Source organism: Lathyrus oleraceus, chromosome 1, assembly GCF_024323335.1.
Source record: "Lathyrus oleraceus cultivar Zhongwan6 chromosome 1, CAAS_Psat_ZW6_1.0, whole genome shotgun sequence".
Taxonomy (NCBI): domain Eukaryota; kingdom Viridiplantae; phylum Streptophyta; class Magnoliopsida; order Fabales; family Fabaceae; genus Lathyrus; species Lathyrus oleraceus.
The window spans coordinates 224384217-224456305 of NC_066579.1; the positions used below are offsets into that span (position 1 = coordinate 224384217).

At 38.4% G+C, this 72089-nt stretch overlaps 1 long non-coding RNA gene across 4 annotated transcripts; it reads left to right on the top strand.

The window, feature by feature from the left end:
- The first annotated feature begins 30166 nt into the window (after positions 1-30166).
- On the top strand, positions 30167-34738 carry LOC127128546 (uncharacterized). 4 transcript variants are annotated; one of them, XR_007805954.1, is made up of 7 exons: positions 30167-30573; positions 30674-30782; positions 30888-31985; positions 32120-32604; positions 32722-33231; positions 33330-33568; positions 34215-34738. It is a non-coding gene; the product is annotated as an uncharacterized LOC127128546 (long non-coding RNA). The 4 variants fall into 4 exon arrangements; XR_007805955.1 differs by having other exon boundaries at positions 30168-30573; positions 32120-32518; XR_007805956.1 differs by having other exon boundaries at positions 30169-30573; positions 30893-31985; positions 32120-32380.
- Positions 34739-72089: the final 37351 nt, after the last annotated feature.

A 72089-nucleotide genomic window follows, 5' to 3' on the forward strand; every position in this document is an offset into this window, starting at 1 on the left:
TGTTTAACATTCTTACATACTTGGTCATCTCTTCTAGTTTCAAATTCAAGAACATAGCTTCTGTTTTTAACTTGGAGATGGTTTCCACATGGTCTGCCTTCTCATTCTCCAGTTGTACTATCTTCTGGCTTTCAACTTGTTGACTTTCATCTATCTTGGCCTTCAGAACCACTGCTTCTGTTTTTAACTTGGAGATGGTTTCCAAGTGTTCTACCTTCTCATTCTCAAGTTGAGTAATTTCCTTCTTCTGGATCTCAACCTGTTTACACAACTCTACACTTTTATGACATAGCTTTCTGTAGGTAGTGGCCAACTCTTCAAAGGTTACTTCATCATCACTTGAGTCTTCATCAGAACCCCATCTTCTAGTCAAGGCAGTTACTAGATTTGCAGATTCTTCTGTTTCACTCTCATCAGACCAAGTGGCAGCAAGACTCATCTTCTACTTCTTGAGGTAGGTTCCACATTCAATCCTAATGTGTCCATACCCATTACATTCATAGCACTGAACTTCTTTTCCTTCTTTGGGTTTCTCATCTGACCTTGCTCTTCTTCCAGCATTGTTGGATTTACTGATGTCAGATGAGATGTTCTTGACATTAGCCTTAGATCTTACATCCATCTTTTTCAACAGTCTGTTGAACTGTCTTCCCAACATTGCTACTTCATTGGCCAAATCTTCATCACCATCCTGACTATTTTCCTCTTCTGTGTTTGACATGAAGGCCATGCTTTTGGTTTTATTTTCAGAACCATCATTCAATCCCATCTCAAATGTTTAGAGGGAACCAATTAGCTCATCAACCCTCATGTTGGAAATGTCTTGAGACTCTTCAATGGCAGTCACCTTCATAGCAAATCTCTTAGGGAGTGACCTGAGTATTTTTCTTACCAATTTTTCATCTGACATCTTCTCTCCCAGGGCTCCTGAGGCATTAGCAATTTCAAGGATACTCATATGAAATTCATGAATATTTTCATCTTCTTTCATCCTTAAATTTTTTAAACTTGGAGGTGAGAAACTATAGTCTAGACATCTTTACTCTAGAGGTGCCTTCATGAGTGGTCTTGAGAATGTCCCAAGCATCTTTAGCCACTTCACAGTTGTTAACCAACCTGAAAATATTCTTGTCTACTCCATTGAATATTGCATTCAATGCTTTAGAATTTCCAAGGGCTAGATCATCCTCCTCCTTGGACCATTGTTCTTCAGGTTTCTTATCAGTTGTGGCCTCTCCTTCTTTAGTAATAACAGGATATACCCAGCCTGTTAACACAACCTTCCAAGCCTTGTTATCAAGAGATTTTAGGAAAGCTACCATTTGAGGTTTCCAATAGTCATAGTTAGATCCATCCAAAATTGGTGGCCTGTGAACAGATCCTTCATCTCTCTCCATTGTACCAGAAAGTATTGTCCCTAGATCTCACCCAGAACCAGAGCAGGATGCCTGCTCTGATACTAATTGAAATTCTGGTATCAGATATGGGATGTCGAAGGTAATGTCACGACACTAATATCTGAGTAATGCAAATAGGATAAAGATAAAGAATAGTAATGCAAGAGACACAAGCAATTGATAACCCAGTTCGGTCCAACTCACCTACATCTGGGGGCTACCAAGCCAGGAAGGAAATTCACTAAAATAGAATCAGTTCAAAGACTCTCCGTACACTTCAACAAGTTACAGTCTTTCTCACCTAATCTCTACCCGTGCAATTTCTACCTAAGCACTCTTAGATATGAGAACCCACTCACTTCCCTACAATCACACCTATGATTTTAAACAACAATTCCTTGAGAAAAGAAAACACTTTTCAATAACACACACTTGATTTTACTTCACAGTTTCAATTAAGTAGACACACTCTTAATCTTGCTTAACAAATTTGATCAAGAACACACACACTTGATCTTGCTTAACAACTTTGATCAAGTAGACACACTCTTGATCTTGCTTCACAGCTTTGATCAAGAAGAGACACACTTGATCTTGCTTAACAGCTTTGATCAAGTAGACACACACTCTTGCTTACAAGCTTTAGAGTGACAAATTACAACCACAAATAAGACTAATTCAATCATCTATGGATGACTTGAATGGCTTACAAGTCTCACGACTAAATAAGACACAAACCCTAGCTCTCACTCAGTATTTCGCTCAATATTGGTTGTGTATCAAATCAGGTTTTCCATGTCCTATTTATAGAACAATTCAGCTGGGCTTGGAAATCTTGAAAACCCTAAAACTATTTTCCAATTAAATCTTCTCATGACAAATGGTTAGATCTCCTTAGAAAATAAGTAAATCAGGGTGTCATCAATGATTGAATGCGCCTGCAAATCAGATCTTCAATCATACATAGATTTCCATTAAATGCGCAATCACATAACACTAGACATTCACACTGAATATTCTGTGTACAGGATATCATGACATCGGGTCTGACATCCTGAAACAATCCTGCATAATTCCATAATTCCTTTTATAATTTCCAGCAGGTATAAACATATCAGATGCCATGACATTGTGTATGACATCCTAAAACAATCCTGCATAATTATGTTTTTAAACTCCAGCTGGTACATAATATCAGATGCCATGACATGGTGTATGACATTCTGAAACAATCATGCATAATTATGTTTTCCATTAAACTCCAGTAGGTACACAGGATATCTTATGTTAAGACATCACACACATCATCTTGTGAACACTCTTTGTTTTACCAAAATTGCTGCCAACACTTAGAACCAACAATATTTGTTGATTCATTGTTTGAGATTCTTATTCTTTGTTATAGCGGTACTTTATCCCCATACGAATCTGGCATCTGTCATCCTTCAATTTTAGAGTGTCGGCCCCTTTTAAGCAGAAATATTTTAACCTTTCTCCCTTCCCCACTGACTTATTTCCTCGTGGATGATCATTGGTTTAGTTTCCTCCCTAGTTGATTACCTAGATGGAATTACTCGCCTTGAGCTATATCCTCATTGGGTTGAGTCTTGATTGACCTTTTCTTTCTAGATCTTACCTAGATAGATGCCTTTGGTCCCCTGAGAACCTATTACCCAGTAACTAGTAATATTCTTCTCATGTTTTGACTTTTGCCCAATACCCGACAAGAGCAACTTTTTCCTCTAGCGGACTCGTCTTCATGTTTCCCCGGGAAGTATATCCTTGATATGTTCATCCTAACCGGTGACAAATATCTTTCTTCCCCTGCTTGAGTCTATCCTTGATATGTTCATCCTAACCGATGACAGATATTCTCATCCTTGGTATTCTACCATGTAAAAAGGTAGTTGTAATCCCTATTTTGTTCCCTAGAGGGCTAATCCTTGATATGTTCATCCTAACCGACGACGAATTTCCTCCTCTTTGCGGTCTTCTACCCAGTAACCGGTAGTTGTAAATCCTTCTTTTCCCCTCAACAGAGTTTATCCTTGATATGTTCATCCTAACCGGTGACAGATTTTCTCTTTGATGGTCTTCTATCCAGTATTCGATAGATGTAATTCCTATTTTTTGTTCAGTTGGTTTATCCTTGATATGTTCATATTAACCGATTACGGGTATCCTCCTTAACAATTCCCATGCAAGACTATCCTTGATATGTTCATCTTAACCGATGAAGAATTTTCTTTCCTTTGAGTCTATCCTTGATATGTTCACCTTAACCGGTGACGGGTATTCTCATCTTCGGTCTTCTTCCCAGTAACTTGTACTTGTAAATCCTATTTCTGTAGTTTATCCCCAGCGTAGCGGGGTATTCGTTACCATTAGAGATATTGACTAAATCCAAGGTAAACCATACAAGTCGAGTCGCCACCGCACTTCTATTTATCCAAAGGAATGGTTAGAAAGCGAACAAAAACCTAAAAGTTTTATCGAATAAAAAACTAGTAAAAATGTCAGAGATCGGGGTAAGGGGGTTGGTTATGCAATGGGAAGGTTTTAAGCACCCAAAACATCCTAGGTACTCCTAGGGAGCCCTTTTCACACTTGTTGTAAGGTTGGTATTTTGTGAAAATTTGTTTGTGCAAACATGATTGGGGAGATGAGAAGAGAATATACAAGTTATTTACAATTTTGTGTTTGAATGGATAAACCCATTGCCTACGTACCATCTTACAGAAGATTATGATCAAAACCTTGTAGTTCGGGGTAAAAATCTCAAAAAAACAAGTCGGTGAATTGATTGGTCCAAAAGCCTTAAAGGTCTTTTGTTATCCAAGGGAGAAAACTCAACCTAAAACCACAAATCCACCATGTGAGGATAGCTTCAACATGCTATTGAGGGGTTAACCCTATAATAAGCATGGAAGACTCATTGTCCATCACTAAGGATATAGGTGAGTATTACATCTACCTGAAGGATAAGTCAAACCTAATAGCTAAAGGTTATGAAAAGTTTGATTAAGAAAGTGGCCATTGAAACCACAAAAGTATTTGAATGGGTTATATTTACCAATGAAAAGTATTTACAAAATATGGTCAAAGTTGACTTAAAGATTCAACTCAAAATAAGTGTTATGAAAAGAGAGTTTGAAAATCAAAAGCATAATGCTTAGGTTTCTAATGTTTGAAAAGAAGTGTTAAGTGTTTGCACAAAAAGTTTTAGCTTAGGTTAGAGTGGATGGAAGAAGAAGAATGGCTAAAGTCCTAATCATACAAGAGATGAAGGAGAAGAAATAAGACCACAAAGGGAGTTCCTTTCTTGAGATCATATTGATGATCCAAGTAGCTTCCATCCTTTGGAATATGCAAGCAAAATAAGTGTAAGCTCATGCAATCAAATTAATCAAGAAAGCTCTTAGAAGATCCCCAATGGCTCTTGTATCTTTCACTTTGGATGAACATGGCAATGGTTATTCAATTTGGCTCAAATAGGATTCCCTAGCACAAAAGCACACAACATCAAAAAGTTCCATGAAGCAAATCAAGAATGGACAAGATTGAGTTTAGATATTTGGTCCTTCTAATCCATCTTCAACATTAGGCATTTTACTCCAATTTTGCATAGGGAATATCCTAGAAACTAAGTCCATTTGTCCATTTTTGCATTTGGTCCACAACAATCAAAACAAAAGCACAAGCATAATAATATATACACAATTATGTGCTCAAGTGAGCAAAAGACAAATTGCATTAACATAAACATGTGCTCAAAGGAGCAAAGGAAAAAGAAAATGAATAATATGTACAAGAATAGTAAATTGCATAAATGTAAAGAGCAAGAATTAAATGTTAATGGTTAATGGTTAGTGTTAGAGTTAGTGTGCCATAAGGCAATTTAGCGCTATGTTAAGCAATCGTAACCGGACTTATGTAGAAGTCACAACTATCTGAGGCCGGTCAATAATAATGTAGGCAACAACACAAGTTAGAGATTTTGATTAGTGAGTCAAACTCTTACAAGTTGTCATGCCAAAAAGAAGATGAGAAATGATCTCGTATTGATTTAGGTTCTTTGCATGATAAGGAAGCAACCTATCCTTAATGCAAAGCCATTCACTTGATCCATGATCAAGATGAATTAGTTTTGAACCAAGGAAGGTTAAACCTCCATGTATCAATGCTAACCACCAATCTTTAACTCATTGATCAAAAAGAAGAAGAAGAAGAAGAAGAATGAAAATTAAAGTACATTAATGGAAATGGAATGAGATAATCAACAAGCATTGACCAAAGGTAGAGAAGATCAAGGTCAAACAATAGAAAACATAAGCAAAATGAAGATTAGAAGTCAAGAAACAAATAAAATATTTTTGATATTTTTCAATATTAAAATAAAACTTGAATTAAAATAATAAAGAAAGGTCAAACTTCAAACTCACTTCAAATCAACTTCGAAAAGTCCAAGTGAATTATCCTAAGTTTAACAAGGTCAAACAAAGTTTGACAAAAAATTTCAGCATTTTTAGAAGTCAGAAACTATTTTAAATCAATTAAAAATGCATAAAAATAACCTAATTGAACTAAAATCTCAAATAAATCTCAAATCAATTAATAAATTGATGATAATATTTTTCATAGATCTATCATCATTCAAAGAGGTTGGAAAAATATTTTTGTAATTTTTGGATATCAAAAAATATTTTAAATGAATTAAAAATAAGCAGAAAAGAGAAAATTACTAAAAAATATCAAATGATAAAATAAAAAATATTAAAAATCATTTTTAGAAAGTAGAAATTAAAAGGAGAAAAATGAAATTGGTCTCACATTTTTTGGACCAATAATGAAGGAGTTATGAATTTTTAAAAAAAAAATGGAATTAAAAGAAATAGAAGAAATTAAAATCAGAAATTAGAAAAAAAAGGAAAATGTGTGGACCGTTTGATTTGAGCTCATTAATTGAGTTGGAAAATCATGAGGTCATGAAGCGCGCGCCTACCATGTGCATGAGTCAACTGAAGCGCACCAAGCCAATAATAAAGTCATAACAATGGACGCATGGGATTAGATCTGGAAACTGAGATGGACGACTCAGATCCAATCTGGAGACCAGACGGTGGCCAGCGCCACCATCTTCTCCGGCCAACTTCCGGCCAAGTCCAAATTTGCAGAGAATCAAATGTTAACCAAAAGACACGATCCAGGCATCAATCGAGAGCTGGGGTGATGTACATCACCCATGTACCAACCAAATCCACTCTAGATTTCTACATTTAGAGAAATCAGAGATGGAAGATCTGTGGTGTTCAAATGAACTTCATGATTTTTAAAAAATTGAAAGCTCAATAGTGTTGCCTCTATGCAGAGGACATCAGATCACACAACAACAACAAGAAATAAGCACTATGCAAGCTGATTCGAAGAAAATAAAGTGTGAGGTGAACCTCTGATTTGCAGAGCTTAGGGTCACAATTCCTTGCTATGGATGCTTGCAATTCACTCTATAGATCAAGGAGAAGAAGGCTTAGGAACTTTAAGATCTGAAAATTGATCGAGAAAACCAAAGTTCAGATCTAAAAATTGAGAGAAAAGTGAGATAGTTCCTTTGGTGAGGGTTGTGATTTCAGTTCAACAACATTTGGGGCGCCTTCAGGTTGCTGAAATGAAGCTCATATGCATTGTATTTATAGGCAAGGCAAGCTGAAGATGCATGACCACAAACTTGCATGAATGGAAAGGGCCTCCACGCATGGGCCTGTACAGGCACATGGAGGGCCCAATTCCACTTGGATTTGGCAAATGATGCATGATGAAAGCAAATTGGACGTGCAGATTGGGTGGTAATAACTCATGCAATGCAAATTAAATGATTTTCCAAAATTTCACTATTATGTTCAAGTCTTCGAAAATGCTATGTCAAAAATAGAAACACCACATTATGAGTAATGGATGGAAAGCTTATTGCATAAGGATAATTTTTTATGTTGATCAAAACTCCATTTGGGCCTTGGAAATTGATGAAAAGTGGACATGAAGTGTAGGGTGCAAAACATGCACATGTGAGATTTTCAAAATTGGCCAAAGTTCAAGCCCTTATGTCTCAATGATGTAAGCTCCAAATGACAAAATCTTCAACATAAAAGTTGTAGGCATTTTCTAGGAAATCAATTTGGACTTAAATTTTTCATCTTTTGGATTTTTGATGAAGAAGTTATGGGCACTTGAAGTTGGACTTTTTCACATTTCAATGCATTTGGTCCAAAGTGACCTATAATGTTTTGCATTATCACATGTATTTCGTTTGAGATTTTGAAATTTTGTTCAACATAACATTTTAAGTAGACATATTAATATTTCCATAGAATTTGATCCCAACTAAAAATAATGAAAAATGAATGAGTTATGTTTTTGGGAAGTTGACCCAAAATTAGGGTTTCAGTCAAAATGACCTATAATGTCTTGGAGTAGACCACCTTCCAAGCTTCAAATCAATTTTTGATGAAAATGAAAGTTGTTCATATGGTCTTTAAGAACATGTTTTATCTTGGGGTCATCTCCATTTGACAAACACATTAAAAGTTAGGTCTTAGTGTATTTCAAAATAGTCAAATGAATTGACTGATCAACTTCTCAAGTCCACACCTCATATATTGATGAATTGATGATTGAGGACACTCAAATAGGTTCAAATATGCAAGAAATGACGAATTAAAGAACTTCCCTTGATTGAATTTGGCCATGGGTTGAGGTTGCTTCATGAGCAAGGCACAGTTGATGAATAGATGAACTAGGGTTTCCTTGGAAAACAAGCCTCAAACCCTTTGATTTGCTTTGATCAAAATGATGAATTGAGATACTTGGGAGGCATATTTGATGGATGAGAGCTTTGGGAACCATTTCCATGCTTTCTTTCATCTTCTGTTGACCATATCAATGCACATAGGATCTCCTAGAAGCCTTAGACGTTGTGACTGCTCAAGCTACAAACAAGAGATGTTAGTGACATATTTTTGTGATTTTGGTTAGTAAACTAAAATGAGAAAAGCAATAATATACAATTCAAGCATGCTTGGTTATCTCAAACCAACTCTGAAAAGATCCCACCCAAAGGTAAGGAGCCAAGATGCTTATGATCCTTGAGGCAATGCAAATGTAATGTTATGATGCCATGAGGGATCTTAGGGTCAAAATCGGGGTCTTACAGATGCCCCTATTTAAGGTCATTCTAGCCAGAGCTATGAAGGTTAAAATCTTCGTCTCGACGAGGTAGAATGGGCTTAAATAATAAAAAAGAGGCGAATTTTGGTCCCTAAGAGACCTCATGATGTAAATGTATGTATGCAAAAGGTAATACTCTATGGAGATATGTGTCCACAAAGAGAAAAGAAATCAAGAGAAACGGATCATCCATATGAGTAATACACTCAACGGGATAGAGACTCTAGGGATTCTTATGGGGATAGGAGAGGGAATAAAATGCGCGAGCAGGTCACGACTTGAGACTTGCTGAGAGACACGAGGGGAATTCCATGAAAATAAATCAATGGAAGGACTCGAGCTGACTCAAAGGTGCATGTATTAGGGAATATGCCAATACAACAAAACTATCCACGAAGGATACTTCGGATGAAAATCCGAACTCAAATGGGGAAAATCCACTAAGGGACTTAACTGGGGAATGTCCAAACAAGACTCATCTGAGGAAACAACAGGATGAGGTATTACCGGTTACTGGGTAATAATCTCAAGGAGACATGTGATCCGAACACTAGTACAAGGGTGAGAGAACAACACGCTCGGGGGATGAATATATAAGACCGGTGTAAGGCTGAGAGATATCAAACATCCAAAATCATCTGAGGAAGACCTAAAAAGGGTATATTTCAACTCAGGAAATCTGACTCCACAGGGGACAAAAAGTCATAATAGGGAGCAAAAGGGAAGGAACTCCAGGGATACCGGTTACTGGGCATATAATAGGTGACCAAGACACTCATCCTAAGGGAGGGTTGAAAAAGCAAACTCGACTACAGGATGGGCATTTGACTCCGCAAAGGGGATACGAATCTTACTCGACTGGGGAAGAACAAAAGACCTCGACCAAAGAGCGCATGAGATATATTATCTATTACCGTCAGAACGTAGATAATATACTCGCATGGAAGATTATGAAGGTGAGAAAAAGAAGAAAAGGGGGGTTTGAATTGTTTTAGAAAATAAAAGCTTTTTCAAAAATAAGAACACACGGAATTTTATACTTGTTCGCTTATAACACAAAGCTACTCCAGTCCACCCGGCCAAGGTGATTTCGCCTTCAAAAAGGACTTAATCCACTAATCTTGAAAGATTAATACAACCAAACGTCTAAGAGAGTGATCTCTTAGTCCTCCCAAGTATACAGACTACGCATAGTCAATTGAGGAACAAAAGCAATTTAGCAATAATGGATTTGTAATCGAGAGTGCTTCTAAAGGTAAGCAAGTATTACAGCAGAATAAGCTAGCAAGTGTTTTCACGTATGAGCAGCAGCTCGTGGAAAACTAAGAGAGAATGTAAAGAATTTTTCTGTGCGTTGTTGTGTCTCTTACTGAAGTAGGCTGTCCTTTATATAGTGGTGAAAAGGACCGTTAGAGTGACGACAGAATATTGGCCTTTGATGAGCATTCAATGTCATTACTTCTGTGTTTCTTGCCATAACCAATTTGTCTCCCTGAATAACTTCTTTCTAAAAATACTTTCTTTCCATTTGAAGAAGTTCTTTCCGTTACTCTTTCTTGATTCGGAGAATCTTCATCAGATTCTTTGTTATCTCGGAGTTTCTGTGTCAACCGGAGATTGCGTTGAGGTTACATCAGAGCTTCTAAGAGTACTGGTCTTTTAGATCATCAAAATTGAGTCCAATGGAAGTTTAGAGCTTCTGGTTTTTCTGCTGTCTTGTTTTGCTCAGAATCAGAACTTCTGGAGCGCACTTCTTCTTCACATGCTTCTGATCTTCTAATACTTTGTATCTGATCAGAGTTTGTATCTGATACAACGATCAGATTCCTTTGTTGCTGTTCAGAGTCCTGCACACTTAAAGAATTTTCGTTAGGGTGCCATTTTTGGTTTCATCCTTTGTTATCATCAAAATCCTGGAATTCTATTGTAGAACTAATTTTGTTCTGACAAATTATCCACAACCGGTTACTGGGTTAAAAAAGGATAAATCGACCGAAAGGAAAGGACATCGGGATACCAAATACTAGGCATAAAATGATGACCAAACAAAGGGAGAAACGATCATTACCAGCCAAGGGTAAAATGAAAGATGACTCGCTGGGGATACATTGACAAAGGCAATGATCCGGGAGATATATCACCGGTTACTGGGAGATATACTCAAAAAGTGAAGGAATATCAATACCAAATATTGGATAAAATAACCGTCCAAAAGGGGATTACATCTACCAAAACTAGGTAGAAAACCACGGGGGAGTAACCGTCATCGGTTAGGATGAACAAAATGGGGTTAACTCTGTAAAGGGATAAAACGGGATTTATAACTACCGGCATAAGGGTAGAAAACCACAGAAATAGGACTTATAATTACCGGTTACCAGGTAGAAGGCCACAGACTCCGCCGGGGAATAGATGGACAATTACTGGTTACTGAGCAATCATTCATCTAAACTACGGGGAAGTGCAGGGGAGTTAACAAGAGTAGTCAATCTAGAAACGCACTAGAAAGACACAATGAAGCAAGACCCAATCCAATGAGGATATAACTCAGGGGAGTAATTCCATCCCAATACATGTTTTGGGGGGAAACAGAAATAGTCGATTATCCACGAGGACATAACTCAGTGGGGAATATGGAAGAAAGGGTAGACACTTTCTGCCTATAGGGCTGACTCTACATGGGGAGATCAGACACAAACATCTGCTTGGGGAAACATATACCACCAAATAGCAGGAGACAATCAAACAAAGATATATATGGCAAAGAATGCAACATGAATATCTGAATGTTAAGATTATGCATATATATGCGTGGTTTATGTATGATGAATGCTGACAAACAGACATATCTAACACAAACAGGTCCAAGAATCAATGGACAAACATCCAGTACTACATCTCAAGAGAAAAAGCCAGGCCCACTGGAGAATATCTGATCTGATGGGGGCAATAGATACCAGGAAACAAAGATTTCTGCAGGGAAATAAGAATCAGTCACTCCAGCTGGGGACAGGATCAAAACACGGATAAAATCCACCGTAGGAATCAACTCTACTGGGGAAATTATCGAAGGGGGAGATGGAACTCTGTGGGAACAACCACCAATCAGAAGGTTCCAATGTCACCACATTCCTTGCACTACTGAAGAAATCACATCTGCCGAGGAGGAAGGGACACTACTCTGCTGAGGAATGAAGGATAAACATCTTCATCAACCACTTTGCTTGGGAAGAAACCACAAACGGGCTCTGATCAGACAACTCCATTAGGGAAAACATTGTTGACGACTGAATCAAGGATTACCCGTAGGCAACTAACGGGGATATCCTGCTGGTGACCATACTGGGGGAGTAGGAGTGGGATCAACCCTGCTGAGGATGGTCAAAGAGAAATATTGATGGAGATCAAAAAGTAGACAAGTCCATAGGGGAAAAAGCTACAAATGAAAACTCCACCTATGCTGGGCATTTCCGGCTTACTCTGAGGGGAATTTCTAACTCGAAGTGAGGGAAAACCAACTCCTTCGGGAAGATTAGCATATTCAATTTATCAATCTATAAGGGATTTTAGGTCAATCCACACAAGGGATGACAACCATATAATTGATAACGCAAAATGCTAAATCCAGACTCAATGGGGATCTAGAAGATCGAGATCACACCTAGAACTCCCAAACTCCCTGGGGATTTGGTGGGAGGTACATCTTTCTTCCGTGCCTGAAAGACAAATGAAGAGGATACAAGTATGCTGGGAATATGAATAAATGTCTTACCCTTTTGGGAATCATACCATTCTTGGGAGAGTACTGAAGATGTCCCTAAGTATCCTTTTTTATCATTGTGAATGTTCACTTTGTTTAAAAAGAATTTATGAAAATTTTATTTATTTAAAACAATGATATTTCTCAATTAAAACATGCAAAACATTTGTTTGAATAGAAACAAATAAGAGTGCAAAGGATTGGGTAAAGGCTCAAATTTATTTGATGGAATGGTAGTCCGCAAATGGCAAGACTCCATGGATCTTTTACAAATTTGAAATTGGTGATATATAGTGGAAAAGGGCTACATTGAACATAATGACCATTTCTCCACCAACTCTGAATCCGATGTATTCGAAACTTCTGTTGACGACGACTGAGCGAGAATCTTTGACAAATGACAGTTGTAGAACAAAGTCTTGTCAGGATGCAGCTACTTGCCAGATCCTTAATTTTTGCCTAGATTGCCCTAGGGTGAGGTACTCAATCTAGCGGGATACATATTTATTTTTTATGTCTCTAACTTTTGTCTGGATCGTCCTTTCGGGTTTTCAATCCACCGAAACGCTCATTTTTGCCTAAGTCGCCCTTTCGGGTTTTCAACTTAGCGAGCAACTCTGTTTTTATTTTAGGCGAAGTATTTCTTGACTGCATCTGAATTCACAAGACGAGTGAAATCCTCCCCATCCATAGTTGTAAGTATCAAAGCACCGCCTGAAAAGGCTCTCTTAACAACATATGGACCTTCATAGTTTGGAGTCCACTTGCCCCTGGAATCAGGCACGAAAGACAAAACTTTCTTGAGCACGAGGTCGCCTTCTCGAAACACACGAGGCTTGACCTTCTTATCAAAGGCTTTCTTCATTCTTTGCTGATATAACTGACCATGGCACATGGCAGTCAATCTCTTCTCTTCTATTAAATTCAGTTGGTCATAACAACTCTGAACCCATTCAGCCTCAGTCAACTTGGCTTCCATCAAGACCCTCATTGATGGGATCTCCACCTCTACTGGGAGCACAACCTAATGCCGTAAACAAGAGAGAAAGGGGTTGCCCCTGTTGAAGTGAGGACAGATGTACGATATCCATGCAAAGCAAATGGTAGCATCTCATGCCAATCTTTGTACGTAACAACCATCTTCTGGACAATCTTCTTGATATTCTTATTAGCAGCTTCAACAACCCCATTCATCTTGGGTCTATAAGGAGAAGAATTATGATGTGCAATCTTGAACTCGCTACACAACTCTTTCATCATCTTGTTGTTCAAGTTAGATCCATTGTTAGTAATGATCTTATCTGGCACACCATAACGACATATGAGTTGATTCTTGATAAACTTCACAACCACCTGCCTTGTCACGTTTGCATACGATGCCGCTTCAACCCACTTGGTGAAGTAATCAATAGCTACGAGAATAAATCAGTGACCATTGGACGCTTTCGGCTCTATCATACCAATCATGTCAATTCCCCACATGGAGAAAGGCCATGGTAAGGAAATAACATTGAGAAGTGTCGGAGGAATAGGAATCTTGTCCACATAAATCTGACACTTATGGCATTTCTTCACATATTTGCAGCATTCAGACTCCATTGTTAGCCAATAGTAGCCTTCTCTCAACATCTTTCTAGCCATGGAATGTCCATTGGAATGTGTACCAAATGAACCCTCATGGACCTCAGCCATCAACAGGTCTGCTTCGTGTCTATCCACGCATCTGAGCAGAACCATGTCAAAATTCATCTTATAAAGCACATCGCCATTGAGGTAGAAACTTCCTGATAATCTCCTCAAAGTCTTTCTATCTTTCACAGATGCCCCAGGCGGGTAAATCTGACTTTGGAGAAAACACTTGGTATCATAATACCATGGCCTATCATCTTGCACTTCTTCTACTGCAAACACATGAGTTGGTCTATCCAAGCGCATCATAGTGATATTAGGAACCTCATTCCAGAGTCTAACCACAATCATTGAAGCAAGCGTAGCAAGTGCATCTGCCATCCGATTCTCATCTCGAGGAATATGATGGAAGTCAACCTCAGTAAAGAAAGTTGAAATCCTCCTCGCATAATCTCTATATGGGATGAGGCCAGGCTGATTCGTCTCCTATTCACCCTTAATCTGATTAACAACAAGGGCTGAATCACCATAAACATCAAGATGCTTGATCCTAAGATCAATACACTCTTCCAATCTCATGATACAGGCCTCATACTCAGCCATATTATTCGTGCATTTGAAAGTCAACCTTGCTGTAAAAGGAAAATGTGTGCCCTGAGGAGTAATAATCATTGCCCCTATACCATTTCCATACTGATATACAGCGCCATCAAACACCATGCTCCATCGGGAACCAGGCTCTGGCCCTTCATCAAGCGTAGGCTCATCGCAATCTTTCATTTTCAAATACAGAATCTCCTCATCTGGGAAGTCATACTGAACTGACTGATAATCCTCAATTGGTTGATGTGCCAAGTGGTCAGCCAAGATACTACCTTTTATAGCCTTCTGAGCTCGATACTCAATATCATACTCAGACAACAACATCTGCCAATGGGAAATCCTCCCAGTTAAAGCAGGTTTCTCAAAGATATACTTGATTGGATCCATTTTGGATATCAAGCAGGTCATGTGATTCAACATATACTGGCGTAAGCGCTTAGCAGCCCATGCCAAAGCACAACATGTCTTCTCAATCATCGAGTATCGAGACTCACAATCAGTGAACTTCTTACTCAGGTAGTAGATAGCATATTCTTTTTTCCCTGATTCGTCTTGCTGACCAAGGACACAACCCATTGAGTCTTCAAGAACTTTCAGATACATAATCAATGGTCTCCCTTCCACAGGCGGTGACAAAATCGGCGGCTCAGACAGATACTCTTTGATACTGTCAAAGGCTTTTTGGCAGTCTTCGATCCAATCATGAGGCTGATCTTTCCGAAGGAGCTCGAATATCGGCGCACATGTGGCAGTCATGTGGGATATGAATCTGGAAATATAATTCAAGCGGCCAAGAAAACCTAGGACTTGCTTCTCAGTTTTGGGCGCAGGCATCTCTTGTATTGCTTTTACCTTGGCAGGATCAACCTCAATACCTCTCTCGCTGACAATAAAGCCCAATAACTTGCCGGAACGGACTCCAAATGTACACTTGTTAGGATTCAGACGAAGCTTATACTTCCTCAAACGCTGAAAAAGCTTCAACAAGTGCTCTACATGTTCAACTTTCGTTCTTGACTTAGCAATCATATCATCAACATATACCTCGATATCCTTGTACATCATATCATGAAACATGGTAGTCATAGCTCGTTGATATGTGGCTCCGGCGTTCTTCAAACCGAATGGCATCACTCGATAACATAATGTTCCCCAAGGTGTGATGAATGTTGTCTTCTCCATATCCTCGGGTGCCATTTTAATCTGATTATATCCGGAAAATCCGTCCATAAATGAGAAGACATTGAATTTAGCTGTATTATCTACCAACATATCAATATGTGGTAGAGGGAAATCATCTTTCGGACTAGCTTTATTCAAGTCTCTATAGTCCACACACATTCAGACTTTTCCATCTTTCTTAGGCACGGGCACAATATTGGCCACCCATTGAGGATATGTAGAAGTCACCAGAAACCCTGCATCAATTTGCTTATGAACTTCCTTTTTAATATTTACTGCCATATCGGGATGAGTTCTTCTGATTTTCTGCCTCACAGGCATGCACTCAGGCTTCAAAGGCAGGAAATGTTGCACGATATCAGTATCTAGACCAGACATGTCTTCATATGACCAGGCAAAGACGTCGACGTATTCTCGTAGCAACTCAATCAACCCCTTCTTAACAGATTCTTCTAGGAGTGCCCCAATCTTCACTTCTCGCACACAATCTTCAGACCCCAAGTTGACTGTTTCCAGATTCTCAAGATGCGGCTGAATGATCTTATCTTCATGCTCAAGTAGACGAGTAATCTCATCAGGAATCTCTTCAACGTCATTTCTTCTGCCTCAAATATAGGGAACTCAAAGTTGGGAGATGGTGTTGGATCATTATGTTCAATGGGTTTGATCAACCTGCATAATGATTTTGGATATAAAGAGATTTTAGAATTCAAACAAGGTAAATCATTATGCAGATGAAAAGATTGATTTTATTCTATTTTTTAGGGTTTTATGTGATCACCATTTTCATGTAAAAAGTGAAAAGTGAAAATAATTGGAAAAACAAACATTTAACATAAATTTATTGAATGAAAATATCATTGTATTTATGAGCCAACAATGTCATCACTCCTCCTTTTGGCATGGGAGAAGGGTTTTTAAACATAATGAACATTACTTTGACTTATGGATAACTGTTGGAACATCAACAACGACCCAATTATTGCAGACCCCTCCAGGGATGACAAAGTTGCCAGAATCTTCCTCTGCATCCTCTTCCACAATAGTAGCAGCTTCCTCATCTTGAACAGTGTGGATGAATCCACCACTCTTAAACAGCCCATGCTTGTTGAAAGCGCCAGAAGAATACCCTATGCCAGCCTGGGATTTGTTGTCTTCCAGCTTAATCATTTGCCCCAATCCAGTAGTTGTGCCATGCTCAATGGCCAACTTAGCATCATTATAGGATGCAAATGAAGAAGTTCTTTTCTTAGTAGGCTCAGCAATAGATAATGTTTGGAACGGAGTTCTAACTTCATCCTCAGCATCTATGTAAGAAAAGGAAGACAAATGGCTAACCATGAGAGCCTTTTCTCCCCCTACCACCACCAGCTTCTTGTTTTTGACAAACTTCAATTTCTGGTGTAGGGTGGATGTCACGGCGCCTGCCTCGTGAATCCATGGTCTGCCCAACAGACAGCTATATGATGGGTGAATATCCATGACCTGAAAAATGATTTGGAAATCACTTGGCCCGATCTTGACTGGGAGCTCAACCTCTCCAATCACAGTTTTGCGGGACCCATCAAAAGCTTTAACCACTACTCCACTCTGCCTCATAGGAGGCCCCTGATATGATAATCTAGCAAGAATGGATTTCGGCAACATATTCAGTGATGATCCAGTGTCCACCAGCATATTGGACATGGCATCATCCTTGTAGCTCATGGATATGTGAAGTTCCAAATTGTGGTCTCTTCCCTCCTCGGGGAGATCAGCATCACAAAAACTCAAATTGTTACAAGCGGTGATGTTTGCAACAATACTATCAAATTATTCTATTGTGACGTCATGATCTACATACGCCACGTCCAACACCTTCTACAGAGCTTCTCGGTGTGGTTCTGAATTCATAAGCAATGATAATACAGAGATCTTTGATGGCGTCTGTAGAAGCTGATCTACAACGTTGTACTCACTCCTTTTGATGAGCCTCAGCATCTCATCACTGTCTTCTTTCGTATTGCCATTCTGGCCAACAGAGACAGCAACTCTCACAACAGAGGCAGTTTTATTGGCAACAAATGCCGGATTCGGAGCATTCACAGCAGTCCCAACCGGGCGTTCAACATAATCAGCAACATTGGCCCTCCTGGTGTCAACTTGGGGTTTCGGTGGAGTCGAGAAAACACGACCGCTACGGGTCAGGCCGCTGACATCGGCAATGTTAACAATAGAAGTAGAGGGCAGTGGCACCTCATTCCCATCCTCCAATGCCACACCATTGTAGCGATAGGGTACAACTTTATCAGAAGAGTATGGCACAGGGCCAACTGGTTTAATAATCAAAGAGGGAGAAGCCTTTTGCTTACTGCCATCGTACCGAATGACGACGGGCTCAGGGATCCGAAACACCAGAGATATTACATTGACTTCATCATCATCATCAACATTTCGATTCTGAAGTATCTCAATTACTCCTTCATCCAGCATTTCTTGGACGTCTTTACGGACTTGGCGACATCCCCTTTAATTGATAGTGCAGACATGGCACCTGTCATGGTCATGCTCATAGTGACTGTATTCACACAACAGTCTGTGCATCTGGACCAACGATTGTCGAATATGGATGACATATTTGACTTTATATTTACCAGGGCAGCCCTGGACCATGTTGACAGAGGATTTCCCATGCTCGGGCAATGGGTTCTTCTTCATATTGGGACCTACGTCCTCGAAACATAAGATACCACATCTCACAAGGTCTTGAACCTTGGTCTTCAGTGGGTAACAGTTTTCCACGTCATATCTGGGAGCACCGGAATGATAAACATAGTGTAGCTCGGGCTTATACCACCACTGAGGGTTGGTAGGTATAGCCGGTGGGTCTCGTGGAGTAATCAATTTCCTCTCTATCAAAGAGGGATACAATTCTGCATAGGTCATGGGAATAGGATCAAAAGTGACCCTCTTCCTCTCATAGCTTTTACTGGCTTGATTTTTCTTTCGAGGCTGGTAGGCCTGCTGTTGAGGACGGTGTTGCGGTTGTTGATATTGTTGATGTTGCTGTTGCTGACTATTGTTGTGATGCTGATATTACTGGTTTTCTCTTAAAACAGGTGCTATGTGAGCCACCTGATGTTGGTTACCGGCAGGATGCACGGTCTTCCTCCTCACTGAGGGTCTTCTTGGTTTAACATGGGAGGTCACAACATGTGCCTTACCATCTTTCTTCTTTCCAAACGCCCCATATCGTTTGGCAGAAGAGCCTTCTTCTCTGGTCAGGCGCCCTTCCCTGACTCCTTCCTCCAGGCGCATCCCCATGTTCACCATCTCGGTGAAATCAGAAGGAGCGCTGGCAATCATCCACTCATAGTAAAATGAGCTCAAGGTCTTTAAGAAGATCTTAGTCATTTTTTTCTCCTCCAGCGGGGGCACAATTTGTGTCGTTAACTCTCGCCACCTCTGGGCGTACTCTTTGAAAGTTTCCTTGTCCTTCTGGGACATGGCTCTCAATTGATCCCTATCGGGAGCCATATCCACGTTAAACTTGTATTTCTTGACGAAGGCCTCGCCAAGATCATTGAAGGATCGGATGTTCGCACTGTCCAAGCCCATATACCATCTCAGGGCAGCACCAGAAAAATCGTCCTTGAAGTAATGAATGAGAAGTTGATCGTTGTCGGTCTGAGTCGACATCTTCCTGGCATACATAACCTGGTGCTGAGAGGGGAATTATTTCCCTTGTACTTTTCAAAGTCAGGCACTTTGAATTTTACAGGGATTTTGACATTTGGGACTAAGCAGAGTTCAGCAGCAGACTTGCCGAAGAGGTCCTTTCCTCGGAGAGTTTTCAATTCCTTGCGGAGCTCAAGAAATTGATCATTCATAGCATCCATCTTTTCATAGACATTTGGGCCCTCAGACGGCTCAGAATGGTAGATGGTGTCGTCTACTCTAGGCATAGTATGCACGACAGGAGGCAGAACGGCAAGGACCGGGCTAGATGCTGGCAGAAAATAAAAGGTGGGGGCAGGACCCTCAGGAATAAAGTTGGGAGGCATCCCCCAAGGAAACCCGACTGGCATAGCTGTTGGTGCGAAGTGGGCGCTGGCCGCAGGCATAGTTGAAGAAGCAATCTCGGAGATAACTGTCCTCTGGGGAGGAGTTGAAGGTGTCGGAGACGACTGGCTTTGGGCAGCCATGAATGACTCCATTAGGGCAGTCAATCTGGCCACTTCCTCCTTAAGTTCATGATTCTCTTGCTCCAAATGATCCATTAGTCTTGATGCGTTGGCTCGGGTGTAGTACAAGTGAGTCAGCTTGTCTTCAAAATAAATGAAGAACACAGAGTTAGACCATTGAACAAGAAGCCTGGAGCAAAACCTGCTTATGCACATGATGCATGCAATGCTTGTGCATATGATTTATTTTTTATATCAGAGGAACTTTGAGAGTTCTATTGAAAATATTAATCATTTGGACATATATGGAAATATCACATCAATAATATCTGGAAAATATTTTTACACCAAAGAAGTACAGTCTCGGTAACCAAATAAAATTACAAGAGATAAGGAAAATGAACATCCTATGGAACCCTAGAAACAATCATCTAAAGCTCTGGACACTGGAAGATAAGCTGTACGAAGCCTCTTCACCTCCCTCTCATAGGCTGCCTCCATATCTGCCTTCTCTTTGGCGAGTCGATCATACTTCCTCTTCCAAAACTTGGAAGACCGAGGAAGAAGAGAAGTCAATGCATCGTCAGGATCATCAATAATCTGGTGCTCAAGGAACTCTATCAAAGCATCCTTCTCTCTGATCTGCTAAAGCAACTCCTCTCGTTCACGGATCCAGGCACGTGAACGGTCTTCGTCTCTCAACTCCTCTACTCCTTGGTCAGGGAGGGTTGAAGGCCCAGTCACAACCAAAGGTGTAAGTCTCGGATACTCGTAAGGCATGAGGTACTCGGAAGCTCTCCTCCTAACCCAAGAGGTATAGGGTTCCAAAGCAATACAGTTCTTCGGACCAAGCTCCTTCCTTCCCTTCCTATGGATCTTGCGCCAAGCGCAGACCATCATGCTCTTCAAGCCTTGGGGATCTTTACCCTCCTGAAAGAACATACCCTCTAACAGAATGTTATTAGGTTTATCCTTTAGGGGGAACCCAAGTTGACGACGTGCCAAAATAGGGTTGTAGTTAATTCCACCACATGTACCAAGAAGAGGCACATTGGAGAATTCCCCACAAGAGTCGATAATCTACACACCATCATATACACGGTTGTACCAAAAGATATCATCATTAGTGAGAGACATAAGTCTCGTGGACCACCATAGACATCCTTTGTTCTCCTTGAAGGCGATCATCTGTGGCAAGTGCGAAATAAACTACTTGTACAATAGAGGCAAACAGCACACAATGGTACCACCACCCTTTGCATTCCTCATATGCAAATAAAAGTAAGTGTCACCCAACAGAGTCGGAACGAGATTAAGAGTAGAGAAAATCCTAATAGCGTTCACATCCACGAACTTGTCAATATTGGGGAATAACACTAGCCCATAGATGAGAAGTACAAATATGGCCTCAAAGGCATCCTCACTCATGGCCTTCCCATACATAGTAGCTTGAGCAATGAGGAACTCAGAAGGGAGACCTTGAATTCCACCTTTGGTAGTCATATGAGCACCAACCAGAGATTCATCTATATGCAACATATCAGCTATCTCTTGAGAAGTAGGAATACTCTCTAAGCCACTGAACGACAACTGGTCTAGGATAGGTATACCTACAAGGTAGGCATACTCCTCAAGCGTGCGCAAGAGCTGAAAATCCGGGAATGTGAAGCAACGGTACAAGGGATCATAGAACTGCACCAATACGCTCATCAATCCTTTGTCCACTTGAGTAGTCAGAACATACAGAAGCTTCCTATAACGAGTCTTGAAACCCAAGGGATCTAATACATAGGATGTCAAATTCCTTAGCTCTTTCAAGTCAGGTTGTCTGAAACTGTACTTCTTCGTATTCCTTCTTTGTCTTTCCATGTCTGAAAATTTGCAAATAGACCTCTTAAGTTCCTCGAAAATTTTCTCATTATTGATGATATGAATGCAAATGGGTGCATGAATGCATGAATGCAACAATCACACTCAAGGATCAAGCAAAGCATACCAAACAAAGGTCATGGGATGGATCATGTCATCCTTAATATCAATCATCCATTTTGGTGGATTATGGTTTACACCTTATCAACACCCAAGTTCCATTGATATTAAGGATACAAGAACGGATCAACCATGAATCAAGGGTTTGTTGCAAGTCACGAGCATGAAGTCTCGGTTAAGAACCACCCAGAAAGGAGTGTACTAGGGTTTAAACCTGCCAAACATGTTCTACAAGAGGTTCCCATAGTCATCATCCCATCTTTTGGATATTATCGGATAAACGACTACTCGTATTCCAACAATATTCTTGAGAGAGACTCTTATGAGTGTAATATCGCGTAACAATCGTATCAAATCTTACACTTGAACGACTTTCGCACTACGTCCTAAGAATAGGCCAAGATATGCTTGGTAAACTAAGGTCCTTGGCTTCTAAGGTCTATATTGGAAAGAGTAATGTCTAACCACGACTACTCGTGTGACATTATTGATCCCAACATGACCTTCACCAAGTGAATGGGCTTTCATGTCAACTTGCTAAGGAATAACTCCACACAAGTCAACAAGACTATGCCATTCTCCTATCCTAAGTGCACTCGAGTTCGGGTATAGAACTCATCTCACAAAGATCACCAAGCATACAAGGAATTAATATTCAATCAATTCAATCATTACATACAATACATTAATCCCAAATTGCACAAAAAATATGTCACAAAATAATATACAATACAATACAACAAATATGAAAAGTAGGCAAAACCCACTAGGCAAAAATCCCCAGCAGAGTCGCCACTTTTCTGTAGCGGGGTATTTGTTACCATTAGAGATATTGACTAAATCCAAGGTAAACCATACAAGTCGAGTCGCCACCGCACTTCTATTTATCCAAAGGAATGGTTAGAAAGCAAACAAAAACCTAAAAGTTTTATCGAATCAAAAACTAGTAAAAATGTCAGAGATCGGGGTAAGGGGGTTGGTTATGCAATGGGAAGGTTTTAAGCACACAAAACATCCTAGGTACTCCTAGGGAGCCCTTTTCACACTTGTTGTAAGGTTGGTATTTTGTGAAAATTTGTTTGTGCAAACATGATTGGGGAGATGAGAAGAGAATATACAAGTTATTTACAATTTTGTGTTTGTATGGATAAACCCATTGCCTACGTACCATCTTAAAGAAGATTAGGATCAAAACCTCGTAGTTCGGGGTAAAAATCTCAAAAAAACAAGTTGGTGAGTTGATTGGTTCAAAAGCCATAAAGGTCTTTTGTTATCCAAGGGAGAAAACTCAACCTAAAACCACAAATCCATCATGTGAGGATAGCTTCAACATGCTACTGAGGGGTTGGCCCTAAAATAAGCATGGAAGACTCATTGTCCATCACTAAGGATATAGGTGAGTATTACATCTACCTTAAGGATAACTCAAACCTAATAGCTAAAGGTTAGGAAAAGTTTTGATTAAGAAAGTGGCCATTGAAACCACAAAAGTATTTGAATGGGTTATATTTACCAATGAAAAGTATTTACAAAATATGGTCAAAGTTGACTTAAAGATTCAATTCAAAATAAGTGTTATGAAAAGAGAGTATAAAAATCAAAAGCATAATGCTTAGGTTTCTAATGTTTGAAAAGAAGTGTTAAGTGTTTGCACAAAAAGTTTTGGCTTGGGTTAGAGTGGAGGGAACAAGAAGAATGGCTAAAGTCCTAATCATACAAGAGATGAAGGAGAAGAAATAAGACCACAAATGGAGTTCCTCTCTTGAGATCATATTGATGATCCAAGTAGCTCCCATCCTTTGGAATATGCAAGCAAAATAAGTGTAAGCTCATGCAATAAAATTAATAAAGCAAGCTCTTAGAAGATCCCCAATGGCTCTTGTATCTTTCACTTTGGATGAACATGGCAATGGTTCTTCAATTTGGCTCAAATAGGATTCCCTAGCACAAAAGCACACAACATCAAAAAGTTTCATGAAGCAAATCAAGAATGGACAAGATTGAGTTTAGAGATTTGGTCATTCTAATCCATCTTCAACATTAGGCATTTTACTCCAATTTTGCATAGGGAATGTCCTAGAAACTAAGTCCATTTATCCATTTTTGCATTTGGTCCACAACAATCAAAACAAAAGCAGAAGCACAATAATATATTCACAATTATCTGCTCAAGTGAGCAAAAGACAAATTGCATTAACATAAACATGTGCTCAAAGGAGCAAAGGAAAAAGCAAATGAATAATATGTACAAGAATAGTAAATTGCATAAATGTAAAGAGCAAGAATTAAATGTTAATGGTTAATGGTTAGTGTTAGAGTTAGTGTGCCATAAGGCAATTTAGCGCTATGTTAAGTAATCGTAATTGGACTTATGTAGAAGTCACAACTATCTGAGGTCGGTCAATAATAATGTAGGCAACAACACAAGTTAGAGATTTTGATTAGTGAATCAAACTCCTACAACTTGCCATGCCAAAAAGAAGATGAGAAATGATCTCGTATTGATTTAGGTTCTTTGCATGATTAGGAAGCAACATATCCTTAATGCAAAGCCATTCACTTGATCCATGATCAAGATGAATTAGATTTGAACCAATGAAGGTTAAACCTCCATGTATCAATGCTAACCACCAATCATTAACTCATTGATCAAAAAGAAAAAGAAGAAGAAGAAGAAGAAGAATGAAAATTAAAGTATATTAATGGAAATGGAATGAGATAATCAACAAGCATTGACCAAAGGTTGAGAAGATCAAGGTCAAACAAAGTTTGAAATTTTTTTTTAGCATTTTTAGAAGTCAGAAAATATTTTAAATCAATTAAAAATGCATGAAAATAACCTAATTGAATTAAAATCTCAAATAAATCTCAAATTAATTAATAAATTGATGAGAATATTTTTCATATATCTATCATCATTCAAAGAGGTTGGAAAAATATTTTTGTATTTTTTGGATATCAAAAACTATTTTAAATGAATTAAAAATAAGCAGAAAAGAGAAAATTACTAAAAAATATCAAATGATAAAATAAAAAATATTAAAAATCATTTTTAGAAAGTAGAAATTAAAAGGATAAAAATGAAATTGGTCTCAGATTTTTTGGACCAATAATGAAGGAGTTATGAATTTTTAAAAAGAAATGGAATTAAAAGAAATAAAAGAAATTAAAATCAGAAATTAGAAAAAAAAAAAAAGGAAAATGCGTGGACTGTTTGATCTTAGCTCATTAATTGAGCTGGCAAATCATGAGGTCATGAAGCGCGCGCCTACCATGTGCATGGGTCAACTGAAGCGCACCAAGCCAATAATAAAGTCATAACAATGGACACGTGGGATTAGATCTGGAAACTGAGATGGACGACTCAGATCCAATCTGGAGACCTGACGGTGGCCAGCGCCACCGTCTTCTCCGGCCAACTTCCGGCCAAGTCCAAATTTGCAGAGAATCAAATGTTAACCAAAAGACATGATCCAGGCATCAATCGAGAGCTGGGGTGATGTACACCACCCCTGTACCAACCAAATCCATTCTAGATTTCTACATTGAGAGAAATCAGAGATGGAAGATTTGTGGTGTTCAAATGAACTTCATGATTTTTGAAAATTGAAAGCTCAATAGTGTTGCCTTTATGTAGAGGACTTCAGATCACACAACAACAACAACAAGAAATAAGTACTATGCAAGCTGATTCGAAGAAAATAAAGTGTGAGGTGAACCTCTGATTTGCAGAGCTTAGGGTCATAATTCCTTGTTATGGATGCTTGCAATTCACTCTATAGATCAAGGAGAAGAAGGCATAGGAACTTTAAGATCTAAAAACTGATCGAGGAAACCAAAGTTCAGATCTGAAAATTGAGAGAAAAGTGAGATAGTTCCTTTGGTGAGGGTTGTGATTTCAGTTCAGCAGCATTTGGGGCGCCTTCAGGTTGCTGAAATGAAGATCATATGCATTGTATTTATAGGCAAGGCAAGCTGAAGATGCATGATCACAAACTTGCATGAATGGAAAGGGCCTCCACGCATGGGCCTGTACAGGCGCATGTAGGGCCCAATTCCACTTGGATTTGGAAACTGATGCATGATGAAAGCAAATTGGACGTGCAGATTGGGTGGTAAGAGCTCATGCAATGCAAATTAAATGATTTTCCAAAATTGCACTATTATGTTCAAGTCTTCGAAAATGCTATGTCAAAAATAGAAACACCACCATATGAGTAATGGATGGAAAGCTCATTGCATAAGGATAATTTTTTATGTTGATCAAAACTCCATTTGGGTCTTGGAAATTGATGAAAAGTGGACATGAAGTGTAGGGTGCAAAACATGCACATGTGAGATTTTCAAAATTGGCCAAAGTTCAAGCCCTTCTGTCTCAATGATGCAAGCTCCAAATTACACAATCTTCAACATCAAAGTTTTAGATATTTTCAAGGAAATAAATTTGGACTTAAATTTTGCATCATTTGGATTTTTGATGAAGAAGGTATGGGCACTTGAAGTTGGACTTTTTCACATTTCAATGCATTTGGTCCAAAGTGACCTATAATGTTTTGCATTATGACATGTATTTATTTTGCGATTTTGAAATTTTGTTCAACATAACATTTGAATTAGACATCTTAATATTTCCAATGCATTTGGTCCCACCTCAAAATCATGAAAAATGAATGAGTTATGGTCTTGGGAAGTTGACCCAAAATTAGGGTTTCAGTCAAAATGACTTATAATGTCTTGGAATGGACAATGACCTTCCAAGCTTCAAATCAATTTTTGATGAACATGAAAGCTGTTCATATGGTCTTTAAGAACATTTTTTCGCTTGGGGTCATCTCCATTTGACAAACAAATTAAATGTTAGGTCTCAGTGTATTTCAAAATAGTTAGATGAATTGATTGATCAACTTCTCAAGTCCACACCTCATATCTTTATGAATTGATGATTGAGGACACTCAAATAGGTTCAAATATTCATGAAATGTTGAATTAAAGAAATTACCTTGATTGCATTTGGCCATGGGTTGAGGTTGCTTCATGAGCAAGGCACAGTTGATGAATAGATGAACTAGGGTTTCCTTTGAAAACAAGTGTCACACCTCAAAAAATGGGGATACGACTATAAAGCGAAGTGCGATCGCACGCTCGCAATGATGGACTGAACAGAGTCGCCACCGAACTTTATTTATTCCTAAAAAGGAAAGGGGAAATATCGATAAAACCCATAAAAGAAAGGAAGATATGGTCATCGCAACCAATATCAGGGTTCGGGAGTCGGTTACGCAAGGGGAAGGTATTAGCACCCCTCACGTCCGTTGTACTCAACGGGAACCATTAGGTCAGTTGTGTGCATTAATGTTAGTTTGAAGTGTTAGGCTTTTCAGTTATTAGGTGGGAAAGAAAGAATAGAAGAGAGAAGAAATGTTTTTGGATTTTTGACGAAGGACTAAACCTAAGTTTTTTATTAGTGGGCCTGACAAGATTTACAAATCCTGCTCCTACGTATCTCAATAGAGAAGTCAAGGCTTACGTAGTTCTGGGTAGAAAAATGTTTGTTTGTTGGTCGATTTTTAGCGAAAGCTATATTGTATTAATCGACGAAAACATCGTTTTACCCAAAACAGATGAGGAGTGAACGCATACCACACATCGAACGGGTTTATAAATCTACATTCGAAAAAGCGTCATTTATCTCTACTCAACAATCGTGGCCGAAACGTTGTTTTGTATCACTTAAGACAATATATCTTTCGTTTATGAAAAAGTTTTTTGATTAATCGCACGACGGCGAGAAAAGGGTTTGATTGGTGGGATGTATTTTGAGTGATGGCGAGAACTTGGATGAGCGAGATATACATCTCGAATCCTAGCCTCAGGAGTGCATGGTATACACCATGTTCCATTTCCATCTTTATTGAAAAAGTATTAAGGTAGGAATTAGGTATTTTGAAGTTTGAAAGACGAGTACTTGTGACCTACAAGCTCTTACAGCTTGGGTCTAATACTCGGGACTACGTCTGGACATTCCACCCAGGCAGTCTGTTTCTTTCCAATATTGTTAAGAAAATGATTCGAATATTTATGAATGTTTTGGAGGGAAGACAAATATTCATGGCTTGCAAGCTCTTACAGCTTGAGCCTAATATTCGGGATTACGACTGGACATTCCATCCAGGTAACCTTTTTCTTCCAACTTTATTAAGAAAATGATTTTGAATATTGGAGTGTTAAAGAGAAGACGAATATTTATGGCTTGCAAGCTCTTACAGCTTGAGCCTAATATTCGGGATTACAACTGGATATTCCCTCCAGGTAATCTTTTTCTTCCAACTTTATTAAGAAGGTGGTTTGAGATGTTTACAGGTGTTTTGGAGAGAAGACGAATATTTATGACTTACAAGCTCTTACAGCTTGAGCCTAATATTCGGGATTTTTGACGAAGGACTAAACCTAAGTTTTTTATTAGTGGGCCTGACAAGATTTACAAATCCTGCTCCTACGTATCTCAATAGAGAAGTCAAGGCTTACGTAGTTCTGGGTAGAAAAATGTTTGTTTGTTGGTCGATTTTTAGCGAAAGCTATATTGTATTAATCGACGAAAACATCGTTTTACCCAAAACAGATGAGGAGTGAACGCATACCACACATCGAACGGGTTTATAAATCTACATTCGAAAAAGCGTCATTTATCTCTACTCAACAATCGTGGCCGAAACGTTGTTTTGTATCACTTAAGACAATATATCTTTCGTTTATGAAAAAGTTTTTTGATTAATCGCACGACGGCGAGAAAAGGGTTTGATTGGTGGGATGTATTTTGAGTGATGGCGAGAACTTGGATGAGCGAGATATACATCTCGAATCCTAGCCTCAGGAGTGCATGGTATACACCATGTTCCATTTCCATCTTTATTGAAAAAGTATTAAGGTAGGAATTAGGTATTTTGAAGTTTGAAAGACGAGTACTTGTGACCTACAAGCTCTTACAGCTTGGGTCTAATACTCGGGACTACGTCTGGACATTCCACCCAGGCAGTCTGTTTCTTTCCAATATTGTTAAGAAAATGATTCGAATATTTATGAATGTTTTGGAGGGAAGACAAATATTCATGGCTTGCAAGCTCTTACAGCTTGAGCCTAATATTCGGGATTACGACTGGACATTCCATCCAGGTAACCTTTTTCTTCCAACTTTATTAAGAAAATGATTTTGAATATTGGAGTGTTAAAGAGAAGACGAATATTTATGGCTTGCAAGCTCTTACAGCTTGAGCCTAATATTCGGGATTACAACTGGATATTCCCTCCAGGTAATCTTTTTCTTCCAACTTTATTAAGAAGGTGGTTTGAGATGTTTACAGGTGTTTTGGAGAGAAGACGAATATTTATGACTTACAAGCTCTTACAGCTTGAGCCTAATATTCGGGATTACGACTGGACATTCCATCCAGGTAACCTTTTTCTTCCAACTTTTATTTAGAAGGTGATTTGAGGTATTTACGAATATTTTGGCGAGAAGACGAATATTTATGACTTACAAGCTCTTACAGCTTGAGCCTAATATTCGGGATTACGACTGGACATTCCATCCAGGTAATCTTTTTCTTCACGTTTTATTTAGAAAATGATTTGAATATTAAATTAAAACAATTAAAGTACCGAGGTTTGAAATTATTGAAAGTTAAGTTGATGTTGCTTAAAAGCTCATTGTAAGAAGGCCCAAGAGTAAGCCATGTGAGGTTGATGGCGATGCTTAAAAGCAATCGACTTACAAGGGTGTGAAAATGGGCTCGATATTGAATCGAGAAAAATGATTTTTTATAGTTTAAAGCGGTTTTGAGTGGATGATGAAATTAAAAGAAAACAAATCAACCATGAGTATAATAAAAACACAAGCATATAATAAAATGCTACATAAACATAAAAATAAAATGCTAAAAGAAATGAAATGCTCAATACGGGTATCGAACCCACTACACTAAAGACCATAAAAATCACCCCTCTCCACCAGACCACTCATGACTAGTTATTATTTTAATGCTATTTTAGATATGTAAACCAAGATATATTAGACATTAGAATAAAAACTAAGATAAAAAAATCTGTTGGACTACCAGGAAAATGAACAAAAATCAAACCCAGCCGCCTGGCTGTTGGGTTCACAAGGTTAGGATTTGGGAACACTAAATAGCAATTAACTAATACTAATACCAATAAACCATAGTTAATGACCATTTGAAAACTCAACATTCAACCATTGGGATTTAAAGGTTCTGCTAAAAAAAGAGAAACAATAATGAATAAATAAAAAAAGAAAAGAAAAGGTGAGGACAACGAAGGAAAATCCAGTCGTCCTCCTCTCTCTATCTCACTCGCCCTCAATGAAAACTCCCTCTGCTCTCGCGTCCCCAAACTTCACCGTCAACCTTCGCTCACCCCTCACAACCTCTCACAACCTCTCATTCGCTCACCTCTCGCAATCTCTCTTAAAATCGCCCATCGTCGCTCACATCTCACTCAATCTCTCTGAAACGAAGCAAGAAACCATGGCTAAAACAAAAAGGGCTCACCTTCGGCGGTGGTGACGGTGATGATGAAGCCTAAACTTCACTATGTCGCCTCTCTATTCCAGGTATGTATCGATTTTTGGGATTAGGGTTCTTTTGAAGTTTCTCGCCGCTCTCTGATTTTCGTCCTCTCCCACTGATTTTTCTCTCTATTTATGTTCACAGCTTAGGGTTTTGATTTGGTCCCCCAAAGGTTCAATGGAGAAAATTTTCAGAAGTGCTTTTGTGTGCTCAGAATCAATTTTATCATGTTTTACGCTACAATCCGGAAACGGTACCATGAACTCAAACTTTCTCTTTGAGTTTTGTCTCTATCCCGTTTTGGGATTTTTCTGGAATTCTGTCTCTTTTACTAATTAATTTATGTTATTTACTGCAGTGAAGATTGAAGCATTGGTTTCGGTTTTCTCACAGCCTTGTTGGTGTACTCGGTTTTGGGTGGCTCGTGATTTCAGTTTGGATGTGTGAGGATGGTGTAACGTTGATTAGAAGACGTGTTGCCGTAACTTCCGAATTGAAAAGTGTATGGTTTGGGTCCAATACAAGGCACAACTTCCTAGCAGCAAACATTCCGTTCTATTCTTCAAGCCTCTTAGTTCTCTCTTTGAATAACGACTTTCTACTTCTTGTCATAACCTTCAAAACTAACTCAGCATCAACCCATGTATCCTGGGGTCGAGAAAAACCTTATGCGCATACTTCAGGAGCTGATTCTACGCCATCTTTCATATTCTGAGGGAGACTGCAGAATAAACATTCTGAGTAACAGGGGGTGAATTGATGGTTCATGGGGAACAGACAAAACATCTGCAGTGTTGTGATTTAGCACCAAACTGAGAAGCCCATTTAATGTTGTTAAATCAAACTTCTCGACAATTCAGACTTGGTCTGTAGCATACTTCACAAATTGTTTATATCACTTATAAACCAAAACGGTGATGGCTCCGAATCTGCGGGCTCTATCTAGTTGGGAAAGAGATAACTATTGTTGCCACAGACATTGATCAAGATGGGCATCAGTAAACTTCTCAAGAGGCTCAATTTCGTACACCGGAGTCAAGTGGCTATAAATCCATAAACTCTAATACAACCTTTGGAAGGCACGCTGGGTGATGAAATTTGTTTAGATGCACGACGCCAAGGATCTTGTGAACCATTTGTGAATACTATTTTGGAACCAGCAACTTTTGGTGCCTCCATAGTATAAATTAGTTGCATCAACATCAGGATATATGCCCTTTCCAAAGACATTTTTGCAAAGGTCCAAATAGTATCTCGTGTCAACTTTGTGGGAGCGTATACTGTCATTTGAAGGAGCCACCTGAAAGTATGCAACAACAGCAATACCCGGATACCGAAATTCCAGACCACGCAGAGCAACTGTATAACCCTCTTTATAAGCTTTTTCATACTTTAAGACATCTTCAGTAGTTAAATACAGAGGTTCCTTAAGGCAGTCCGGATGAAAGTCCTGAAGGTAATGTGTCTCTTTTCTCAATTCTTTTTGTTTCGATGTTCTGTTAACGATTTCTCCCTCTTTGTTTCTGTTCCTGTTTCTCTGCTATAATCTATCAATTCTTTCATACTATTGACCACTTTTGATATTTGTAGGCACCGCACATATCTCTTTGTGTATCCTAAATCATTAACCAATGGAACTTCCAAGGCTTTTGCCAACTGACGGGCTGATGCAACAAACAAATTGCAATTATTTTGCAACTCTGGAATGGATAGATTGGGTGCTGCATTTTGTGTACACGCCTGATATTTTTGAGCAACTGCTTCAAGCTGACTAACCTGAGGAATTAACAATCTTCTAGGGATGAGCTCTTCATGATGCCGAGCACAAAATTTCCAAGAACATCTCTTCAGGTCTGTGTTGTTGCTGATACATGTAATGTGTCGGCCGCCTAGCACACATCCCAGGTTCATATGCTGGTTTCACAGGAGACCTTATGGGCATATTCTGCTGTTGAAACTGTTGCGGTAGCTGGGACCGTTGCTGCTGAGGTATTGACTTTAAGAGTTACTGCTGCTGATGTTGCAAAAGTCTCTGCTATTGCAAAAGATTCATCTGTGCAGCAGTAGCCTGAGAGGTTTGCCTTGACATGTGGATGAGCTGTTGTTGGGTTTTTAAATGGTTATATTATATGCTGCCAACTTGCTTTTTGTTGTTGTGAGTTTTTAAACTTGTCATTCTTTATTGGTTTCAGGTGATACCGTAACCGCAAGCACTTCATCCTGGGTAACGGCGGCTGAAAAGTGGTTGAGCTTGTTACTGGTTCTTCCAGAATTCTGGACTGTTGAAGATTGGTTCAAGGAGTGAGCTTGGTGTGAAATTCCAACCGGAACGGAAAGATTGCGGCATTGTTGGAGGTGGCGGAGAATGTGTCGACGTACTCCCGCACGGATTGAACTCCTCGGCAGTGGCTGCAGCAGGAGCCGCGGATTCCTCAGGTGACCGTTTCGCGAGATCTCCGGCTCTTAGAGTTGAGCTTGAGCAAATTCTCTTGACATCATACCGACTTATGTCAAAGTTGGTCACAGCACTTGTTCCTCTAAACTTGATTGCTGCAATATCATATGCTTCTGCAGCCTCCTCTTGTGTGCTAAATGTACCAAGATACAAGTCTTTGTTTCCCGCAACCCTTCCGATTCGAGCCTGCCACCTTCCATGTTGATGGTGTGATGTTACATAACTCTGTTAACTTTTCCAAGTGTAGGTACGTGAGTTATGTCATCCACTCTACATGGTGGAACCTCAGTATCTTTTGTTGACAAATTGGCTTTGACCACTCCATCTTTGTACTTTTCAATGCAGGAACAAAAGAATCACTAATCATCTTGAAGAAATTAAGCTTCATTATGCTATCAGCAAATCCTGCAGAAGAAGCATTCTTCTTCTTGAAAATATGGAAAAAATGACTCTTTGATTGTCCAAGCTGCAACAGGCTGGAAGATCTCAATTTGTTCAACCTCATCACTTCAGGAATTGATGGAAACACCAGAACTGCATCAAGTTTGTCCCTTCCTTTCTTAACAGCAGTCTTCACTTTGAGTGTAAGCTTTTCAACAAAGATCAAAGAACCAATGGCGATTTTAACATCTTCTAAATCCTTGCAAAAACAATTGTATGTCGATACATCACGAAGCTCTTCGACTAAGTAACCGACAATTTCAAAAGAAGCATCTTTTGGTTGGTGTATTAGTTAATTAGTGAAGTCAAAGTTGAGTTAATACTCGGAGAAATGAAAGTTAGCTTGAGTTGATTGTTGGAAAGAGAATTGTCACTCTCTTGGCTGTCGAATTGTAGCATCCGCCGCCTCTTAACTTGAGAAGTCTCCCTACCATCCTCTAGTTGTTCCTTTTGAATATATCTTGAATTTGAATCTACATTGTTGACACTATATGCCAAATCACCGCAAGCCTTAATCGGAGTTGTTTCAGCATCAAACATGTAGGAAAGATCTTCTCCGTTTTGAGGCACATCATTCCACAGCTCCTCCGAAATATCGAAATTCGGGATTGTATTTTGCAGACAATAATCCTCTCCATGCCAATCCCATGGCTCCTTGTGATTGTTGTTAGAATCCATTAATTGAGCAGTAACTCCTAATGGTTATGTTCTGCCATTGGTTTTGTATCATGCCGTTGTTATTTTTCCATTGTGTTGCTCACGATTTGTGCGCTTTGCTTATGCTTGCAGGTTGACAAAACATACCAGTTTGAGGTCTGCTGCGAATTCTGTTGTGGTTGAGTGGTGATGGAGAGATTCTGGATGGGATTATCACAAGTAACTTCAGGCTTACAGTTTCCTTCATTAGAATCATCGGTATTTAAGGAAATGGAGGCAAAAGGTGGAAGGGTGGCCAATGATTCTGGTGTCAAAGGGAGTCCGTGCCTCTCAATCTCATTCCTATAAGAATAAAAATCATTGGAACCCAAAATTGTAATGTCAATACCTTGTAAAAGTAGTTTGTGTAACGATTCTTTTTTATTCTGGTCAAACGCTGCATAAGCAGCAGCCACAGAGTATTGCACTGCATATTCCACAAAAGGGTTCCTTGTTTCACTTGAGGAAACAGTTTGTATAGTAAGATTTTTTAGAATTGGTTGTAACGTGGGAATTAGTTGTAGGATATGGATGTGATGCAATGGTGATTAAATGTAATTGGTCATGAAAATGTATGTATGAAAATGAGTTTGGAAATGTTTGAAAGTTAAATATTATTGAATGTTATGAAATGAGTAGGTACTATTTTGATTTTGAAATGTACTATGGATATAAAATGGATTTTTTAGAAATAATCCAAGACTAATTTAAATATCAATTTAAATAATAATAAAAAATCAGTAAAAAATCCAATTAAAATCAAATTAATCCAATAATTTGTTAAAATTACTTTTGACATCAATTCTAACATCTATTTGAAAATTAAAATCAATTAGAGTTTTGAATCATTAGTAAAAATAACAATTAAAATTAAATTGAAATTTGGAATTAAACTTAATTTGAAAGTAAAATCAAAATTGAAAAATTACAAAAGTCAAATGATTAAAATCCATTTTATAGTCAAAAGCACCATGATAAAAAAGGCATAGACAATGACCAATGTGTAACAAAAATATGGATTTGGGAATGAATGTATGCAAATGAACTTTAAGCCAAGTGCCAAATAAAAAAAAAATTCAGGACCAAAATCGGGGTATGACAACAAGCCTCAAACCCTTTGATTTGGTTTGATCAAAATGATGAATTGAGATACTTGGGAGGCATATTTGATGGATTAGAGCTTTGGGAACCATTTCCATGCTTTCTTTCATCTTCTCTTGACCATATCAATGCACATAGGATCTCCAAGAAGCCTTAGACCTTGTGACTGCTCCAGCTACAAACAAGAGATGTTAGTGACATATTTTTGTGCTTTTAGTTAGTAAACTAAAATGAGAAAAGCAATAATATACAATTCAAGCATGCTTGGTGATCTCAAACCAACTCTCAAAAGATCCCACCCAAAGGTAAGGAGCCAAGATGCTTATGATCCTTGAGGCAATACAAATGCAATGTTATGATGCCATGAGGGATCTTAGGGTCAAAATTGGGGTCTTACACCCAGCAAGGTTATTCTTATCCAGTAACCGGTAATGAATATTCCCTCCTGTTGGTTCCCAGCGAGCCATCCTTGATATGTTCATCCTAACCGATAACGGATGTCCTCTCTGTCAGATTTTTATCATCTCCTTACCCAGTAGCAGGTAATGGATAATGATTTTCTGCTCCTCCTGTGTTGAAGTTTATTTCTTTCCCAGTTGAGTTGAGTGCGATTTTCCTTAGTGAAATCACTTTTCCCTGCGTTGATTCAAGAACTTCAGTTTTATCCTGATCCACTTGTAATCCCATGCAAATGTTTTGTTTCCCCGGCTGAGTCTTTCCATTTTATGGAATTCCTCTAGTCCGTCCAACAATTTTCAAGTCGTAGCCTGGCCTACGGATAACCCCTTTCTCCCCTAGAGTCTCTGTCTCCCCGACAAGTTTTCCTTATGGAATGCATTATGCTTCTGCGGATATTCGGTCTCTCTGATTTCTTCTCCTTTGTGGCAATTTTCCCCACGGAGAATTTTCTTTTACATTCATACCATATGCATCATGAGGTCTCTTAGGGACCAAAATTTGTTTCTATGTTGTTATTTAAGCCTATTCTACTGAGTCGATGCGAAGATTTTAACCTTTATCTCCTCAGTTAGAACGTCCTTAAATAGGGGCACTATGTTTAAGAGTTGATAACTCATTTTCCATGTTGCATGAGATGTGATCATTAGTCTATACACATAATAGTCTTAATGCTTTAATGTTATCCCACTTCAAAATAAAGCTCGACTACAGATACTTTAAGAATAATGTCCTTATGTTTAATGGGATCTCATGATTAAGTCACACTTGATATATTAAACGGACTAGCTATTCTAGGGACTTTATTAAACAAACATAATAAAGAAAAATACTTTTATCATTAATAAATAATTTGATACAAGTACCAAAAGTATTGGCATCTAGGGCTTACACCAACATAAACATGAAAGATGAAAGATACAGTGCAATAAAAAATTCTTGAGTTGCTACAAAAGCAACACGATTACGTGACATATAACTTAATTGCTCCATAATGTTGCACACACATGTGCTCTAGCAAGGTGAATATTTACATTTGTCACCACTCAAACTAAAAAAAAATGTTATCAGAACGATGACACACTACAAGAATTTTGTTGACATGATAACATGTTCAAACATATTTCACGCCAGAATATATAAACAACAATCTCACATATATCATGCAAGGACTAATAATAGATAACATGCTTATACATAAAGAAAACATTTCAAGTATAGAAGAATAATAATATGAAGTCACTATAAGCATATAAATTGACAAACATCAATTGAAATTTTTGGAAGTAAACATTCTTGCAATATTTCATACATCGAGCATATCAAGCATTTGGAACATAGACAATATGCAAAAGTAAAAGACTTACTTTTAAAGAGAGAAAATGGAACAATATTACCTTGAGTAAAAATTGATGAAGGGTGCACTCATATGTGATTGAACTTCCATGAAAAGTTAAAGCAAAAGTATATCAAGTGCATGCAACAAATCATATTTATAGAAGATTTGAGATATCAAATATGCCTAATTCCCTTTGAATGTTGAAAAACGGTTCAGTCGCTAGAGGTTATGTAAAGATATCCGCAAGTTAATTTTTTCTATCAACATGCTCAAATACGACATCTCCTTTTTCAACATGGTCACGTAGGAAGTGGTGATGTATCATAATATGTTTAGTGTGAGACTGTAACACCAGATTTTTGGTTAGAATAATAGGACTAGTGGTGTCGTACATAATAGGAATATGTGGTAGTTTAATATCAAAATCAAGTAGTTGTTTTAGCCATAAAATTTGAGCATAACAACTACCGGCAGCGATGTATTCTACCTCGGCGGTTAACAAAGCAACGAAAACCTGTTTCTTGCTATGCCAACTTACTAAGGAGTTTAAAAACATGTGGCTAGTTCCACTAGTAATTTTCCTATCTGATTTTCAACAGGAAAAATCAGAATCGATATAACTAACCAAATTAAAATTGTTTCCCTTGGAATACCAAAGCCTGTACTTAGATGTACCATGAAAGTATCTAATGATGCCCTTTACGACTTTTTAATGCGATTCCTTAGAAGTGATTGATAACGAGCGCACATACGCATGCTAAACATAATATACGACCTAGATTTAGTAAGACATAGAAGATATCCAATCATACCTCTATACTTCTTCACATCAACATCCTTACCATTTTCATCTTTTTCCAAGTTCCCATTTGTAGGCATTAGAGTGTCAATTGATTTTGCATCTTCCATACCAAATTTCTTTAGCAATTTATTGCAATATTTTGTTTGACACACGTACGTCCCTTCGTTGAGTTTCTTGATTTGAAGACCAAGGAAGTAGTTCAACTCCCCCATGAGAATCATCTCAAACTCACCCTACATTAGCTTAGAAATCTCCTTGTCTAATTGCATGTTAGTGAAACTGTAGTGGTAAATTTGTAACCATTAAGCTATGGATAAACTTGACGTTAATAAAACCAGAGTCGCCACCGAGCTTTTATTGTTTCCAAAGGAAAAGGTAAAAGTACGAACAAAATCCAAGGATAAGAAATTTTCAAATCAAAACTTATAAAATTCCATAGATTACAAGTAAAGGGGTTGGTTACACAGAGGGAAGATGTTAGCACCAAAAGTGTCCTAGGTACTCCAAGGGAGCCCTTTTTATATGTGCATGTGTTTTTCATATAAAAGATGTTTGATGAAATAGAGTGTGGGGATGAGAAAATAATTTATTTATTATATTTTTGTGTTTGACAAGACCTTCGGGCCAAATTTAGTCCATTGTCGCACGCGGATCAAGACGAGTAGTTTTTCAAAAATGTAGTTTAGCGACAAATTAACTCAAATATCGTTCTCAAGGATTCTTGTTTAATTAATCTATCGATAGAACAAAAGGGGGGGGGGGTTGGTTGGTTTAGATTCGAAAAAGTGATTTTTAGAGGTGATTATAAAATAAGCTGACACGAACCAACCTACTGCATCATCTTCCGACTTATCATTGATTCTTTCAATCCTATTAAATTTGGTTACAAATTTGAACTCATTTGGATTTGGCATGAAGGAGTTATGCATTTTAGAAGTTGAGGAAAATTGTTTGTTCAATGATGATGACCCAAAATGACCTATAATGTTTCCTCTCGGAACATGCCCTTGCATGTTGAATTTGAAGTTTATCAAAGAACAAAAGTTGGAGAGTACATCTTGAAATTGTTAATGAAACTTGGATGGACTTCATATCATAAAAATTGAGCAAGTTATGGTCCTTAGAAGTTGACTTCCTAACTAGGGCACAAACAAAATGACCTATAATCTTTCACCATAAAAAGGGACTTTCCAAGCAAAACTAGCTCTTGATGTCAACATTAAAGTTATTTGTAATTTCATAAATAGTAACCTTTATCTTGGAATCATTTTAATATGACAAAAACTATAGGAGATAGGGTCTAGGGAACCCCAGTTTTGACCAATTGACTTCCACTGGTCAACCACCTTGAACCAACTTGCAAACTTGAAGTTCTCTTGAACTTTGGGACTCATGGAGGATCATATATGTATAAGATGATGTAATATTAAGTATAACTTGAAATATTTGATCAAATGATGAAGAAACTTGTTGAGGAAGTCACACAAGATACCTAGATGAATTAGGGTATCCAAGGCAAACAAGCTTTAAACTCTTGATGATTTCTTGATCAAAAGGATAAGTGAAGATCATGGGGATCCATAAATGATGTCTAGAACCATTTTGAACCATCTCTTGATTGATCTCCTTGTACTTAGGGTCTTAAACCCTAGATGTGAGTTTGAGAGAGCATGGGTGGATGCATGCACTACCTACAAAAGAAGTAAAACTATACATATACATATTTTTGGCATTTTGGTTAGTAAATAATGAAAAACAAGGTATGGTACAATCAAATGTGCTTGGTGATCTCTCCCAATGCAAACCCAATGAATGAGCGGTAAGTAGGATGACAAGGTGTGATCCCATAACTGTAGGGGAAATGGGTAGATTAGAACAAAGCTGAAATACTCAATCCAAATAGGGGATGGCGATCTCACCAAGGAAATATGCACTCAAAATCAACTAGGGAAGAACGAACTTCATCACAGGAGTAAATGAGATATATCATCTATTACCGGTTACTGGGTAGGAAGATAATACACTCTGACAGAGGGACATCCGTTACCGGTTAGGGTAAACATATCAAGGATGACTCACTAAGGAGAAAGAGGTGTATTCATTACCGGTTACTGGCTAGGAATAACCTACTGGGGAGAAAAGATCAAATAGGATTTACAACTATTGGTTACTGGGCAGAAGACCAAAAATAGAGTATATGTCACTAGTTAAAGTGAACATATCAAGGATAAACTCAAAGGAAGAATATTCGTCATTGGTTAGGATGAACATAACAAGGATAGACTACCTGGGGAATGAGGAAGAATATCTGTTACCGATTAGGGTAAACATATCAAGGATAAACATCATGGGAAAATAGGAATGATATCTACCAGCTACTAGGTAGAATACCAAAGAGAGAATATCCATCACCGATTAGGATGAGCAAATCAAGGATATACTCGGCAAGGGAAAGTAGGAATTACAACTAACGGTTACTGGGTAGAATACCGCAAAGAAGAGAAAATATGTCATCGGTTAAAGTGAACATATCAATGATAGACTCTCTAGGGAATAAAATAGAGATTGCAACTACCTTTTTACTGATTAGAAAAGCAAAAAGGAAGATTATCTGTCACCGGTTAGGATGAACATATCAAGGATAAACTTATCGGGGAAACGTGAAAACGAATCTGCTGGGGAAGAAAAAGGAAGTATATTACATTTTACCAAGTATTGGGCAAAAGTAATGTACTCAACATCAAGAAGAATATTACCAATTACTGAGTAATAGACTCTTGGAGACCAAAATATCTATCTAGGTAAAAAAACTAGAAAGAAACGGTCAAACAAGGACTTAACCCAAAGAGGATATAAATCAAGGGGAGTGGTTCCATCCAGATAATTAACTGGGGAGAAAACTGAAATAACAATCATCCACGAGAAAATAACTCGGTGGGGAATGAGAAAGGTTAAACTCTTTCTGGTTAAGGGGCCGAAACTCTATAATCGAAGGAGGACAGATACACCAAATTTGCATGGGAAAATAATGTCACCAAAGCAAGGGATCAGAAGAAAAATCAATGCGATAGAATGCATAATGAAATATCTGATGTTGTGTTATATTCATGAGTATGCATGTATATGATTATGATTATGCTGATAAAACAACACAAGGGATACAATTATCAATGATTTGAATCATCACTACAACACTCGTCTAATCTCAACAAGATGGAAGCAATAACTGGAGAAGAATGCTAGGGATGAAAATAAATCATCTAGCTCTAAATAAATCAATTATGGATGGGGAAAGTCATGGGAAAACATGCTTTCAATCAAGCACGACAAACTCTGAAGGGAGAAAGCGCTGTTGAAGGATAACCAACCAATCATGCCGAAGACATAGAAGGATCTGCTAAGGATCCAAATTGTCGATACTGTGGGGAATTTTAAGTCAACACCATGTTAAATGGGAGACAACCTTGCAGGGGACAAGAATCAAATACTGCTCAAAACCAAATACTACCGAGAGAGAGGGAACTTCCATCAGAAGACAAACTCCACTAGGGAATACCAGAGATAAACTCTGAGTAGGGAATCGAGCAAAATATTGGGGATGCTGAGATCTGAAAGTCAAACAGATCATCAAATTCTCCTTGGTAATTGAGAAATAAACCGATTCCAATGCAAAGAAAAAATGGATCTGACTCACATTGTCGTGGTTATGCAACACGGACAAATGCAAATGGGGATCTGAAAACTAAATAAAGGTTCCGGATATCCAAGGTTTAATCACAAATCACAAACTGGGAATACAAAACATGAGCACCTTAGCTGGGGGAACATGGATTTGCAAAAGGGACCGGTCATCAACTCAACTAGAGATGAGACCCACCAACTCTACTGAGGATAAGAAACCACTCAGGAAGAAATTCCTCGACTAGGTCGGGGATAAATGATGAACCGTTGGGGAGTAAAAAAGTTACCAAACCAACTACTTGGGGGAGACCCACAATGCTTCATACTTCAAAACTTACCTATTCTTAAATTGATGTCGACATTCCTTGCTGAGATCGATTATTCTTAATGTGAATGTTCTTATTATTTTAAGAAAAATAATTATTCATTAATTTATTTCAAAATTATCATCATAAAAATTCAATTTTATTTAACAAAAGTAAATAAGAATAGCAATAATTGGATAAAAGCTCAACTTTATTTAATAGAATGGTAGTCTATTAATGACGGGAACCCATGGTTCTTTACAAAGTTTAAGAATGGTAATTTACATGGAAAAGGGCTACATTGAATACAATGATCAATACTCTCCCTACCAACTTTGAAATTCGATGTGCTGTTGTCTTTGGTTGAGAATGATGAACCAGAACCAAATGACTTGCTCAAAACCGACCGGGTGCAGTTACTTGCCATAATCCCTAACTTTTTCCTAGATTGCCCCACGGTGGGGTACTCAATCTACCAGGATAAGTTTTCTGTTTTATGTCTCTAGTTTTTGCCTGGATCACTCTTTCGGGTGTTCAATTCACCAAGACGCTAATTTTTGCCTAAGCCGTCCTTTCGGGTTTTCAACTTAGCGAGTTGTTCTTTTCTTTTTTAGGCGAAGTATTTCTTGACTACATCGGCATGCATATGACAAGTGAACTCTTCACCATCCATAGTTGTAAGAATAAAAGCACCACCTGAAAAGGTTCTCTTAACAACATATGGGCCTTCATAATTAGGAGTCCATTTTCCCCTAGCGTCAGGTTTGAAAGATAGAATCTACTTAAGCACGGGGTCACCTTATCTGAACACACGAGGCATGACCTTCTTATCAAAAGCTTTCTTCATTCTCTATTGATACAACTGACCATGACACTTGGTAGTCAATCTTTTCTCTTCAATCAAATTCAGCTGGTCATATTTGGTCTGACACCATTTAGCTTCATTCAACTTGGCTTCCATCAAGACACGTAAGGATGGGATCTCAACCTCCACGGGGAGCACACCTTCCATGCCATAAACGAGAGAGAAAGGGGTTGCCCCCGTTGAAGTGCGGATGGATGTACGGTACCCATTCAAAGAAAATGAGAGTATCTCATGCCAATATTTATATGTCACAACCATCTTTTGGATAATCTTCTTGATGTTCTTGTTCGCAGCTTCAACATCCCCATTCATCTTAGGCCTGTAGGGAGAAGAATTATGATGTGTGATCTTGAAGTCTTTTCAAAGAGCTTCCACCATGTTATTGTTCAAGTTTGACCCATTATCAGTAATGATCTTACTTGGCACACCATAACGATATATAATCTAATTCTTGATAAACCAGGCCACCACATTCTTGGTCACATTTGCATATGATGCCGCTTCAACCCACTTTGTGAAGTAATAAATAGCCACAAGAATGAAAGATATTCGTTCGAAGCTTTGGGCTCAATCAAACCAATCATATCAATTCCCCACATGGAGAAGGGCCATTGAGAGGAAATGACATTCAACAGTGTCGGAGGAACATGAATCTTATCTGCATAAGTTTGACATTTGTGGAATTTCTTCACAAACTTGCAACAGTCAGATTCCATTGTCAGCCAATAGTAACACACTCTCAACATTTTCTTTGCTATAACATGTCTATTGGAATGAGTACCAAAGGAACCTTCATGGACTTCAGTCACTAATATGTCTGCTTCGTGTCTATACATGCATCTGAGCAGAACCATATTGAAGTTTCTCATGTAAAGCACATCACCATTCAGGTAGAAGTTGCCAGCTAATCTTCTCAAAGTCTTCTTGTCTTTCAAAGATGCCCCAGACGGGTAAATTGACTATGAAGGTAACATTTGATATCATAATACCATGGCTTTTCATCTTTGACCTCTTCAATAGAAAATACATGAGTTGGCCTATCGAGACGCATCATAGTTAAATTTGGAACTTCATTCCAAAAATTCACCACAATCATAGAAGGCAACGTTGCAAGAGCATCTGCCATCCGATTTTAATCTCGAAGGCTATGATGAAACTCAACCTTTGTAAAGAAAGTTGATATCCTCCTCGCATAGTCTCAGTATGGTATCAAACCGGGATGATTCGTCTCTCATTCACCTTTGATTTGATTCACAACCAACGCTGAACCTCCATAGACATCAAGATATTTAATTCTGAGATCAGTGGCCACTTCAAGCCCCATAATGCAAGCTTCATACTCAGCCATATTATTTGTACACTTGAAGGTCAATCTACCCGTAAATAGAAAATGAGTGCCTTAAGGAGTAATAATCACTTCCCCAATGCCATTACCATATGAACTAACAACTCCATCAAATAACATGCCCCAACGGGAACCAGGTTTTGGCCCTTCTTCAAGCAATGGTTCATCACAATCTTTCATCTTCAAGTACAAAATATCTTCATCAGGAAAATCATACTGCACTGACTGATAATCTTCAATCGGTTGGTGAGGCAAATAGCCAGCCAACACACTACCTTTAACAACTTTCTGAGATCGGTATTCAATATCATACTTAGATAGCAACATCTGCCAATGGACAATCCTCCTAGTTAAAGCAGGCTTCTCAAAAATGTACTTGATTGGATCCATTTTGGATATCAACCAAGTAGTATGATTCAACATATACTGGCGCAGACGCTTAGGAGCCCAAGCCAATGCGCAACATGTCTTTTCAAGCATAGAATGTTGAGTCTCACAGTCGGTGAACTTCTTACTGAGGTCATAAATTGCATACTCTTTCTTTCTGGATTCATCTTGCTGACTAAGGACACAACCCATACACTTATCAAGCACAATCAAGTATATGATCAAAGGTTTTCCTTCAACAGGAGGAGACAGAATTGGAGGCTCAAGCAGATTCTCTTTGATACTATCAAAAGCTTTCTGGAAATCTTCAGTCCAATCACGAGACTGATCTTTCTGAAGGAGCTTGAATATTGGCGCACATGTGGCAGTCATATGCGATATAAATCTTGAGATATAGTTTAAGCGGCCGAGATAACCTTTGACTTACTTCTCAGTTTTGGGCGCAGACATCTCTTGTATTGCTTTGACCTTGGCAGGATCAACTTCAATACACTTCTTGCTGACAATAAAGCCCAACAACTTACCAGAACGAACACCAAAAGTACATTTATTAGGATTCAAGCGGAGTATATACTTCCTCAAGCGTTGGAATAACTTCAGTAAATGTTGAACATGTTCTTCTTCATCACTTGATTTGGAAATCATGTCATCAACATATACTTCAATATATTTATGAATCATATCATGAAAAAGAGTGGTCATAGATCTCTGGTATGTTGCACCAGCATTCTTTAAACCGAAAGGCATCACTATATAACAGAATGTTCCCCAGGGTGTAATGAATGTGGTCTTCTCCGTATCTTCAGGTGCCATCTTGATTTGATTGTAACCGGTAAATCTGTCCATAAACGAAAAGACTTAGAATTTAGCTGTATTGTCTACCAACATATTAATGTGTGGAAGAGGAAAATCAACTTTCAGAATGGATTTATTCAAATCTCTATAATCAACACACATGCAGACTTTTCCATCTTTCTTACTAACATGCATAATATTGGCCACCCACTGCGGATACTCGGAGGTAACAAGAAAACCAACATCAATCTGCTTTTGTACTTCCTCTTTAATCTTCACTACCATATCAGGATGAGTTCTTCTCACTTTCGTCTTGACCGACAAGCATTCTACCTTCAACGGTAATCTATGCTCCACAATCTTAGAATCCAAATTAGGCATATCTTGATAGGACCAGTCAAACACATCAGAGTAATCTCGAAGAACATCAATCAACCCCTTCTTAGCCTCTGGACACAGTTGAGACCCAATTTTTACTTCCTTCACATCATCCTCGGAACCCAAGTTGACTAATTCAATCTTCTCATCCAACGGCTTAATGGCCTTTTCCTCGTGCTTAAGCAAACGGGATAACTCATCAGATACTTCTTCATCATGAATTTCTTCCTCCGTTTCAAACACAGGAAAATAAAAGTTTGGAGAGGGAGTAAGATCATTGTATTCAATGGATTTGAGAACCAACCTGCATAATGATTTGATATTTTGGTTTTAGAGAAGTGGAGTGCAAACAAATATTATGCAAATGGAAGATTTTTTTTTTTTTGTGATTACCATTTTCAGAAAAAGAAAAAAGTAAAACTAAAACATCATAGATATGGATGAATAAATATGTATTTCTTTGATGATAATAAACAAAATGGCCAACAATGTTCGATTCTCCCTTAGGTATAATAGAAGGATTGTTTAGAAATCTGGCCATCCGTCACAAAGATGGCGCAAGCTTCGTCTTCATCACCAATGTCTTCAATAATGGTAGTTGAGTGTTGATCATTCTCATGAATGAATCCTCCACTAGAGAATACTAGTTCCATAACCTTGGCTTTGGCGCTGAATGCCCCTGGTTGAAATCCTAGCCCTGCCCTGTTCTTGTTCTCGAAGATTTCCACAACACGACCCCACCTATCAATACTGCCAGCCTGAATATCCTCTTGTGCATCTTTCAAAGAAGACATGGGTGCTGATGTTTTCTTTAATTCATCAGCAATAGATAAGGCTTTGAGCAACATTCCAACCTCCTCCTCACCATCAACATAAGTGAAATATGACAAATGACTTACCAATAATGCCTTCTCTCCACCAACAACGACAAGCTTGTTGTTCTTCACAAATTTCAGCTTCTGGTGTATAGTAGACGTCACAGCTCCAGCTTCATGAATCCATGGCCTTCCCAACAAATAGCTGTAGGCCGGGTGGATATCCATCACTTGGAAAGTAATTTTGAAATCACTCGGACCTATCTTCACTGGAAGGCCCACTTCTCCAATGATAGTTTTACGAGAACCGTCGAACGCTTTGACAATTATGCCGCTATACCTCATTGGGGTGCCTTAATAGGAGAGTCTTGACAAAGTTGATTTTGGTAACACATTTAATGATGATCATATATCAACCAACACATTGGACAAACGTCTTCCTTGTAATTCATCGAAATATGGAGTGCCAAACTGTGATTCCTGCCTTCCTTAGGAAGTTCTTCGTCACAAAAGCTCATATTGTTAAAAGAAGTGATGTTGGCAACAATGTGGTCAAACTGATACACGATAACATCATGCTCAACATAAGCCTGTTTCAACACTTTCGGTAGTGCTTCTCTGTGTGCTTCAGAATTCATCAACAATGACAACACAAAGATTTTTGATGGAGTCTGGAGCAGTTGCTCCACAATGTTGAATTCATTTATCTTAATTAACCTTAACACCTCTTCATCATTGTTAGTCTTCAATTTGCTGGATTCACCAGACTGACACATTGGAGCACTAACCGGATTCACTACTAGAATCTCTAACTTCTTACTTACTGAAACATCTTCTATCACTTTAGGGAAAACTGGACTAAACACACGACCACTACGGGCCACCACTGAATCTGCAACTAGTAGAGGAATCTCTTGACCATTTTCAATCATAGTGGCATTATATTGGTATGGCCCGCTAACCGTATAACCAACGGTGATACCGATCTATTGACATTATTGTTGCTGCTACTATCAAATTGAATGACTACCCGCACAGGGTTATTGAACACTTACACAATGACATTCACATCATTTCCCATATCCCTCGACTGTTGAATCTAGATTTCATTCTCATCCATCAACTTCTGGATATCTCTTGACAACCATACACCTACAGGGATTCACGTTGCAAATAACACAACCATCATGGTCATGTTCATAGTCACTAATCAAACATAAAGTTTTATGCATCTCCACCAGAGATCTTCGGATACGTCGTACATCAAAAACTCTTAAATTCCCTAGACAATCGTCCACCATATTGACATAAGCGTTACTATGAGCAGGTAATAAATTGGCTTTCACATTAGGTGCTATGTCCTCAAAGGACACCATACCACTCTTCACGAGCTTTTGAATTTCATATTTCAATGGATAGAATTTCTCTATATCATGATTAGGGGCTCCCTGGTGATAAGCACAACGAAGATCAGGCTTGAACCACCATGGTAGTTGCTCAGGGATTTGTGGCGGGTTTCTTAGCTGAATGAGATTCTTGAGGACCAATGACAGGTATAACTCTGCATATGTCATAGGAATAAGGTCAAAGGAGACCTTCTTCCTCTCAAAATTTTGTTGGTGATTATTGTTGTTGTTGTAGTTGGCTCTTTGTTGCGGTTGTTGTTGATGTTGTGATTGCTGAATTGGAACTGATTGATTGTTGGAATTGTTGAAAAAAACTGGAATTACTGAAGAAACTTGGTGCTGAAGTTGACAGGGTTGCGGACTTTTCCTGACATGAGGCCTTCTTTGCCACCCCACTGATACTGAATTAGTTTCTCCTTCCTTCCTCTTATAGAAACCTCCACCATACTTCTTGTTGGTTGACGCCTCTTCTTTAGTCAAATGTCCTTCACGGACTCCTTCTTCTAGCCTCATCCCCATGTTTACCATTTCGGTAAAATCATTTTGGGCACTTACAATCATACGTTCATAGTAAAACGAACTCAGCGTCTTTAAGAAAATCTTAGTCATTTCCTTCTCTTCAAGAGGAAGACTTATATGAGTAGCTAATTTTCTCCATCTCTGGGCATATGCTTTAAATGTCTCTTTGTCTTGTTGAGACATCGACCTTAGCTGATCTCTATCAGGTGCCATATCCACGTTGTACTTATACTGCTTGACCAAGGCTTCAACCAAGTCATTGAAAGTACGTATGCTTGCACTGTCCAGACCCATGTACCACCTAAGGCAACTCCAATTAAACTGTCTTGGAAATAGTGAATCAACAGCTGATCATTATCAGTTTTAGTAGACATTTTCCTGGCATACATGACAAGATGGATTAGCGGGAAAGTATTCCCTTTGCACTTTTCAAAGTCTGGGACCTTGAATTTCATCGGGATCTAGACATTAGGGACTAAGCAGAGTTCAGCAGCACTCTTCCCAAACAAATCTTTCCCTTTCAGAGTTTTCAATTCTTTGCGCAACTCAAGGAATTGATCTTTCATTTCATCCATCTTCTCATAGACGTCTAGACCTTCATACGGCTTAGAGTGGTAGATATTGTCCTCAACATGAGGAAGACTGTGAACAATAGGAGGTGGCACTGACATGACCGGGCTAGATGCCGACAGAGAAGCAAAGGTGGGTGGATACTCGTCTGGAATAATATTTGGTGGCATTCCCCAAGGGAATCCAACAAGAATAGTAGGAATGGATTGGCTGGTAGCAACAACTGGAACAGTTGAGGAAGAAATAAAGAAATGACGGTCCTCTGAGGAGGAGGAGTTGCAAGAGATAGTGGTGACTGATTATAGGCAACAATGATGGACTGCATTAGTGTCGTAAGTCTGGGGATCTCATATTTCATCTCTCTGTTCTATTTCTCTAAGTGTTTCGTTCTCTTCGATTGATTAGCACAAGTATTATAACGGTGAGTCATCTTGGATGATGCCCAGAAGAAGAACTATTAAGACATCTGGCGAAAGAAACCTGTCACGCAAATGATGCATGTAATGCAATGTTTTTATTGTTTTTAATTTCAAGGAATATATGAAGTCTCATTTGCAAATATATATATATATATATATATATATATATATATATATATATATATATATATATTCAACAACAATTAACGATTCGTTTGACCATAAAATCTCTTTTTATTCATAAAAGTTGGAAGGATTACCTTGAGTACAATTTCAGAAACCAAAATACAAATACAAGAGAAAAAGAAACTATCATCCTAAGGATCCTTAGCAACTGCATCAGATGATTTGGCTATGGGTGCGTACTTCCTTCGGATGCGTCGAATCTCAGACTTAAAGGATGTCTTCATCTGATTCTTCTCAAGAACTAGCTGATCAACAATGTTCTTCCAAGCATCGGAAGGCTAAGGCATTCTAGAGAAAGATAAACCCTTTGGCTCTCTCTGTCTTTTCATTGCACGTTCTTCAAGAATCTCAATAAGTGCTTCCTTGTCCTTAGACTCAAGCTGCAACTCTTCATGCTTTCGGCTCAAAGCATGGAACCTCTCTTCCCACATATCTCTCTCTTGTTTCATCTTGGAAAGTGCATCTTCCAACTCCTCTACATCTTGGTTAGGGAGAGTTGATGGCTCAGCCACAATCATAAACTTAGGTCTTTCACAAGCATACGACATCTTCAGCTCCAAAGCTCTTTTCTTCGCCCAAATGGTGTAAGCTTCCAAAGCTACACAGTTGCATGGACCATGCTAGGATCTTCCTTGCTTATGCACAATATGCCAAGCATGCAGCATCTTTATCTTTAAATGTTGGGGACTTTTACCCTCTTGATAAAATAGACCTTCTAACTGAGTGTTATTAGATTTATCTCTCAAGGGGAACCCAAGTTGACAACGATCCAAACCAGGATTGTAGTTGATTCCTCCTTGTGTACCGATAAGAGGCACATTAGATAACTCACCACAACTATCAATAATGTCCACACTACTTAATGCAGAATCATACGAAACAATATCATCGTTACTGAGAGACATAAGTCTTTGAGACCACCGTAGACATTGTTCCCCAAAAAAGCAATCGTCTGAGGCAAGTGCAAAATAAACCACTTGTACAGAAGAGGAAAGTAACACACAATAGTCCTATCACCTTTAGAATTCGTCAAATGCAAAGAGAAATACATGTCACTGTAGCGGTAAATTCATGACCATCAAGCTATGGAAAAGCTTAACGTCAATAAAACCAGAGTCACCACCGTGCTTTTATTGTTTCCAAAGGAAAAGGAAAAAGTACGAATAAACCTCAAAATAAGAAGTTTTCAAATCAAAACTAGAAAAGTTCCAGAGATTATAGGCACGGGGGTTGGTTACACAGAGGGAAGGTGTTAACACCCAAAGTGTCATAGGTACTCCTAGGGAGCCCTTTTTTATGTGTGCATGTGTTTTTGGTATAAATGATGTTTGAGAAAAATAGAGTTTAGGGGTGAGAAAAGAATTCATTCATTATATTTTTGTGTTTGACAAGACCTTTGATCTTGTGCCTACATACCAACATAAAAATGAGGGATCAAAACCTCGTAGTTCGTGGTAAAAATTTCAAAGTTGATGAATTGCTTTTAGCAAGAGTTTAATAAGAAAAAGGCACAAAGTGCCCAAAAGTTTGAATGAATTTGTTAGTTTTTTTGTCTTTTTTTTTTAAATTTTAAGTCAATATAATTAAGTTTATTTACAAGCTTGATTTAAGAAAAGAGTTTAAAAATTCAATGGCATAAGACCAAAGTTTCTAATTATTAAAACAAAGTCTAAATTTGAAATCACAAGCAAAGAAAGTTTTGAAAAGGGGGAGATATTTTGAAATTTAAGAAGTGGGAGGAGATGAAAAGACTACCCTAAGCATAAAATTAAAAGTTAAGAGTTGAAAAGATCTGACCAATGAGATGCAATCCAACAGAGAAGAATGTCATATAGAAACCCATTTTCCTTTGGACTTTAATCAAGCAATAATCAATAAGAAAATGAGCAATATCCAGACGTCATGAAGATCAAGGCGTCAAATAAAGATAGTAACATCCAAGAAGGAAAATCCAATAGCTAGTAGTCTTCATTATATTCCCATGTACCAGATGAAATACTCCTTGATCAACTCAAAGTAAAGCATCAAACACAAGGTTAAAATAACAATTAGCACAAAGACATAGTAGCAGATGAATTCAAACAAATCCCAAGGGCTTGTATCAGATGAAAGCACACTTCACAATAGCTCAGTCTCAAAATGTTGGCATTGGCCAAGTCCTTTTTGCATTAGGGAATGTTTCCTAATCCTAACTCCAAAAGTTCAGATAAAGATCGACATTCCATCAGATGTGTTTTGGGGTTTTTATTGTTATAAGATGTTTTAAGGTCCTAAGACCACAAACAAAAATCAAAGTGCACAAACAATATATACAATCACAAGATATGGCTCAAGTGAGCAAAGTGAAAATGACATAAACATAAACAAGTTAATTGATTAAGTCATTCTTTGTAGAAAACTAAACCATTCATTCACAAGTATGGATCCTTAAACCAAGACATCTTCCGTGAGAAGGACTCCAACTTGGATAATTCAACAAGTATGCCACTAGCTCCTATGAAAGGAAAAAAAGTCAAGTCTCCACACAATGCCATGAAGAATGGGAAACTTACAATCTTACTTACTAGAATGCTATGAATTGAGGGTCAAATTTAGCTCTATGTTAAGCAATCGCAATTGGACTTATGTAGAAGTCACAACTATCTGAGGTCGGGCAATAAAAATTTAGGTGTTAATGCATGTTAGAGATTTGGTATGAAGAACCAAACTCCTATAACATACCATACACTAAAAGAAAAGATCAAGAGGGAGGGACTTATCTTAGTCATACTTGTATTGATTCATCTGACACAAGCTCAGTGATGAATCAATTAGCCTTTACACATTAGAGATTTTAATGGTCAAAATGAGGGAACGGGAAATAATAGGGATGATGATGAAGAGGGAGGGGACGATAGAAACACAAATTGACCAATGGAGGATTTTCATCAAATCAAATCCATCCAATCTTTTTGGGAGACAATAAAAATGACAAACAATATTTTTGAACATTTAATCAATTAAAAATCACATTAAAAATGAATTAAAATAGATTTTAATTGGGTCAAAACCTAAAATCCCTTAAAAACACCAAATAAATGGACAAGTGATTTATCCTAGGTCAAACAAGGTCAAAGGACCTTAGACAAAAAATTTCATAATTTTTAAAAAGTCATAAGTATTTTTAAAAAATTAAAAATATGCACAAAAACACTTAATTCATGAAAAACATCAAAATTAATCCAAAAAATAATTTTAATATAGAATATGGAAGAGAAAAATATTTAAAGATTTTTGGTGAGAGTCCCATATTATTTGGATTGAAAATGAAATTTCTATGAATTAAATAAAATAAGGAAACTAAATGAAAAATCAAAAAATAAAATAAAATTAGAAAAAACAAGGGCCATCAGATCTCCCTCATAAATTGAGGTGGCAGATCTGATGGCCAAACGCGCGCTTCCATCCAACACCTCAGTCAACGCGTGTACACGCGTGGTAATTCAAAAGAATGACTCAGATTAAAATATTCAAACATGATCAGATGGCCAGGAGCCGTGCCAACACACCACCGAAGCTAGGGCTCCGGTCATCTTCTCCGGTGAACCTCACTGGAATTGTTCACCTTCATCTCAATGGAAAATGAAAAACAAGGACACTATCTCAAAGAAAAAATGCTCAGGAACTTGAATTTGGCCTTAATTTTCTCCAAGTCTAAGTATATCAAAAGATACAGGGATTTGAATTTTGAGGATCATGAACTGGGTTGCTTCGATTTGACCTCAAAGCAACTCAATCTTGTTGACTACATTAGTAGGACTTATCAATGATGAAGGTACTCATTTTCTTGAGATTTGGAGTGCCGAGAGAACTTATCAATGATGAAGGTACTCATTTCTTAAACAAAATGATGGAAAATATGCTGAAGAAATATAATGTTAAACACAAGATCACCACTCCATATCACCCTCAAACGAGTGGCCAGGTCGAAGTGTCCAACAGGCAGATAAAGCAAATACTGGAAAAGATTGTCTGCACATCTCGAAAAGACTGGGCAATGAAGCTGGAAGATGCACTATGGGCATTTAGAACGGCACTCAAAATGCCTATAAGTATGTTCCTCTATCAGTTAGTTTACGGTAAAGCTTGTCACTTGCCACTCGAGTTGGAGCACAAAGCGTTTTGGGCTTCCAAATTATTAAATTATGATCTTGCCAAAGCTGGTGAATCCCGAATTCTTCAACTCCATGAGCTAGAAGAGTTTAGGAATTAAGCCTATGAGAATGCCAAATTCTATATGGAGAAGACAAAAAAATGACATGATCAGAAAATCTAGAGAAAGGAGTTTGTAGAGGGGCAGTTGGTCCTCTTGTTCAATTCCAGGTTAAAACTCTTTTCGGGAAATTTGAAATCCAGATGGTCCAGTCCGTTTTTGGTTCACAAAGTATTTTCCCATGGAGCAATAGAACTTAAAAATCCAAGTAATAGGGATACAATTAAGGTGGACAGATAAACATTGAAACATTACTACAAAGGGCGGGAGAGTGGGTTGATATACAATGTTCGTCTCAAAGGATAAGAGGGACGACCGTCGAGCCATGTGATGTTAAACACAACGCTTCGTGGGAGGAAACCTATGCTGTTTAATTCTAACGATTTCATTTGTTTTGGTGTGGTTCATTTCTTTTTAATTGTAGGTCCGCATAATAAATCGCACAGGACGGAAGGAGAGGTTTGAGCCCAACCTATAGAAGGCAGTTTACTAGAAGAGCAGGGAGAAACAGACGGAAAAGTTGAAATTTTTGGCTAAAAACAGGGTCCAAACACGAGTGCCCGTGTCACGGGACACAGCCTGTGTCAGGTAGTGTGGGGGAGAATTTTTGAATTTCAAAATTTACTTTTTATGGTCCCCACTCATATTTTTCACCAATTAAAATCCTTTTAACTCACCATCAATCCCATTAATCAAATTTTTATCACTTATCTCTCTCATTTTCACTAAACCCTCCTTCTTCCTCCATCACTTTCCATTTTACTCCATATCTTCCACTACCAAAGCTCATTCCTTTACCACCATAAGCCGTCCAAATCGCCGACTCACTTCACCAAAGCTGCTCCATTCTCCGCCCTCTACAAGTACACGTTAATCTTTTCTCCTTATTCCATACTTTATTTCTATTCATAAATTTTTACAGGGACCAATTATGCCACCTAAACAAACTACTAAGGGAAAGCAAACGGAGGCTGAGTCGTCAAGGCCTCGGAAAAGGACCATCCGTCATCCAAATTTTCAAAACATAATTTTCGACAACCTGGAGCACAAGAGGCGTTACTTATCTCACGTCAAGGGTAAGATAACACCAAAGAGGTATTATGCTCTGACACTTTAGCTCAATTGGGTCTGTCTAAGGAATTGGATAGAATGTTTCATGTGTTAAGCATGCTTGAATTTGTGCACTGTGAGGCGCCTACATATGAGCGTATTGCATTTCAAGTTATACTATGGTGGCACTATGCATTTCAAGTTACATAATGTTGACCACGATTTGACGGTTGAGAAGCTAGGTGAGATCCTCCGCTTAGCCCTGTATGGCCCCGGAGCCGTTCCGAAAAGCTTTAATGCTAAAACTTTTTGGTTGGCCATCACGGGTCGAACCGATTATGTGAAAAAGGGGGATAAAGCACCTGCATTCAGAACCCCTATTTCCAGTATGCTCAGAAGGTACTGGCTTTCACACTCTTCGGTAGGGGTGATAGCACCGGTGTGGCTACCTAGAGGGAGCTATTCTTTCTGTTTGCCATGGCAAACAGGGTTGCTGTGAGCGTTTCAGCTAACTACCTCGGTAGAGTGGGCAGAGCGGCTCAGGGGGGAATATCCATTTGGGGAATAATCACATAGATAGCTCACCATTTCGGTTATAACCCTACTGCACTAAATGAGACACCAATCTCAGGTAAGAATAAGCTGGACATGAACGCGCTAGTTTAGCAAGGTATGATATCCCAAATCTCTTATTATTATGATTTGATGAGTTCTAGTTAGTTTATCATGGCCCTTCCTGACCTAGTGAGGATAAGCATTGCCAACACTGCAAATTGGATATATGAGAGTGCCATCCAGGACGATATGGACGAGCACAATGCTGACCCATTTGTTGCAGGTTACCAACAAGAGGAAGATGTGCAGGAGCAGTTTGTCCCTTCACAAGAGGAAACCACGCATACAAGTGCCAGATCGTCATCTATGACACCAGACCAATGGTCGTGGATATAGATTGAGATCGATGATCTCCGAACGGAGCAAACACGCCAAGGAATAAAGCAAGCTCGTCAAGGGACTATTATAGATGAGATGCATGCGATGATAGAACGGTTGATGTTGCAATTTCCTCTACCACAGTAAGGTTGTGTGAGTCCGCCCTCTATCTTGGATTAAACATTGCGGGTAATGTTTGGTTCAAGTGTGGTTTTTTTATTATTTGTTGTAATTATTTTCAGCATTATTTTCATGTCAATTTTTCTGATTGTGTATTATTTAGTTAATTAGTTGTGTGGTACTTTGTGTGTTACAGATAGAGGATAATCGTGTCGGATGAATGATGAGGCTTGGAGCGATTGGATAAGACACCCCTCTTTACTTGCTCTCCCGGAAACCCCCGAAAGTTGATGCTGCTGAATTGAATAATCGAACGCGATTTTCTGTCACTGGACTACATAGGAATACTCTGTACCCAAAGTGAAGATGAAGGTACATCACACTAAGAGGTATCTTGGAAACCTGTATGCTATACCAAACATGGTGAGAATAAAAAAAAAGCCAAACACTTATCATCATGAGAGCTTTTCAGATATGTCTCTATCACTCTGAGTTTGCGTATGTAGATATTGGAATTTCATAACACACATGTACACACTGAGGCACTTCTTTGTTTTAACCCCGAGCCTTTTGTAACAGTAAATTCATGATCATTAAGTTATGGATAAAATTAACATCAATAAAACTAGAGTCGCCACCGCGCTTTTATTGTTTCCAAAGGAAAAGGGAAAAGTACGAACAAAACCCAAAGATAAGAAGTTTTCAAATCAAAACTAATAAAATGTCAGAGATTACAGATAAAGGGGTTGGTTACACAGAGGGAAGGTGTTGACACCCAAAGTGTCATAGGTACTCCTAGGGAGCCCTTTTTTATGTGTGTATGTGTTTTTGGTATAAAATTATGTTTGCAATAAATAGAGTGTGGGGATGAGAAAAGAATTCATTAATTATATTTTTGTGTTTCACAAGACCTTCGGACTTGTTCTTACGTACCAACATAAAATGAGGGATCAAAACCTCGTAGTTCGTGGTATCAATTTCAAAGTGAGTGAATTGCTTTTAACAAAAATTTAAATTTAAGAGAGGCACAAAGGGCCTAAAAGAGTTTGGATGAGTGTTAGTTCTTTTTTTCTTTTGAAATTTTAAGTAAATATGGTTAAGTTCATTTACATGTTTGACTACGAAAAAAGAGTTCAAAAATGCAATGGCATAAGGCCAACGTTTCTAGTTTGCAATAAAGTCTAAGTTTAGAAATCACTAGCAAAAAAGGTTTTTGAAAAGAGGGAGAAATTTGAAATTTAAGAAGTGGGAGGAGATGAAGAGACTAATCCTAAGCAAAAATTTAAAATTTAAGAGTTGAAAAGATCTGACCAATAGGATGCAATCTAATAGACAAGAATGTCATATAGAACTCCATTTTTCCTTTGGACTTCAAATCAAGCAATATCAATAAGCAAGTAGCAAAATGAAGAGCAAGGCATCAAATAAAGATAGCCACATCCAAGCTAGCAACTTCATAGTCTTCTTTTTATTCCTCCTTTGCATCATGACATACTCCTTGAATGGATCAGAATAAGGCATTAGACACAGGTTCGAAGTATCATTTGCATCAAGACCATGCAACAGATGAACTCAAGCGGATCCTAATACTTGTATCAGATGTGAATTCAAATCACAAGAACTTGGTTTCAGAAATGTTGGCACTAGCCAAGTCCTTTTGTATAGAGAATGTTGCCTAATTCTAAGTCCAAAGCTCAGATCAAATCCAACAGTCCACACAAACATTTTTAGGGGTTTTTGTCGTTTATTAAGTATTTTAAGGTCCTAAGACCACAAACATAAACAAGGTACACAAACAAATATATATACAATCACAATATATGGTTCAAGTGAGCAAAGTAAAAATGGCATAAATATAAACAAGTTAAATGGTATGTAAAATGGCAAGTGGTAAATGACTTGAATTTAAATTGCATAAAGTAAATGACTTGAAATTAAGATCAAGATGATAAAAGTTAGTCAAATTTTAGTTGATTAAATGTTAGTGGAGTTTTCTTTTCAATTTTTAACTCATTCTTTGGAGAACACTTAACCCTCTATTCACAAGCATGGATCCTTGAACCAAGACATCTTCCAAAGGAAGGAAAAAAGGCCTAGGTTCCATACAACACCATGAAAGGGGGGAGACTTACAATCTCACTTACTAGAATGATATGCCTTTTGGTTAAAATTTAGCGCTATGTTAAGCAATTGTAATTGGACTTATGTAGAAGTCACAACTATCTGAGGTCGGGCAATAGAAATTTTGGTGTTAATGCATGTTAGAGATATGGTACAATGAACCATACTTCTTAAACATACCACACACAAAAAGAAAATGATCAAAGTATGGACCAAATCTCATCCATACTTGTATTGGTTCATCTAATATGAAGTTATTGATGAACCAATTAGCCTTAGAATATTGAGATGTCATTGGTCAATGAAAGGGATAGGATAGAATGGGATTTAAGATGAAGAGGGGGGGGGGGGGGGGGGGGGGGGGGAGTGAGACAAACACAAATTGGTCATGGGAGGAATTTTATCAAATTAAAATCATTCATTCATTTTGGGAGATGAAATGTACATTTCATCAATCCCCTAAATCCAATGATTTTAATCCAACAAAAGTTAAATCAATCTTGACCAACGCCCAAGCACATAGTCAAACTTCACAAGTCAAAAAAAATGGATCAACATAATTTTCACACAATAAAACAATTAAAAATCAAATTAAAATGCATTTAAATTAAATTATGTTTGATCAAAAACCTAAAACCTCTTCAAAACACCAAATAAATGGCCAAGAGATTTATCATAGGTCAAACAAGGCCAAAGGACCTTGGAGAAAAAATTTCATTATTTTTGAAAAGCCAGAAGTATTTTTAAACAATTAAAAATATGCACAAAAACAATTAAATCATAAAAGATATCAATATTAATCCAAAAAAATGATTTTAATTGAGAAAATGAAAGAGAAAAATATTTGAATTTTTTGGTGAAAGTCCCATATTTTTTTTATCAATAATGAGATTAATATGAATTAATCTAAAATAAGCAATTAAATGGAATATTTAGAAATTCAAAAATATGAGAGTCATTTGATCTCCCTCATTAATTGAGGTGGCAGATCAGATGGATGAAAGCGCATGTCCCATGGTGCACTGCAGTCAATGCGGCATAGGCTTGGTATTCAAAAGCAACACATGGGATTAAAACATTTTAAAAGGATCCTATGGCTCAGAAGCAAGGAAACTCATCACCGCAGCCAGAGCTCCGGTCTTCTTCTCCGGTGGACCTTACCAGACTGGTCTACCATCAACCATTACCAAAATGAAAAAACAAGACATGGATTTAAATAAAAAATGCTTAGGAGCTCGAATCTGGCCTCAATTTTTTCCGATTTCAAGTATATAAAAAGATACAGAGATTTGAATTTTGAGGATCATGAACTGAGTTGCTTCGATTTGACCTAAAAGCAACTCAATCTTGTTGCCTACATTGGTAGGACTTCAGCAAACCAACAATCAGTCAAAATGGATGAGAATTGAGGGAGAATCGAAGAAGAAAAGTTTCTGAAATCTCACCTTCGAGGAGCTTCAGATTAGCTTGATCTTGCTTCCAATTTGGCTTGGCTTGACTGTAGAAGCTTGCAGAAGATGATTTAAATGGTTAGAAATCTTGGACTCTTGGAGTTTCCATCCTAAAACAGAAGGAGAATTGAAACTCGATTTCTCAAGAAACCTTCAAGATTATCCTTTCAATGGTGTTTAGGGAAGATGGGGGTCGAAGCTTGGTCGAGAGGGATCCCATTTCTGATCATCAAGGGTCCTATTTATAGCCAATGTGAATGATATTTGCACACTTCCAAATTTGGAAAATTTTCAAATTCTCCCTTGCATAGATGCATGGGTGTGCATGAGGCCCATGAAATGATGCCATCTGATCTAAAGTCCAATGTACAATATGCTAAAATCATGTTAGAAGCTCATGTAAGTTGTTTGTGGAAATTGGAACTTGAAATTATCCAAATGGTGCTTCAACTTACACCCATGCGTAAGTACCTTATACTTTGTCCAAATGAGATGATTTTAGACTTTTTGGAAAGGTCAGATCAAGGGGAACAACTTTCATGTTGAACACGTTTTCGGTTGAAGCTTGGATAATGATGATTTTTAAGGTGGAAGTTTGGGAAATGAAACATATTTGAAAATTCTCTATGTCCCAAGTCAAATGTTCACTTCTTCCACCTTAAATAACTTTTTCTATGGACTTCAAATGAGAAATGTTCCTTCATCAAAGTTGTAGAACTTTAATACATATTAAATTTGGTCACAAATTTTACCTCATTTGGATTTAGCATGCAGGAGTTATGCATTTTAGAAGATGAGGAAAATCACTGGTTCAATTGTATTGGCCCAAAATGACCTATAGTGTTTCCTCTTGGCACATGCATTTTCAAGTTGAATTTGCACTTCCTCCAAACATAAAAGTTAAATCACACATCTTGAATTTTATCATGCAATTTGAATGGCTTTCATATCATAAAAAATGAGCAAGTTATGGTCTTGGGAAGGTGACCTCCAAACTAGGGTTTAGACAAAATGACCTGTAATCTTTCACCATAAAAATTGACATTCCAAGCAAAACTAGCTCTTGACTTCAACACAAAAGATGTTTGGAATGTCATTCTGAGTAACGTTTCTCTTGGAATCATTTTCATATGACAAAATATGTAGGAGATAGGGTCTAGGGAACCCCAGTTTTGACCAATTATCTTTCTCTGGTTACCCACCATGAACCAACTTGCTAGCTTGACATTCTCTTGACTTTTGGGACCCATGGAGGATCATATATGCATAAGATGATGTAATGTGAAGTATCCCATGAAATATTTTATCAATTGTTGAAGAAACTTATTGAAGAAGTCACACAAGATCCCAGATGAATTAGGGTTTCCAAAGCAAACCAACTCCAAACTCTTGATGATTTCTTGATCAAAATAACATGTGAAGATCATGAGGATCCATATATGATGCCTAGAGCCAATGTGAACCCTTTCTTGATTGAGCTCCTTGCATCGAGGGTCTCAAACCCTAGATATGAGCTTGATAGAGCATAGGTGAGCATGTGCACTACCTACAAAAGAGTTAAACTATACAATGACATATTTTTGGTATTTTGGTTAGTAAAACAAAGAAAAATGAAGTATGATACAATCAAATGTGCTTGGTGATCTCTCCCAATACAAACCCAATGAATGAGGGGTAAGGAGGATTCCAAGGTGTGATCCCAATGCTAATGCATATGAAGAGATAGCATGAGGGATGTTAGGGTAAAAATTGGGGTCTTATAGCTTCCCCTATTTAAGGATGTTCTGAATGAGGAGATGAAGGTTAAAATCTTCGTATCGACTCAGTAGAATGGACTTAAATAACAACAATAGAAATAAATTTTGGTCCCTAAGAGACCTCATGATGCATATGCTATGAAATGTTAAAAAATAATCTCTGTGGGAAAATGATTCCACAAAGGAAAAGAATCCGGAGAGACTTAGAGTCTGCAGGAGCATAATGTATTCCATAACGGAAATTCACTAGGAAGAGAGAGACTCTGAGGGATAAAAAGGTTGTGCATAGGCCAAACTACGACTTCAAAACTGCTTGGGGACTCGAGAGATTCCATGAAAATAAATCAATGGAAAGACTCAGTCGGGGATAAAGGAAAAAACTGCAGGGGAAACGGGTAAATCAGGACAAAACTGAAATACTCGATCCAAATAGGGGAAGGAGATTTCACTGAGGAAATACGCATTCAAACTCAAATGGGGAAGAAATGATCTTCAACAAAGGAGTAAGTATATCATCTATTACCAGTTACTGGGTAAGGAGATAACAAAATTTTGTCAGAGAGGACATCCGTTACCGGTTAGGGTAAACATATCAAGGATGACTCGCTGAGGGAAACCAGGAGGTGTATTCGTTACCAATTGCTGGGTAAGAATAAACTGCTAAGGAAAAGCCAAAATAGGATTTACAACTACCAGTTACTGGGTAGAAGACCAAAGAAGGAGAATATCTGTCACTGATTAGAGTGAACATATCAAGGATAGACTTAAAAGGAAGAATATCCGTCATCGGTTAAGATGAACATATCAAGGATAAACTCCGAGGGGAGCAATAGGAATTATATCTATCAGTTACTGGATAGAATACCAAAGAAGATAATATCCTTCACCGGTTAGGATGAACATATCAAGGATAGACTCCGCAAGGGGAAACGGGATTTACAACTATCGGCTACAGGGCAGAAGACCAAAAAGAGGAGGAAACTCATCATCGGTTAGGATGATCATATCAAGGATTAACCCTCTAGGAAAAAATATGGACTACAACTATCTTTAACTGGGTAGAATACCAAAACAAAAAATATTCGTCATCGGTTAAGATGAACATATCAAGGATAGACTTAAAGTAGGGGAAGAAAATATTCGTCATTGGCTAGGATGAAGATATCAAGGATAGACTTCCTGGGGAAACGTGAAAATGGATCTGCTGGGGAGAATAAAGGAAATAAATTACTTTTGTCGGGTATTCATCAATACAACAGGAGGGATCAGAAAGGAATAAAGGAAAACGGATTTGTTGGCTAGAATAAAGGAATAAAGGAAAACGGATCATCAATACAACACTCAACCAATCTCAACAGGAGGGAATCAACTATAAAAAGAGAGGTAAGGGATGGATGTGAATTATCCATCTCAAAGGCTCAATCTTGGATGGGGAAAATGAAAACATCTGTCGAGGATCTACACCATCAACTCTGCAGGGAATTTTAGGTCAACACCATATCAAATGGGAGACAACCTTGTAGAGGACAAAAGAATTTCTCAAAAATCAATGCTAGTAGGGATCAAGTACAAACTCTGCTGATGACCTAAAAAAAGTAGCAATCTGTGCTGAATATATGCAAACCGATGCGATAACGCACCATCAAAACGAAGAAGGCAATTACAAACTCAGCTGGGGAAACCAACAAAACTCGGCTGGAGATGGTGAAATGTTGTTGGACAGGAAACATAGATCACACCAACTTCTTGGGGAAAACCAACATTGCTTCGTATTTTAGGGCTCACAAGTTCTCATACCGTTGTTGATATTCCTTAAATGAAATCGATTGCTCTTAAAAAATAACTGCATTTATTATTTAAGAAAACATGATTTTAATTTAAAATTTTGGTTTCAAAATGATCATCATAAAATTTAATTCTATTTGGCTGAAATATAAATAAGAGTAGAAAAAATTGGATAAAAAGCTCAACTTTATTTAATAAAATGGTAGTCTGTAAATGACAAGACTCCATAGATCTTTACAAAAGTTGAAAAATGGTAATTTACATGGAAAAGGGCTACATTTAATACAATGATCACTAATCCTTCTACCGACTTTATATCCACTGTGCTCTTGGCTTTGGTTGAAGATGAATCAAAACCAAACGTCGTGCTCAAGAATGTCTTCAAGACTGAAGATCAACAGGATGCAGTTACTTGCCATAATCCCTAATTTTTTCATAAATTTACCCAAGGCAGGGTACTCAATTTATCGAGATAATTTTTTTGTTTTATGTCTCTAACTTTTGCCTGGATCGCCCATTCAGGTTTTCAATCCACTGAGACAGTCATTTTTTCCTAAGCCTTCCTTTCGGGTTTTCAACTTAGCGAGCTGTTCTTTTCCTTTTAGGTGAATATTTCTTGACTGCATCGGCACTCACAGGACGTGTGAACTCTTCAACATCCATAGTTATAAGGATCAAAGAACCGCCTGAAAAGGCTCATGAACAACATATGGGCCTTCATAATTAGGAGTCCATTTGCCCCTAGAATCTGGTTTGAAAGATAGAATCTTCTTGAGCACAAGGTCATCTTCTCTAAACACCTGAGGCATGGCCTTCTTATCAAATGATTTCTTCATTCTATGCTGGTATAACTGACCCTGGCACATGGCAGTTAATCTCTTCTCTTCAATCAAATTCAGCTGGTCATATTTGGTCAGACGCCATTCAGCTTATATCAACTTGGCTTCCGTCAAGACACACAATGATGGGATCTCGACCTCTACAGGGAGCACAACTTCCATGCGATAAACAAGTGAGAAAGGGGTTACCCCTGTTGAAGTGCGGATGGATGTATGGTACCCATGCATAGAAAATGGGAGCATCTCATGCCAATCCTTGTAGGTTATAACCAACTTCTGAATGATCTTCTTGATGTTCTTGTTTGTAGCTTCAATAGCCCCATTCATCTTAGGTCTGTAGGGAGAAGAATTATGGTGTGCAATCTTGAAGTCTTTGCAAAGAGCTTCCACCATATTATTGTTCAAGTTAGATCCATTATCAGTAATGATCTTATTTGGCACACCATACCGACATATAATTTGATTCTTGATAAACCTCACAACGACTTGCTTAGTTACATTTGCATATGATGTCGCTTCAACCCATTTTGTGAAGTAATCAATAGCCACCAAAATGAAACGATGTCCGTTTGAAGCTTTGGGCTCAATTATGCCAATCATATCAATTCCCCACATGGAGAAGGGCCATGGAGAGGAAATGACATTCAACAGTGTCGGTGGAACATGAATCTTGTCTGCATATATTTGACACTTGTGGCAATTCTTTACAAACTTGCAACAGTCAGATTCCATTGTCAGCCAATAGTAACCTGCTCTCAACATCTTTTTAGCAATAACATGTCCATTGGAATGAGTACCAAAGGAACCTTCATAAACTTCAGTCATCAACATGTCTTCTTCTTGTCTATCCACGCATCTGAGCAGAACCATATCGAAGTTTCTCTTGTAAAATGCATCACCATTCAGGTAAAAGTTGTCAGCCAATCATGTCAAAGTCTTATGATCTTTCAAAGATGCCCTGGATGGGTAAATCTGACTTTGGAGGAAATACTTGATATCAAAATACCACGGATTTTCATCTTTTACTTCTTCAATAGCAAACACATGAGTTGGCCTATCAAGATGCATCACAGTCAAATTAGAAACTTCATTCCAAAATTTTACCATAATCATTGAAGCCAACTTTGCAAGAGCATCTGCCATCCGATTTTCATCTCGAGGGATATGATGAAACTCAATCTTTGTAAAGAAAGTTGATATCCTTCTCTCATAATCTCTATATGGTATTAAACTGGGTTGATTAGTCTCCCATTCACCTTTGATTCGGAGATCAATGGCCTCTTCAAGCCCCATAATGCAAGCTTCATACTCAGCCATATTATTTGTACACTTGAAAGTCAATCTAGCTGTCAACGGGAAATGAGTGCCTTGAGGAGTAATAATCACTGCCCCAGTGCCATTACCATACTGATTAACAACTCCATCAAATACCATGCCCCAATAGTAACCAGGTTTTGGACCTTCTTCAAGCAATGATTCATCACAATCTTTCATCTTCAAGTACAAGATATCTTCATCAGGAAAATCAAATTGTAATGACTGGTAATCTTCAATTGGTTGGTGAGCCAAATGGTTAGCCAAGACACTATCTTTGATAGCCTTTTGAGATTGGTATTCAATAACATATTATGATAACAACATCTGCCAACGGGCAATCCTCCCAGTTAAAGCAGGCTTCTCAAAAATGTACTTGATTGGATCCATTTTGGATATCAACCAAGTGGTATGATTCAACATATATTGACGCAGACGCTTAGCAGCCCAAGCCAATGTGCACCAAGTCTTTTCTAGCATAGAATGCCGAGTCTCACAGTCGGTGAATCTTACTGAGGTGGTAAATAGCATATTCTTTCTTTCTAGTTTCGTCTTGCTGACCTAGAACACAACCCATACTTTCTTCAAGCACAATCAAATACATGATCAACGGTCTTCCTTCAACGGGCGGAGACAAAATCAGAGGTTCAAGCATATATTCTTTGATACTTTCAAAAGCTTTCAGGCAATTCTTGGTCCAATCACAAGACTGATCTTTCCGAAGAAGCGTGAATATAGGTGCGCATGTGGTAGTCATATGCGATATGAATCTTGAGATATAGTTCAAGCGGCTGAGAAAACCTCTGAATTTCTTCTCAGTTTTGGGCGCAGGCATCTCTTGTATTGCTTTGACTTTTGTAGGGTCAACCTCAATACCCTTCTCACTGACAATAAAGTCCAACAACTTACCAGAACTAACACCAAATGTACACTTATTGGGATTCAAGCGGAATTTGTATTTCCTCAAACGCTGAAATAGATTCAACAAATGCTCAACATGCTCTTCTTCATTACTGAATTTAGCAATCATGTCATCGACATAGACTTCAATCTCTTTATGCATCATATCATGAAAAAGAGTAGTCATAGCTCTCTGGTATTTTATACCAGCATTCTTTAAACCAAAAGGCATCACTCTATAACAGACCGTTCCCCAGGGTGTAATGAATATGGTCTTCTCCATATCTTTGGGTGCCATCTTGATTTGATTATATCGGGAAAATCCATCCATAAACAAAAAGACTTAGAATTTAGTTGTATTGTATACCAACATATCAATGTGTGGCAGAGGGAAATCATCTTTCGGACTAGCTTTGTTCAAATCTCTATAATCAACACACATACAAACTTTTCCATCTTTCTTCGGAACAAGCACAATATTGGCCACCCACTGCGGATACTCAGCAGTAACAAGGAAACCGACATCGATCTTCTTTTGCACTTCTTCTTTGATTTTCACTTCCATATCAGGATGATTTCTTCTCAACCTCTACTTGGCTGGCGGGCATTCTGGCTTCAATGACAATCTATGCTCCACAATCTCATAATCCAAACCAGTCATATCTTGATAGGACCAAGCAAACACATCTGAATATTCTCGAAGAAGATCAATCAACCCCTTCTTAACCTCTGGACACAGTTGAGACCAAATCTTGACTTCCTTCACAACATCTTCGGAACCCAAGTTGACTAACTCAATTTGCTCTTCGAATGGCTGAATGGCTTTTTCCTCATTCTCAAGTAGACGAGACAATTCATCAAACACTTCTTCATCCCTTTCTTACTTAGCCTCAAACATAGGGAATTCAAAGTTTGGAGAAGGAGTAGGATCATTGTATTCAATGGGTTTAGAAACCAACCTGCATAATGATTTGATGTTTTGATTTTAGAGAAGTGAATTATGCCCAAATATTATGCAGATGGACAATTATTATTTATTCGATCATGTTTTATGTGATTACCATTTTTAGGAAAGCAAAAAGTAAAAATAAAACATCATAGATGTGGATGAATAGAATTGCATTTTATTGATGATTAATTTGAAAACTTCCCAACAATGTTGACTTCTCCCTTAGGCATAGGAGAAGGATTTTTCTAAAAATGATAAAAACAAATTACTTAGAGCGATGGACGATAACGGGAACATCAACAACAATCCAATTTTTTCTAGCCTTTCCATGCGTCACAAAATTGGCGCAGTCTTCATCTTCATCACCCTCGATCACAGCAGTTGAGTGTTATTCATTACCATGGATGAACCCTCCGCTACGGAAACTAGGTTGCACATCTTCATAAGACGACCCTCACTGAAATCCCAATCCAGCTCTATTCTTCTTCTTGGCGATCTCTACCATGCGGCCCCACTGATCTGAACCGCCATCTTCGATAAGCTTCTGAGCGTCTTTGAAAGAGGACATGGGTGCCCTAGTTTTCTTCACTTCAGCAATAGATAGAGCTTGGAATGGAGTTCCAACCTCATCCTCAGCTTCCACATACGAAAAAGACAATAGGTGACTTAGCAACAACGCTTTTTATCCACCCACAATGACGAGCTTTCCATTCTTTACAAATTTAAACTTTTGATGTAAAGTGGATGTCACAGCTCCAGCCTTATGTATCCATGGCCTTCCCAACTAGCAACTATAAGCCGGGTGGATGTCCATTACTTGAAAAGTAATTTGAAAATCACTCGGACCTATCTTCACTGGAAGGTCCACTTCTCCTATAACAGTCTTGTGAGAACCATAAAAAGCTTTGACAACGTGCCACTGTACTTCATAGGGGCGCATTGATACGTTAACCTTGACAGAGTTGACTTGGGGAGTACATTTAAAGAAGAACCGATATCAACCAACACATTTGACAATGCATCTTCCTTGCAATTCATCTATATCTGCAGTGCTAGGTTATGATTTCTGCCTTCCTCGAGAAGTTCTTCATCACAGAAACTCAAGTTGTTACATGAAGTAATGTTAGCCACGATGTGGTCAAATTGATCCACAGTTACATCATGCTCCACATAGGCTTGCTCCAACACTCTTTGTAGTGCTTCTCTGTGCGGAGGTGTTTGGAGCAACTGCTCCACCATATTAAATTCACTTTTCTTTATCAATCTAAATATCTCATCACTAGGCTTCGAATTGATGGATTCACCAGACTGACACTTTGGAGCACTAACCGGATTCACTATGGGTACATCGACCTTCTTACAAACAGACACATCTTCTATCACCTCTTTTGGAAAGATAAGTCCAAATACACGACCGCTACGGGTCACCTTTGCTATATCGGCAATATTCACAACAGAATTGGACGTAGGCAACGGAACCTCTTGACCATTCTTCAACATAGTAGCATTATATTGGTACGGAACAACTCTATCGGATGCCTAGGGGACGAGGCCCGCTAACCGTATAAGTAACAATGATACCGATCTATTGACATTGTTACTGCTGCTTCTGTCAAACTGAATCACTACCTGCTCTAGGGTCTTAAACACTTGTATTATCATATTCACATCATCTATATCCCTTGACTGTTGAATCTGATTACATTCTCATCCATCAACTTCTGGATATCTCTCTTGACGATCGAACACCCACGGGGGTTTAGGCTGCAAATTGCACAACTGTCATGGTCATGCTCACAGTCACTGATTGTACATAAAGTCTTATGCATTTCTACCAAGGACCGAAGAATACGTCATACATCGAACACTCGGAAACTTCCTGGATAACCATCTACCATATTAACATAGGAATTACCATGAGCAGGCAATGGGTTAGCTTTTACATTCGTCACACGGTCCCCAAAGGGCACCATCCCACTTTTTACTAGCTTTTGGACCTCATACTTCAAAGGGTAGCAATTTTCAATATCGTGGGCGGGAGCTCCTTGATGAAAAGCACAACTAAGTTCTGGCTTATACCACCATGGGAGTGGTTCTAGAATTTGTGGCGGATTTCTTGGTTGGAGTAGGTTCTTGAGAACCAAAGACGGGTAGAGTTCGGCGTATGACATGGGAATAGGGTCGAAAGAGACCTTCTTCTTCTCAAAATTCTATTGTTGCTGATTATTGGTGTTATTGTTGTAGTTTTTTGTTCTTTGTTGTGGCTGTTGTTGACGTTGTTGTTGAACTGGTGCTGATTGATTGTTTGAAAATACTAGAATAATGGATGAAACTTGATGATGACGTTGACGTAGTTGCGGATTTATTTTGACATGAGGCCTCCTCTGCCTCCCCATAGATACTGCATTGGTTTCACCTTCCTTCTTTCTGGTGAAACTACTCCCATACTTCTTGCTTGATGATATCTCTTCCTTAGATAAACGCCCCTCACAGACACCTTCTTCTAACCTCATCCCCATGTTTACCATTTCGGTAAAATCACTGTGGGCACTAGCAATCATGCATTCGTAATAAAACAAACTCAGGGTCTTAAGGAAAATCTTGGTTATCTCTTTCTCTTCCAATGGAGGATTGATTTGAGTAGCAAGCTCTCTCCACCTCTAGGCATACTCTTTGAATGTCTCTTTATCCTTCTGAGACATAGACCTCAGCTGGTATCTATCAAGCGCCATGTTCATGTTGTACTTGTACTTCTTCACAAAAGCTTCACCCAAATCATTGAATGTGCAAACACTTGCACTATTTAGCCCCATGTACCACTTCAGAGCGGCACCAGTCAGACTGTCTTGAAAATAGTGAATCAATAACTGATCATTATCAATTTGCGTTAACATTTTCCTGGCATACATGATGAGATGGCTAAGTGGACAGGTATTTCCCTTATACTTTTCAAAGTCAGGGACTTTGAACTTCATCGGGATCTTGACATTTGGAACCAAACAGAGTTCAGCGACACTCTTACCGAACAAGTCCTTACCTCTCAGAGTCTTCAATTCCTTTCGCAGCTCATGGAATTGATCCTTCATATCGTCCATCTTTTCATAAACATCAAGGCCCTCAAACGGCTCAGAATGGTAGATGGTTTCATTGACACGAGGCAGAGTATGAACAACTGGAGGCGGCACAGACATGACCGGGCTAGATACTGGCATAGAAGCAAATGTGGGTGCAAACCCTTCAGGCATAAAGTTCGGTGGCATTCCCCACGGGAATCCAGCAGGCATAGTGGGACTGGATTGATTAGCAGCAATAGGGACAGTTGAGGTAGCAAACCTATGAGATGACAGTCCTCTAAGGAGGAGGAGTTGCGGGAATTGGAGAAGACTAATTCTGGGCAGCTAGAACAGACTCCATCATAGCAGTTCGGCGAGTAATCTCGTCCTTCAGTTCTCAGTTCTCTTGCTCTAAGTTCTCCATGACTCTCGATTCATTGGCGTGAGTGTTATATCGGTGAGTAAGCTTGGCTGAAGCACAAAAGAATAACCAATAAGACATCTGGCAGAAGAAAACCTGTTATGCAAATAATGCATGAAATGAAATGTTTTGATTGTTTTTATTTTCAAGGAACAAGCTATTTTATTTTCAAATATTTATAATAACATTAACAATCTAATTGACCATACAAATCTCTTTTATTCATATAATTTTGGAAGGATTACACTAAGTAAAGTTTCAGAAACCAAAATACAAATACAAGAGAAAGGGAAATGAATCATCCTAAGGATCCCCTAACAACAGTGTCAGATGATCAGGCTACAGGCGCGTACTTCCTTCGGATGCGTCAAATCTCGGAGTCATAAGAAGTCTTCATCTGAGCCTTCTCAAGGACAAGCTGATCAACAATCTTCTTCCAAGCACCAGAAGGCTGAGGCATACTATAGGAAGATGGACCCTCTCGCTCTCTCTGTCTCTTCAATCCTCGGTCTTCAAGAAGTTCAATAAGTGTGTCTTTGTCCTTAGACTCAAGCTGCAACTCCTCATGCTTTCGGCTCAAAGCATGGAAACGCTCTTCCCACATATCTCTCTCTTGCTTCATTTTGGAGAGTGCGTCTTCCAATCCTCTACATATTAGTTAGGGATAGTTGATGGCTCATCCATAACCAAAGACATAGGTCTTTCACATGCGTACAACATCTTCAGCTCCAAAGCTCTCTTCTTCACCCAAGTAGTGTAAGCTTCCAAAGTTACACAGTTGCACAGGCAAAGCTCGAATCTTCCTTTCCTATGCATATTATGCCAAGCATGTGCCGTCTTCTGCTTCAAATGTTGGGGATCTTTACCCTCCTGATAGAAAAGACCTTCTAACTGAGTGTTATTAGGTTTGTCTCTCAAGGGGAACCCAAGTTGACGACGAGCCAAAGCAGGGTTGTGGTTAATTCCTCCCTATGTACCAATGAGAGGCATATTAGAGAATTCACCACAACTATCAATAATATCCATGCTACTCAATGCAGAATCATACCAAACTATATTATCATTAGTGAGAGACATGGGTCTCTAAGACCACCGTAGACATTTTTTGTTCTCCACAAAAGTAGGCGTCTGAGGCAACTGCAAAATAAACCACTTGTACAAAAGAAGAATACAACAGACAATAGTTCCACCACCTTTAGAATTCCTCAAATGCAAAGAGAAATACATATCACCTAACAGAGTAGGCACGGGATTCCCAGTCAAGAAGATTCTAATGGCGTTAACATCAACAAAACCATCAATGTTAGGCAACAAAGCCAAACCATAGATGAGCAACACAAAGATAGCTTCAAAAGCATCCACACTTCCGGCTTGAGAAAAAGCAGTAGCTTTCCCAATAAGGAACTCAGAAGTCAACCCAAATATTCCTCCTTTCTTCACCCAATGAGCCTCAATCTCAGACTTCTTCAAATGAAGAGCTTCAACTATAATATGAGATCTAGGAATCTCCTCCAATCCACTAAAAGACACTTTGTCATAAACGGGTATTCCCAAGAGATGGGCATACTCTTCTAACGTAGGCACAAGTTGATAATCGGGAAAAGTGAAACAACGGTGGAGAGGATCATAAAACAGAACCAAAACACTCAAGAAT